Genomic DNA, 70960 nt, shown 5'->3' on the forward strand with positions numbered 1-70960 from the left:
ATGAGACGGCTCCAGCAAGACCTTTTCTGTACCCGAAAGGGGCATATAAGAAAAATGAGAACAGACTTTGTAGCAGGGTCTGTAGTGATGGTTCAGGGGGCAATGGCTTTAAACTGAAAGGTGTCAATTTAGATTCGGTATTAGAAAGAAGTTTTGTTACAGTGAGGGTGGTAAAGCATCAGCACAGGTTGCCCAGACAGTTGTGGATGCCCCATTCTTGGAAACATTCAAGACCAGGATGGATGGGGCTCTGATTGACCTGGTTCACTGGGGTCTGGACTGGATGACCTTTTAAGGTCCCCTTCCCACCCACACCATTTTATGATTCAATGATCTATGGAAGCCTCTCTACCACCTGCCTCTACCCAGCCTCCATGCAGACATCCTCATCCGTGGCACCCTGGCTTTTAGAGCTCTTCTCAGTCTCCTGTGCCAGGCTGGATCAAGGCTTGTGGAGGGGGGGATGCTGGGCCTCACCTCTCTTGGCTGTTCACAGCAGGACTGACTTCCATAAATCTCTTTGCAGCCTGTTTTTCGGGAGGGGACAGTGACTCTGGAGTAAGCCATGAGATCAGGTGGTTTTTCACCCAAGCTGCCTCTCAAACCAAAGTGGTTTTCCAGACCAGCTGGCACTGCAGTTCTGTGCTGGACAACGTGGCTGAGTCTCTCCATGGCCTCTCAGGGGAGAGAGAGAGACCACGGCATCTGTCATGGCATCTCCTTTCACCTTCAGCAGGACAGGGAGGCCGGGACAAGCTCTGCCTCCCAACAGGAGGGCACAAAGGAAATGCTCCATCCGTCAGGGCTCATTCCCCATCCGGGGGCGATGGTGGATGATGGGACCAGGCAAGCCCGGCCATGTGTGATGGGAGGAGGAGAATTGAAAGGGAAGGACGCTTGGATTCGTCCCGCTGGGCTGTCATCTCCCCCCTGGATTTATCACCCAGCGCTAATGAGAGGCAGCCGGCGCTGTGTGATGCGGACAAGCCCCGGCTCCGCTCGCAGGGTTTGCCACGTCCTGGCAAAGATGCTCCAGCTCAGCTCGTGTCCTCAGGAGCTCTCGGGCTCAGCCGGGGGGTGGTGGGGAAATGTGAAGGGCAGCAAAAGCGAGACAGGCTCTGCTGGGGCAAGCACAGCCCTGAGCCAAGCTTTTCTTCTGGCGGCCGGCTCCAGGCATGCACAGGGGGATTATCTTTTCTTTCTTCTCTCTCTCTTTTTTTTTTTTTTTTTTTCCCTCCTGAAGTGTCTTGTATGGGCCCTGGAGGGGAGAAGATTATTTAAACCTGACGTGTCCCCTCTGGTCATTCAGATGTTGCCAACCCCGCAAGGCTGCGGATGCTTTTTCCACCTTCGCTCACTGCTCCATCTGCCAGGAGCTGCGGATCCCACCCTCCACCGAGCCAACCCCCGGGCCCTCCTTGGATGGAGGAAGAGGAAGCCGCCCACACCACCCCGAGAATCCCCCCATTGTCTTCCTCACTCCTGGGAAGCCCCAGTGACACCGCCAGGGCTGCAGGGAGGGGAGGAATCTCGGGCAGGATGCAGGGAGCGGGAAGGACCCGCAGCGCGGGTTTGGTTTGGCAGCCCCGTTCAGACAATAAAAGGTCAGGCTGCAGAGAAGATTGTTTTGTTGAGTTTTTTTTTTTTTTTTTTTTTTTTCAATTTCCCTGGCTTTTGTTCAAGGCTGTGTCCTTAAGGACGGGGATTCTCTACGCCGGTGGCAGGCTGAGAGCACGGGTGGGCGGCTGGATCTTTGTCTGGCGGGGTTTTTAGTGTGCAAATGATTTTGCTGGAGCACCAGCTGCGAGAGGAGGAGGAGGAGGAGGCTGGGCTGGGTGTGAGCTCAGGGAGAGGAGGTGAAACTGCACCAGGATTTGGTTTGGTTCAATATCTGAAGTATCTTCTTTTTCACATAAGTTTTAGAGGTTTTCAGGGGACCCAGAAGATCAGGAATTGAAGCACATGCTACGGAGGATGCTGCATATGTGGAATAAAATGAGGGCAAACAGCCCCAAGCAGAGCCCGAGATGAGGGAACAGGAAGGTCTGTATGGAAATGGTCACACAGGGTTTGAGAGTATGCTTCAGTGGTCTCAGCAGATCAGCTGCTTCACCTTTTGGTTTTGGGTAGGATTTGATGTTTTTGGGATGCTGCTGCTGCTTCCTAATCTTTTTGGGGCAGGGACATTTTCCTAAAGCTGTGCACCCTCCACTGAATCACCGTCCCTGGAAGTGTTCAAAAGACACTGAGATGTGGCCCTTGGGAACATGGTTTAGTGGTGAACACAGTGGTGCTGGGTTAATGGTTGGACTCCGTGGTCTTAGAGGTTTTTCCCAAGCTAAATAATTCTATGATCTATAATCACACCCAGCCTGATCCCTGCTGTCCCACAGCCTGAGGGTCAAGGACCACAGCACTGCTGTCACACACAGGGAGTTTTGCAGGGTCACTGTGGCTGTGCCTCTCCTGCAGCTCCTGAGCTCAGGCCTCACCCGGTGTATCCTGCCAGGCTCCCCACAACCATCTCCTCTCCTTGGCCACCGTGCAAAGAAACACACAATGAACCCTCGTGAGTTTAGAAGCTGCCATAATATCTGTCCTCTATCTGAGTTTCATACAAACTTCAGGACAAAGTAAGGAAACCGGTTTTTGGATGCAGAACATCTGCCTCAGGCTCAACCCAAGCAAGCCTGGAGCTCAGATCCTTGGAAGATGCAAAGGCCTTGATGCATGGGCCAACACCTTCTCCTGGTCTCTGGTACCAGTGCTAAGGTGGTGCTGAGCCTCAGGAGCCTGCTGAGCAGCAAAACTGCCTTTGTGGGCCAGACATGTCTAGGGGTGATGTCAGGCTGGTAATAACAACAGGCTGATTGTTAATAAAAACAGTCTGATCTAGAATCTGATTCATGAAAGCATAAATAGAATAAATATAAAAAATGCCAGTCAGCATGGTTTTCTGAAGCAGGGGTCTTGTACCAGCTTGATGCCATTATTTTAGATCATAAGGTTGGCCCATAAACATAACTGTGTATTCAACATGCTTGTAAAATATTAGATTTGTACAGTGTGGTGTTCCAGTGGGGAGGAAAAGCACCGCTCATCAGTAGAGCACATGTTAAATGAGCTAAGAGTTGGCTGTCTGACAGATCTCAAAAATGGTGATCAGTGGGCTATCACCAGGGCCTGGATCTGTTTCTTCAGTGGAAAATCCTTGGCCCAAAGCTGTGCAGCCTTTTCCTCCAGTGAGCTGGAAATAAATGTGAAATTGCTCCTGATGAAGCTGTGAGGGGGGAAAAATGGGGTAGAAAATGGACAAACACCCACAGGGACTGGCCAATCGCTCTTAGTATGAAAACATTTCACAGAACCATAGAATTATCAAGATTGGAAAAGACCTCTAAGTGCATCAAGTCCAACCATTAACCCAGAACCACCATGTTCACCACTAAACTGTGCTCCCAAGTGCCACATCTACACACCTTTTAAATACCTGCAGGGATGGTGACTCCTCAGCTTCCCTGACTGGCCTCTTCCAGTGCTTGATCATCCTTTCTGAAAAGAAATTTTTCCTGATATCCAATCAAAACCTCCCCAGGTACAACTTGAGGCCATTTCCTCTGGTCATTTGTAACTTGGGAGAAGAGACCAGCCCCAACCTGGCTCCAACCTCCTCCTTTCCTCCAGGCCTCAGCTCCCTCAGCCATTCCTCATCAGATTTGTTCTCCAGACCCTCCCTCAGCTCCACCACCCTTTTCTGGACAGGACACACTTTGGCACCTGCATTTCCATGCAGATTTCTGTCTATCCAGCAGGAAAGGGCCCCAGTGGTGGATTGAGGGATCAAAATGTGAGGGGCCCCAGCTCAGCCTCTTCAGGACATGATGGATCACAGCTGATGGAGACAGAGACATCTCATTGCAGGGCTTTGAGTGTGGTAAATCTGCATCTCATGATAGAAATACTCTCAAGAGAAAATAGAAGACAGGCTGAGTTATGGGTGATTTAACTGCTTTAGATGAGTTGGAATCCACATCTGAGGAGCTGTGGATGTTGAAATCCTCTGACAAGCTGTGGATGCCCCATTCCTGGAAGTGTTCAAGGCCAGGTTGGACTGGGCTTGGAGCAACCTGGGATAGTGAAGATGTCCATGCCCATGGCAGGGGGTGGAACTGGATGATCTTTGAGACCCCTTCCAACTCAAATCATTCTGTGATCCCAGGATCCTATGAAACTGAGTACAGTCACACTTTAGACAGGATCCTGAGCTGTCTGTGGGGGGAGCAGGCAGTCTGGACATAATTCCCTCTGCAGCCAGGGACATTTTCTCCATAACAGACGGAGCTGGAGGGGACAGGTGCAGTGTCAGGAGAAGGTACGTGCCCCAGGGGCAGTATGTCTCCAAAATCTCCTTCAGTGACCTAATTCTGCACCCTATGAGCTATAAGATATCCTTTTCTTCTTTGGGATCTTCATAGGACTACAGAATGATTCAGGCTGGAAGGAGGTCTCCTGCTCAAAGCAGGGTAGTCATGGGGGTCAGCCTAGTTCCTTACAGCTTTACCCTGAAATATTCCCAGAATGGAGAACAAATTGAGGAGCTGCAAACAGAAGGAGTAGACTCCTCTTGCCAGGTGTGTCCCTTGGCTGCAGCTGGGGCAGTCACAGCCTCTCTGCCTTACCCAGCTGTGCTGCCTCACTCAACCTGGCAGATTTACAACGCAGACAGAGCCACAAGACAGCATTTCACAGCTCCAGGTGAGTTTTCATGACAAGCCCTTTATCACAGCCCTTGTTTTGAGTGCTTTCACCCATCCATGAAAACCGAGTGCCCTGAACTGGGCCCCCCAAACCCAGCCCGGCCGTCCTTGCCCGGCTGCCTGAGCGCTGCAAAACAAGGAGGCCTTGTTTGCTTTAAAGATCAAAGCTCATTTAAATGCATTGCTTCTCCCTGTCTCCACCTGATATCCAGACAAGATGCCCTGGCTCAGGTGAGTCAGCCGCAGTTATCTCTGCGAGGCGGAGGCAGCTCTTGCATCCTCCCTGTGCCAGCTCCGGGTCTCTCTAATCCCCTCCGCCCCCGGTGCTTGGACCGAGCCTGGCTTGGCTGTGGCACGTCCCTGGAGGCTGCCTGGGTGCTGTGGGAGAGCACAGTGGGTGCTGCTCCCCTGCTCTGCTGCGAGCCCCAAGGGAGGTGTCGCAACAGGAGCCAGCACCTGCAGCCAGGGAAGGGCATTTTCATATTTTCATATTTTCATATTTTCATATTTTCATATTTTCATATTTTCATATTTTCATATTTTCATATTTTCATATTTTCATATTTTCATATTTTCATATTTTCATATTTTCATTTTCACAGCCGCCGCTTCTGCACCGAGCTCCCCGGCTGCGTGCGGCACATTCAGCTCTCTGGTGTGGCAGTTGAGATTTTTGCTATTTTTCCTTTTTTTTTTCAATTTTTTTTTTTTTTAAGGATGAGCTGACAAAGCTCCAGGTGGCTCTTTGGCAGTCACGCTTTTCTCCTCAGCTGCTGACGCCGACAGCGAGTGACTCAGCCCTTTCCGAGCTCCCTGCAAGCCTCTTCTCCTGCCACTCAAATGTTCTTTCTCTCCCATGGTGAAAACAAATTCTGCCCCGAGGTGCTGCCTGGTGAGTGGCTCAGACAGGGCAGCACAGCTCCTTGCTGTGGTCATGGCATGGAGCAGGAATTTGCAGGATTCCCTTTCTGAACCGTGGGGGTTGTTGGGTGAGCCTGGGCAAGGAGTTTCTCCTTCCCCTCCTTGTTCTGTTTCCCAGGGAAAGCTCCCAGGGCAAAAGCCACCCCTGGTGATCTGTGTTCCTGTACCTTTGCCAAGCAGTGCCTAATTCCCCACTTGACTTTTCAGCTATATTTGTTGCAAATATTTTAATTTTCTTTCCAACCCAAGAGTTGCCCTACATTTTCATCCCTACCAGCATGGGAGTTTCCAGATAATGCAGTGCAAGCAGGGCAGCACCTCCCACCTTCCAGCACCGTGTGCCCAGACCTGGGGTCTGCCAGGTCCTGGGGGCAGGTGAGACCTTTTCCTCTGCACAGCTGATGGTTCAAGAATCCCTGGGCACAGAGGGAAGTGGGGAGACCCTTTCAGGCAGCAGGATGTCCTCAGGTGGAGGTGTTGTGAAAGGGCTGATCCCAAGCAGGCAGATGGGATCTGTGCTGAGAGCTCTGCTGTGCCTGGGAGCACTGGCCAGCGTTGGCCATGGCAGCCAGCAGCAGTCCAAAATAATCAAAGGAAGGTTTCATCATGGTTCAGAATGTACCAAGGAAGCCCTCAGAAAACATTTTTTAATCCAGTCTTATGAGGCTGGACTGTGGCTGGTCTGGACTTACTGAAGACCCTGCAACCTTTGCCTCCTTGCTCTGTGGAGACCTGGCTTGCTGAGGTGGGATAGGAACATGGACAGGGAGAGCTGTGAGCCATGGTTCATGTCCCAAGGCTTTGGGGTCTCCAGCATGGATGTGTCTGAGCGAGCTGAGAGTTCTGGGGGTCCCTCTGTGGTGATGGAGCTCTGAAGGGAGTGTCCATGACAGTCTCAGATGAGTCCCTCCTGAATCTCTGGTGCTGTCCCTTGACCTCTGATGACTGGCAAGGGAGTCAGGGATGAACCAAAGCTGTGGACATCCACCTTGAGGTGGATGGGGTTTCACTGATTTTTTTGTTGGCAGGACTGAAAGCACAGCAATACTGCCTGTGATGGGCCTTGCAGGTACCAACATCCTCTGCTGAGAATGGTTTAAGGCTCAAGGTCCCAGCTGTGGACCATGGCACCAGTCAGGAAGAGATCAGAGAATCATAGAATGGTTTGAGTTGGAAGGGATCTTAGAGATTATCCAGTTCTACCCCTGCCTCCATCAGGGGCAGGGACAGCTTCCACCAGACCAGGCTGCTCCAAGCCCCATCCAACCTGGCCTTGAACACTTCCAGAGATGGGGCAGCCACAGCTTCTCTGGGCTGACCCCTGTGAGTGGCCAACTTAGCATTCCCAGAACACCCAATTTAATGAAATTTCATAGTACTCCTCTTAGGGAGGGCAGGGACTTGTGCATGGAGTGGCAGCAGCCTGACACAGAGAGCTGGGATCGGGCCTGCAAGGGGGTGCACGTTTCTGGGTGACGGAAAGCAGGGAGGAATGCAGCAGGTAGGAGCCAGCATGTACAGGGCAGGAGCACGGGTGGGTGTTTCTCCAGCACACACGTTGTGTTCAGCAATCCCCCTGGCCCTCCTGCTTGAGAAGAGAGGCAGCAATTAGGCTGCTTGAAGGCCCAGTTGCTTCTTGCACAAGGAGGAGGCAGTGCCCCTTGCAGCTGCGGTTCAAAGCCTGCAGGAGATAAGGATCTGCCGTGCCAAGCACTTGGGAAGTGCTGGGGGAATCCAAGGACAGCTCTGACCATGCCACCCTGCTTCAGCTCTATCTCCTTCCCAGCTGGCATCTGGTTTAAAATCCTTCCTTAACCTAGAGCAACACAAAGGGAGTTTCCTCCCCATTCTTCCATGCAACCCCCATGTAATTACTTGGGAGCTCACACAACTTTGTGTCAGCTTTCCCTGCTTACCAGCCTGTTTGTGCAAGCTCCAACTCCTCAGCCTCCATGGAGATTGGTCTTTGCCTTCCTTGGTCATGGGTAGCAGAGTTAAAAACCCAACTCATTTTATGAGATCAGGTGAGGTGTGTGTAGTGTGTCCTCTGGGTGTACTCCAGGGTGTCCAGTCAAGGTTAGGATCTACAGGATAAAAAATCATGGAATGGTTTGGGTTGGAAGGGATCTTCAAGATCATAGAGTTCCAACTGCCCCACCACGGCCAGGGAAACTTTTCCCTAGATCAGGTTGTTCCAAACCCCATCTAAGCTGGCCTTAAATACTTCCAGGGATGGGGCAGCCACAGCTTCTCTGGGCAACCTGTGCCAGGACCTCACCACCCTCACAGGCAAGAATTTCTTCTTCTAAACCCATCCTCTGTCAGTCTGAAGCCATTCCCTGTCGTCCTGTCACCCTAAGCCCTTGCAAATTCTCTCTCCAGTTCTCTTGTAGCACTGAAGGTGCTCTAAGGCCTTCCTGAAGCCCTCTCTTCTCCAGCCAGAACAAACTCCCCCATACACTTCCACCCTTGGCCAGAGTTCAGCTCTGCCTTTGCCTCCCACATCCTGATAATTCCCATTAGCAGCACCAGGCACACAGGGATGTACAAAACAGTGAACGCTTTTTTATTTTGCTGCTGGAGTGTAACCACCGTAATTTCATAAAACTCAAAAAACCAAAAAAAAAAAAGTGATTACGGAAGACATACATTTTTTTTTCCTTTTTACACAAGACATTAAGTAAACAGACAAGTTCTTTTTAAAAAGGTTATAAAGTGTCAAGATCCTATACCTCATCTGCATATTCAAAGTGATGCCATCTGATACAAAAAGCATTGGGTACAATAATTTAGCTATGGCTCAGACCAAAAAAAAAGAAAATCCCAAAAAAAAAACCCCAAAAAACTCAACCAAAAAAAAAAGTCATCTGGGCTTAATCTACACACTGCTATGGTTGCTCAGGGGGTTAAAAAGGAAAATATGCAGTTCTTTGTTGCACAGAAAGGAACAGCAGGGAAGTGGAGAGTTCATTGGGAGATCATAGTCTGAAGGGAAGCAGCGGAACGCCCCCTCCCCGGGAATGTCTGCAAGAGGCCGGCCCAGGACTCCCCTCTGTGCCAAGAACCAGCCACATTTGTCTCCCACCAGACAGAATCCCATCCAAAGCCACCCGCCAAGCTGCACCTACCCAGCGTGCTGGCAGCAAAATAGATCCAAGACCTTGGAAACTGCATGGAAGTCACGAATCTCCCTGTGAGCTTTCCCACTGGGACTAATAAAAACCAAACAAACCCAATGAAAAAAAATAAAAAAGGAAACGACTCGTTCTGTTGTGGGTAGAGCCAGACTCTGCTTTCTCGGGAAATCTGTTCCACATAAACCTCTGAAGCTCCCAGCCCAAGCACCACAGTGTCAGCCTTACTGCAAGACTCGTAATATCAATTTACAAATGTGAAGTCTTTACATGTGTGTCACCAGAACTTTCTGAAATTAAGAGCTGGACATTCGTGATGGCCACATTTCCTGCCTTCCCACCATCCCACCCCCTCCACGTGCTCCATCTGATTGGAAAACAAACAACAGAAGGGATATTTGAGGCCATATGTGTGCTGTGTGCCACCGGTGAGAGGACACAGCTACAATTCCTGCTCAGATTTATTCCCTCACACGAGGCTCAGACATGACTGACTCCTGGGTAAAGGCTGCAGGCTCTTGGCTTTGATGTTGGGGCACCTCTGCTTTGCCATCCCTTGGGTCTCTAAAGTTCTTGCACCAATTTGGAGCCTTGTCCCTGCAAATTGTGGGAATTCCACGGAAGGTGAGGAGGTGGATAAGGGGGGGATAGGGGTGAGAAATGATTAAAACCCAGTTTGAGCTTTTGCTTCTGGAGAAAAGGGCAGGATGAGGTGGCTGCTTTGTAGCCAAAGCCATGGGGGTGTCTGCTCCCTGTGACATCTGCCAGGACTCGATGGAAACAACCAGAGCAGTGACAGTGTTGGCAAATACATCAGGTTTTTAAGGCTCTCCTTTCAGCATCTTGGCATTTGAGGTGAAATGAGGATTAGTGCACAAGGAGAGAACCCAAGAGCAGCCCAAACCATGAGCCCTTGTCTGGTGTTGTCTACTGAGTTTCAACCTTCCCCCTTGCCAAACTGTCTCAAGACTTTTGAGCTCTTCTTTGAGATTTCTAACCCAAACCCCCCTTGGAAGACCTCTCAATTTCCCCAGTCTGTTGCTTCTGTAACCTTCTCTAGGCTGAAACATCGAGGAGCTGGTAGCTCAGAGGAAGGAGCCCAAGTCCTTATTAAAAAAAATCCCAAATATTTGGCAGTCCAGCCCAGAGAAACTTTTGAATTCAGCCCTTCATGCAAAACAGCAGCTCTTGGGCTGCCAAGGTATCCTTTCCATGGAAGCAGCCCATTTTAGGGTTAAGGGGGAGATATCCATGAAAACAAAAAAAAGGAAAAATATCTAGGACAATTAAATCAGCATGATTTGTTGGTTTTTGTAGTTTTTTTTCAGTGAATCATAATCTGAGGAGGATCAAGATGCCACCCTGCCAGCCAGATGCCCTCAGGATTTGGCCACATGGCCAGATCAAGGACTGCTTTTATACCAGAAGCTCCCTAATTTTAAGGTGATTGGGTTGATGCTACATAAAGCAAAGCCTGTCCCCCTCATGTTCCACCCAGGCTGAGACCTAAGTGAAGTCTTGCTCAAGAGTGGCCAAAGGAGGCTGAATTCAAATCCCTCTGTCCCCAGCCTGAGTCCAGCTCAAAGGCATCGTGGCTGAATCCCAGGACCTCCTGCCCCGGGCAACGTTCCAGGTGATGCTGCCAAGAGCATGGGTGAGGAAAACTCATCTTGCCAGGACAGAAAGGTCTGCAGGCCCATAAAGCAACAGTTCCCACAAGGAAGGGCATGGGATTGGGAGGTTTCCTGGCTAGCAGGGACTGGGGCTGTCACCACCACAATGCCAAGCCACCTCCTATGTCCCTGGGGAAGGAGCAGTGCCTATTTTAGCAGCAGGAGGACAGACCTAAGCAGGAAGGGGATGGTGACCCACCCAGCAGGGTGCTCTAATACAGGGTCAAGCCTGTTTATCAGCCCAATCCACACTATTCCCAATCAACACAGACCCTTAAGCCTTCTCCACGAGTCATGGGAACCAACAGCCTGGGATAGAGCAGGAGAAACTCAAGGGATTGAGGGCTGACCCACAATGTTGGACAGGCCCAAGGTGTGGGGTGTGACAACTCCAGGGCCACATGTGGAGGGTCCCCAGCTGACTCAGCGCCTTCCCTGCTCTGCAGTGGGATTGGCCTCTATCAGGACCAGGTGAAGTGGTGCTGGAAACAGCTCCAAACACCTCAGCTGCTCACCCATGTGGTGGTACAAAGCAGGCCCCAGCCTCCTGCAGGTACTGAAGGTGTCTAACCAGCCTTCCTCACCACCTGTCCCAAGAGATGAACGCCCTGAAGCCAATGTCTCTGCATATCTACGTTTTGGGAGGCACACAAACCTTTGGAGAGACCCAACTCAGGGTCAACAGGACACTGAGGGCATCTCAAGCTGCTCAGCCTAAAACCCCAAGAGGTGGAAGAAAGATCAGCCCTCCTTGTCCCAACAACTGTGATCCTCTGCAGCTGAGGTGTGAGCAGCAGTGGGCCCAAAGGACACCTGGAGCATCCCCTGGGCCACATGTGTGTCCTGGTGGTAGTGGATGGCAGCCAGCTGTGACACAGTGCTGGGGATCAGTCTGGGGGACCATGGGTCACCTCCTGGGCTCTACTGGGCAGTGACAGGAGACAGAATGGCCAGAGGATGTGTGGAAGACAAACAGGGTATTTTTTTTAAGTTTTTTTTTTCCTTTAATTAGCAAATTTCTTGTTATCCTCATTTAAAGAAAAAAAACCCACCCCCACACCCCCTACGTGCCCACTGCTCCAGCTGCTGCAAGCGTTCAAAGGCAGAAAGTTGAGAGATGTTTCATGTCCCAGCTCAGGGGCAGCTCTGAGCCCACCCCAGCTGGGTGTGTGCCAGGTGCCTTGGTACAGATATGGAAAAGGCAGGTGCAAAATTAGGTGATGTGCTCTTGCCAGGAACACCCCAAATGCCCTAGGAGAGCTGCAGCCCAGCCCCTTGGCCAGCAAATGCAGTGGTGGTGGAGGACATGGATGTGCCTTGAGAAGCACACTGTGTCCCCAGGGCACTGCAGCCAGAATTGGGGTTTGTGCCACAGCTCAGGGGCGGGGACAGGGCAGCAGAGAACCCACCACCCTGGGCACTGAATTTGGAAGCTGTAAATAAGAGCACCCCACACTTTGGGGGACCCAGTGCTGATCCAGCACCCCAGCAAAGCTGAGTGCCTCCAAGCCCTGCTGTGGTCCCTGAGGTTCCCAGCAGCTCTGCCTTCACTGGAGCAAGCTCCCAGCAAGCCCCATCTGCAGCATCCTGGCTGGCATTGAGGCAACAGGGAGGTGGTGAGCTGACAGAGGGGCCAGGAGAAAGGGAATGGTGCTGGGGGTCTTAGCTCAGCCCTTCCCCTGGTCACAAGGGTCACTGAGCTGAGAGCCCCTGTCACCTCTCCCTGCTATCACCACCTTTCCCCCCTGTGCCATTCCCCACCTCCATCCCTGCTGCTGCAGCCCTTATTTATGGGGAAGAGGTGGGGAAAGGCTTTTCTGGGGGTGCTCTGGCCCTTCTGCACCCCATCCCTTCTCAGCTGGCAGAGCCCTGCCTGCATCACCCCAAACCAAGCACCCTTTGCCCACCCCTCTCAGTGCAATGGAGGGGAAAGGGGGGAGGAGGATGGTGATGAAGAACAGTCACACGAGCTCATTGCCTGCTAACACCAAGAGTCTAAGGGCAGTGCTGCCTTCCCTCCTTGGGGCTGCAGCTGGAGAGAGCAGCCTTTTTTGGGGATCCAGCAAGACGAGTGTGCTGTGAGTGCTGGAACACACTGGAGATGCTCCATGTCCCCAGCCCAGCCCTGGCAGAGGGACAGCATGTGGGGAGTGCAGGGCTGGGCCAGGAGGTGAGGGGTGGGATGTGTGCGAGTGCCTGGGGGTCTGTGCACGGATTTTGGCAAGAGGTCATTGAGGTTACATGATGCAGCATTTGTTCTTGTGGTTATGAGGGTCCTTAAATCGGAGTCTCTGCTTTGGTCGGTATTTTTCCAAGTACGTCAGCTGCTTGCTGTTGATGGCTCCTCTGCGCTTCCTGCAGGGACAGAGAAATGCCAGAAGAGTCAGAGGTGTGGCATGAGATCCCTCCCACCCCAAACCACTCTTGTTGGGGGGCTGAGCTCCTCTGCCTGGAGCAGGAAGGGATTTTGGAGGCTGAAGCCAGGTGCACCCTCCAGGGATGGAGACAGGCACTGAGCCCAGCAGCTTTCCTTGCTCATCCACCCTTTGAGTCCCAGGACATGGAGAGCTGGGGAGTAAACACGTGGGGCAGAGGTGGGGCGACTGCCAAAATCCCCTCAGGGATGCTCCATGCCAATGCATTGTTTTCCCACTCGCAAAGGAGAGAAAAGCAACCCCGGTGTCACCAAAAAAACCAAACCCTGGGACATGCCAGATGTCTCCATTCCCTCAGAGAGGGACATTCTACCCTAACACCCCAACACTGCTCCACTTACTGTCGGATGAACTGGATGGCATCTTCATACTTCATCCCACTCTCGATCAAGGCCAGTGCGACAAGGACAGGAGCACTGAAAGGCAGAAGCAGTGGCTGTCACTCCCCAGTCACACAGCCCAGAGGCTGATATCCATCATTTAAAGTTCAAGGAGAAGGTCAGGTAGAAAATCCCCCCCATCAACACCTATTCCCACTAAAGTTTCACAAAACCGTGCTCAAAGAGGGACTGGGAAAAGGAAGGAGGAGTACTGGCATGGTTGTCCCTCTCCTCCTTCCTGGGGAGGTGGCAGCTGGGACAAAACCCTGCTCAGAGTGGGGCTGGGGAAGGGGAAGAGGAGAGCTGGCATGGTTTTCCCTCTGCTGCATTCATGAGGGCTGGCAGCTGAGGTGCTGGGCTCGGACTCACCGCCCCAGGCCGGCCACGCAGTGCACGGCCACGCAGCACCCGGGGTCCTCGCAGAACTTGGTCTTCAACAAGTTGAGCCAATCTTCCACAATCTTGCTGGGAGGAGGTGCTCCATCATCAAATGGCCAATCCTGCAAGGTTGGGAAGAGAGAAATGTTGTCAAGTCTCTGGGGAAAACCTTTCAGGGGCTGTTTTTTACTCGGGGTGATGATGTTTGGGGCCTCAGCTGCAGGGAGGTAGAAGAGTGCCAGAACTGGGCTCACAGAGTAGCTCTGTGGGGATACAGTGGTTTTGTGGCATCATCTGGCATACAGGAATTCCCTGGCTGCTTTGGCTCAGGGTTTGAAGCCACACAAATCTAGGTCTGGAGTCCTCTGGCCTCCTATGGACAGGTTCAGCCTACAGGAGCACCTGTAGGATGTGCAGCATGGTCCCCATGACCTCCTGCTTCTGCAGACCAGGATGGCCACCTCATGCTCCATCCCCATCCAGATGAGCTCACTGAGCTTTGGGGTGATGCAGTTCCCATCCTCTTCCCTGCCAGCTCCTAATTCCAGAATTTGGGAGCACACTGTAGGGGATTTGAGCAAAGGTGGATTGAAGAAGGTTGAAATCTCAGAGCTTGATGAGGTGCTGAAATTCAGCTTCCTGCAACACATGGAGAGGAACACCAAAAGAATGGTCTGGGGACCCACTAACACAGCCCTAGAGAGAGAGTCAAAGGAAGGGAGATCACTCCAAATGGGGCCATTCAAATACCATCCTTCAGGAAAGGCTATTTAGAGATGAAAACAAAAAAAATCTCATCTCCTTCTGAGCTTCATCCTCAAATTGCAGGGGTTCAAAATTGGAGCATGGTGAGGAAGTTGGTCAAATGGATTCTGCATTTGCATATCCCTCAGCCCTGGGCTCAGTTAAGTATCCCAAAATGGGGATTTCTTTCCCAAAACAGATTTGTCAGGAGGAGCATGGCCACTGGCTATGCAGCACTGGCAGAGAGAGACAGGAAGGGAAGCATCCCTTGAGAGGATGTGGCTTGGTGAGCCCTGAAGGGTGGGGGGTACTGGGCCCTAATCCTAGATTTTGAGGAGTGAGTCACTAAGCTGCTGTGCTGGAGTCACCCTTGGTGTGAGATGGCAAAATAAGCTGCTTCACTTCAGTGTTTGAACAGGTGGTGAGATTTCTGTTGGGATTTGATAGCAAAGGAGCACTCTGGGCTTCAGGGTATTTGCAGTGTTTGAGCCAGCCTCCCTGGCTGGCCTGTGCCTGTCCTGCAAGGCCATCTCCTCCTGCAGGGCCATGTCCTCCCTGCAGCCATGAGTGCAGGTCAGGGGCTCACACCAGAGATGACACAGCACCCTACAGAATCATCCCCTGATGGAATGGTTTGGGATGGAAAGCACCTTCAAATATCATCTAGTCCAACCCTCTGCCATGGCAGGGACACCTTCCACTACCCCAGCTTGCTGCAACCTGGCCATGAACACTTCCAGAGCTGGGGCAGCCTCAACTTCTCTGGGCAACTTGTGCCAGTGTCTCACCACTCTCATGATAAAAACCTTTTTCCTTATGTCTCTAAATCTGCTCTCTGTCAGTTGAAAGACATTGCCCCTTGGTCTATCACTACATGCCTGTGTAAATAGTCCAGCTCCCCTGCAGCCCCTTTAGGGACTGGAAGAGGCTTTAAGGTCTCCCCAGAGCCTTCACTTCTCCATATACAGACCTATATATGGTCTATATATAGAAGCATAGAATTGTTTAGGTTGGAAAAGCCCTCTAAGATTGTCAAGTCCAACTGTTACCCCAGCACTGGGCAAGGCCACAACTAAACCGTGTCTCCAAGTGCCACATCTACAGCTCTTCTAAACCCCTCCAGGGATGGTGACTCCACCACTTCCCTGGGCAGCCTCTTTCAATGCTTGACAACCTTTTCAGTGAAGAAATTTTTTCTAATATCCAATCTAAACCCCCCGTGGAGCAACTAAAGGTCATTTCCTCCTGTCTTGTTGCTTGCTACCTGTGAGAAGAGACCAACCCCCACCTGGCTACAACCTCCTTTAAGGGAGTTTTAGAGAGGAAAGATCTTCCCAAGTCTCCTTTTCTCCAGGCCAAAACCCCTCAGCTGCTCCTCATCAGACTTGTGCACCAAGATATATTTATATGCCAGATATATCTATGAGGATACAGATAAATAAATGAGGATACAGTTAAAAATATACCAAACTGTGTATATCAAATAAAAATATATACCATGATATCTCAAAAATATACAGAGATTTGATATAATTATAGAGATATTTCTGTATCTGCAGAGATACATCTATCTATAGAAAACCAGATTATAGATATCTCTTGATTTGCCTTATATAGTTTCTGTATGGTTATAGAAATGTTGATATAGAAGCTATTTAGTTTCTATACAGTGTCCTGTATAGTTTCTCTAACTCTCTATACAAAACACATCCTAGATATGTATCTCTCCACATAAGAGAGATGTAAGAGATGTAAAGAGGTACATATATCCTAGATATAGGAACTCAGACTGGAGGCTCCAGTTAGAAATGGGGTAAAATGCAGAATTTGGTGTGTAAGTGAGCAGATATGATCTCAAACATACAGATTCATATATGCAGGATACAGTGATATTTCCAAGATACATCCAGTAGAGACAGAGATTGCATCTCTATCTAGAGACATCTGCATCTGGAGGATCTGTATCTAGAGAGCCATGGGATTATCCACCCATATCCCTGAGGATCTAAGAGCCTTCTCTCTCTCTAGGATATACATTATACAAGACAGAGCTATATTAAGAGGTCCTACACACAGATGACCACCCCAGGAGACACAAGGCATTTCCAAACCCTAAATAATAAGCAGAGCCTCACTTCCCAGCTGGAGCTGAACTCCCTGGCAAGGCTATCACATCTGACATCATCTTCAATTACCTATCAGCCAAGATACAGCCCCGGCAGCTGCGTGCTCTGCCTTTCCCAGCTTGCTGCCTGCTCCCTTTCATCCCCCCCAGCTGCACCAACCAGCTGCTGGAAGAGCTCACAGCACCCCCCAGGATAAGATAATGCCGGGGGGAATGGGAACCACGTGCATCTTCCTCGTGGGATCAGGAGCTCTCATCCCTGGATGCTTCAGAGCCTGAGCAACAGGCAGGGAGGCAGCTGCCGACTCAGCCAGTGAGTCACAGTTTCGGCTGCGTGGGCAGCACGGCTCTTTTTAAAGCACCAGCCTCAGCTCAGCTCAGCTGGGCTTCCAGCTCTGCTCCTGCCTCAGTGTGATGCTGTACTGGGCTGCCAGGGTGTTTAACAGCCCCAGGGGATGAGATTTTTAAGGGTGGTGTTGGGGCAGCCCCTCGGTGCCCATCCTGCTGCCCACCTACCATGACAGTGATGCCGTCCTTCTCCAGGGGGGTCTTGTCATAGGTCACTTCACACACTCGCACGACCGTGGTGGCACCATACTTCTTCAGGTCCTGGGGAGGGAAGGAGAAGGAGGGGTCTGAACAGACCCTGCCAAATGCACCCCACTTAACCCTGACACATCCAAGCCCTGCTATGACCATGTGGAGCAGTGTGGACCCTTAAACAGTGCTGTGGCCCTTCTCTGAACCCTTGACTCATGGTCCATCCCTGGCAGGCACAAGGAAACACGAAATCCCAGGACACTGAAGCCACGTGGCCTTGTAGGATTTTTAAGCAGCATCTTCATGACTCCTCAGAGTCACGAGTACCAATGGGGCCATTTATTTTTAAGCCCTGACAGCCTCATCAGCAGGGATTTTATACCTCAGGCAAAGAAACATCCCTGACATGGGTGCCAGTCCTCTGAAGGAGAAATTGTTTGTGCCTGCTGAGGTCACACTCCTGGTGCAGAAATGCATGGAGGCAGCAGTGTGGGAGTCGTAGCATGCCCCGCCAGCCGAGCTCAGCATCTCACAGATGGCTCAGGGGCTCCTTCTCCACCTCGCTGCTGTATCCCATCATCGCTCCAACCCGCTGCAGGCTCAGGCGTGGGCCTTGGGATGCTTCCAGCATGGCTCAGTGCCCGGCGCGAGGATTGCCCCCGGATTACGCGCCCGGTGCGCCGGCCTCGCCGGGAACCATGAGATCATCCCCAGTGATCCACCTCCTTTGTTCCCCACGGCCGCTCACCAGACCGTGGCGAGCCCCACATGCTCAGCAGCCTGGCCAAAAGTCTAAGAGACTGGAGAAAAGGGGAATTTTTCTCCCTTCCCACTAGTGTGGTCCCCATCGCCCTCTGCAGCGAGTATGGGGTGGCTGTCCCCAAATTACAGCCACCTTCACAGCCACCCTGAGGAGTGGCACTCACACAGCTGCTACCAGTGCTGGCTCTTTAACAACAAGCTCTCCAGCACTACCCAACATACTCTAGGCACTGGAAATACCCTGGGATATTTGGGATCAAAAGCCATTATTGAGGTGCTGGGAGGGACAGAGCAGGTTGTGTGCACCCATGTGCATCACTACAAAACCCTGTGACATGATGTGCTAGTGGATCTGGCAAGGGATGCAACAGGAATGGGGAAACTCTGCTCCATCTCTACTGTGCCCAAACATCACACTTGGCCTGCTGAAAATCATCCCATTCCAAAAAGCTGGCAATGATTGGATCCACTGCCCCAGGATGCCACCAGGGGCTGTGGTACCAAAGGGGATGTGCTGCCCTCTCATCGACATCAGTTTTTAGCCCCAAAATATGCAATTGGACCCTGGTCCACACCTTCCAATCTCTCCTCCTTACCTCCAAAAAGGTGCTGAGCGTGGCATTGGTGGGGTTGTGGGTGATGAGGAACCTCATGTTTTTGTAGCAGACCTCCACAGGTGCAGGGCGGTTCATCCGGGCCATGGTGGGGACAGTGGGAAGGTGAGGTGGTGCTGACAGTGGCAGGGGACAAACCCAAGAAAAGAGTGGTGTGGAGGGGCAAAAAAAACCAAAACCAAACAAAAACCCAACGACCCCTCTGTGCTTCAAAAATAAAAATAAAAGAGGATCGAGAACTCAGACGTTGTGCAAATAATCCCAACTCCTGGGAGCGCACCAGCTTCCTTGACACACCACAAGCCTCCCAGGGGGAAAAAAAAAAGCCAGATGGGGGGGAAAAAAATAATATTAATGAAATAATAATAATAATAATTAAAAAAAAATCCCTTTGCTGTAGTGTTGGCGTCCTCTGTGTGTGTGTGACGGCAAGCGGCTGCTGCCTCTGGTGCCGCGCGCTCCCGGGCGCTCTAGAAAGGCCTCTGCATATGGGGGGTGCTTGGTGGTGGCGGGAGGGTGGCCCCGTCACGTTACCCCATCGGGGTATGTGGAGTACTTGGGGGCGGCACGGGGGGCCGGGAGCCTACGGGGCGGCGTCGGCGGCGTCGGGCAGCGGTGCCTCGCTGGGGCGATCCATGCACGGGAGCCTTGAATGGTTGAGTCGGAGGGTCGGGGTGCTGGGCGGGACGAGGAGAGGCGGCCGGGGGCTGCTGCTTCACAGGGCGGGCTGCCGGGGGTTGTGGGGCTCACAGCTGCTCCTCAGCACCTCCATAAATCCCAGTGCAGAGCGAGGCTGTGGGGGAGAGAAAGGGAAATGCGGCGGTGAGAGTGTGCTCCTCCCCAAGGAAGCCCCTGACTGGTGTGGGCGCCCCTGAAGGCACCATCACTTTCTACATCCCCTGTGAGCCTCCCTGACCATTCTCATCTTAACAGGAGATCACAAATTAGAAAGTGAGGTGGTATTTAAAGCTAAAGCTGAAATATCGTCTGGAGAGCTGAAATGGCACTGGAAAGCCAGAGGGGGCAACTCACATTTCACCTGCAGAACAGAAATCACATGGCAGGGAAGGCCTTGCTCCCATATACCACCCAACACCTGCACCTGCTGGTGGAATTAAGCACCCAATTCATGCCAGCTGACCCCCCTGACACCCATCCAGACCCCCCCAGACCTCACCTTTGTGTCCCCAAAAAGCACGTTGAGTATCTCCTCCCCAAATGCACGCTGTGCCCGAAACCAGCTGCCGCTGCTGCTAATCGGCCACATGCTCCTGGCGCTGGGCTCATGTCCACTAAATGCACCTCTAATGCTCTTAGGAGAATTAAGCTGCCTGCAAATGAGCTATCTTGGGGAGGGGGGGGGGGGGGGCAAAGAGGGGGTTGTGTGTGTGTGGTTTTGCCAGGGTTGGTGATGGATGTGTCTCCCTGCCTGCTCATCCACATTCCCACACCGCCGGCACATCGCTCCCAGTAACGGAGCCCGGCCCCTCCACCTGTGGCATCTTTGCTTTCAAGGATGGCACTGGGAAGAATTAAGAAAGGAAATCAACTCCCACTGTGTAAATACTCAAATCCATGAGATGATGGGCCCAGCAGGGAGGCAAGGGCTCTGCCAGCCCCACTCAGAGCTTAGGGAAACCCAGCCAGAGCCTCCCCAGGTTGTTCCCCACTGGACTCTTGTTTTGAAGCTGGTCCTTCCCCAGGTCAGTGGCTGCTTAGTGCTGGGTGGCCAGAGCCTCAAAATAGACCATAAGCACATAAGTAACCCGAGCCAGGCCAGCAGGCACCCCTTTAGCTCTCCTCATAGCAGTCAGAAACTTTCCCCTCTGGATTGTTTAACCCTTATGCAATGAGACAAGGTGGGAGCAGGGAGATGAGCTGAGCCCTGATCAGCTCATAACAGCACCTGGGTGCTGACAATGGGTTTGTCCAGGCCTGAGCATCATTTACAACGTGTTTAACACCTCCTGCTTCTTCAGTGGTACCCAGGAATGAAAAAGTTAAATAGCAACAGGAAAAAAAGCCAGGTGAGGTGTCAGGGGAAGCAGAACTGCTCTGCTGAATGTGCCCAGTTTGGCTGCTAAAATCACAGACTCTTCCCAACAACCATTTTCTATCACACCTGACTTCACACTTTTTTGCCCACAAAGAAGGGGATAATGCTATCCCAGAGTCCTGCAAGATGTTCTGCAAAGTTCAAACCCTGCCTGGGCTGCAGGGGATGAGTGGGACATTCAGGGGGGATTACTTTCCAGTCCCCATTGAGAAATCAGAGTTTAGCAGCTGATGGAGGCTGGGACCTTGGCTGAGGCATGGAAGTGAGGTGAGGGCTGCCTCTCTGCAGCATTTTAGGTGTGATTCAGAGCAGCTCAGCCCACAGATGATGCTGAATCCCCCAGGGTAGCTGATCCTCCCCACCTGGACCACAGCAGGTAGAATTTTTCCTCAAAGCTTGCAATCATCCTGCAAGATGGGCTGGGAAACCTGCTTCCCCCACAGTGTTCACCGTGCTTTTTCAGTGATGAGCCCACCTATCACTTTGTCTGTGGGGTCTGCGTCTTCCCAAGACGATCTCACCATGGCTGGGTAAGAACCAATTTGTTATATCTGGAGGGTGATTCTGGGCTGGTTTTGGCTGTGTGGCTCCTACATGTCCAGCTGCCAATCTGCTGGCCAACATAACCACAAAAAGGGATGGGAGGTGGGAGAGATGGGCAGCCACAGTTGCCTGCTGTGGGGCAAGGGAAGAGCTGATGCAAAGTAGGAATTGCCTCAAACCATCAGCTTGAAAGTCCAGTGAAACAAAGAATTGAGGATATTTTGCTTTTACTTTTCATGCCTTTGCTCTTCAGGCTTCCAGTGTGTTTAATGCCATCTGTCCTAATGATTCGATCTGATCCTGATGATCAATCTGATCTGGCATACCAACACCAGAGGTGCACATGAGAAAGCATCAAAAAAATGACTTTTCTCCCTCCAACCAACCTCATACCTCGTTTTAACCAGCTGCCAGGGACATCAATACAAACTGTGCCCATGTTTACCCATGTCCTGGATTAAATCCCACCTGCTGAGCAGCCCCGTGGGGCTGGGAGCTGCTGCCAGCACCAATGCCAGCGCTGCCCCCTGTCATCATCCAGCACACAGTTCATGCTCCATTGGTGCTCTGGATCCTGGACAATTTTTTATTGGCTTGGGCGTGCTCGCTGCCAGTAAGGGAGGCTCAGTGGGAACCGCCTGCCTACGAGAACAGCGAGTGCTCCTTTCCCACAAGGTCTCCTCTCTCCAGTGGAAGCGTTTCAAGTATTTTGGCAATCACACATCCCAGCAATTCAGTCCCAAAGCCCATAAATCCCTAATGGGTATTCAATCACAAATCATCCCCGGCAGGTTCAGGCTGCGATGCTGATCTCCATATTAAGCGTGGCAGAACAATGTGGAAAAGGGAATTTCAGCTAATATTAATAACCTGCCAAGTGGAATATAAATCCTTCTCATTTGAGCGCTCCGGGGGATGTAGAGGAAGCATGTGAGGACACAGTGAACAAGCCCTGGATGAGGATGCTCAGCAATGCAGTGCTGGCCTGTCAGGCTCAAACCCGTCTTGGGGAACCTCGATGAAAGGAGGCTGTAGCCAGGTGGAGGTTGGTCTCTTCTTCCACATAACAAAGGACAGGACAAGATGAAACAGCCTCAAGCTGTGCCAGGGGAGGTTTAGATTGGGTATAAGGAAAAATTTCTTCACTAGAAGGGTGCTCAGACATTGGAGAAGGCTGCCCAGGGAAGTGGTGAAATCAGTATCCCTGGAAGCGCTCAAAGATGGAAGTGCTATAGATGTGGCACGTGGTTTAGTGGTGGACCTGGCAGTGTTAACAACTGATCTCAGAGATCTTTTCCAGCTTTAATGATTCTATGATTTTCTTTTCACCATGGCTGTGGAAATTTTTGCTTCTTACACAAGAATTTGCAGCCAAGAGCCCACTGAAGATCCAGTATGAACACACACCAGTGTGTGTAGACAGCAGTGAAGGCTGCTGCTCTTAGGGAAAGGGACCACTGAGCCATCATCTCCTTGTCTTATACACCCTCACAGCTGAGGGGATCACAGGGCTCTCTGAAATATTTCTTTGCAGTGTGGCAAGGCCATTACAAATGTCTTGGCCTCATCCCAGATGTCCAGGGACTGAACCTGCAACAGAGGCATGAGGCTGATCTTCCTCAGGGCAACTTGATGGAAAATAAAGGTCAGATCTTCTTCACCCGGTGACTGCAAGAGCTCGGCTGGAGCGGTGAGCAGCTGCCTGACCTGATGGCTGTGCTGCTGGTACCCGGCTAGCAGGACACAGATGGTGGAGTCAGGTTTTCCTAAACACAGCACATCCCCAAGAGAAGGAAAAGGAAGCTCTGCAGAGCCAAAGTGTCGCTCCACATGAGCTTTAGCAGCGGGACTCGGAACAAAGGCTCTCACTCACCCAAACAATGTGTATCTCACCCGTACATAAATACAGCGATCTCGGAGTGAGCACATCTCCTGTTCAAAGTTCATCTTCAGAGAAATCCAACAAAAGATCCAGCTCTATCCCACTTTCTTGACCTCTCTCCTGCTTTCAGCTCACGTAGCAAGACACTGACCAGCCCTTTCCCCTTAAGGCTGATGAAGTCCTGCTCTCCCTGCTCCCAACAAGCACTTCCATCACCCTGAGAACTGAATCCAAGTTTCTGAGTATTTCCAGTTAGCACCATGCAGAAGTTTCTGCATACATGCATTGCCACTGACATGAGTGACCACGGGGAGCAGGTCTGTGAGGCTCAGCTGCACACGTAAAATTTGTACCAGCAGTACCCCCACTGTCACCATTGCCACCAGTGTCACCACTGCCACCACCACCACTGCAACCAGAATCAGCAGCACCACCACTGTCTCCATTGCCACCACAACCACCACAATCACCACTGCCATGAGCACCACCACTGCCAGCAGTGTCACCACTGCTATCAGTGGGAGGAGCACCACTGCCATCACTACCACTGCCACCAGCATGACCAGCACCACTGCCACCAGCATCAGCAGCAGCACTGCCACCATTCCAAGCATTGCCACCAGTTCACTGCTGCCACCACTATGAGCAACACTACCACTGCCACACTGGGTTCCACCAGCACGAGCAGCATCACCACTGCCACCGTCACCATCACTGCCACGGAGAACAGATCCCAGGACACAGAGAGCCACAGTGCTGTCCCCAGCCTGTGACTGCAGCTGGGACACAGCCAATGTGCTGAGATTTCCTCCAGTTGCATCCGCACGGAAGGAAACAGGAAAGGTCCGGGAGGAGAGCGACGGAAACAAAACACCCAGCAGGAGCCAGCATCTGTGGGGAGAGGTGCAAGCAGCACCAGCACATCCTGCTCCAGGGGCAGAGCTGGACAGAACAGATGGGATGTCCTGGAAAAGCCATGCTGGGTACCGTGGTGGCTGTGGGGTACCTGCTGCCAGGAGTAAAGCAGTGCCTGGCACCATATGCCAGGGAAGCATTGTGGGGTTTTTCCTCCAAGGGGTTAATTTTTAGGTTGTTTTTCTTGCTGCACGTGATGTTTTCTGAGCAAAACACAACAAGGAGGATTAAAAATGCACAGGTGTTGAGGCAGAGTGATGGGGGGCTCTTGGCAGCCCATGAAAACACACCTGCAAGATAAACCAAGTCATGCATCTTTCCCCACATCCTTTTTGGTGTGCAGTAAATACTGGCTAACACAAAATTTTGCCAAAGAGAGCTGTGCAGCCCTTGATTTTACAGCTCCAGTTGGACTTAAAGAGTTTGGTAGCATTTAGAGCAGGGAAAGATGCCAGCATTTGCAAGCAGGAGGCACTCAGGACACCAGGAAAGAGAGAGGAATGGGGAAACTGAGGCAGCAAGCCAGCCAGCCAGATAAAAAGAAGAGCAAAGTCTTCCCAGCACTGTGCAAGCTGGGAATGCACCAGAAGCACTGGTAACATGATCAACCCTTTCTTATCTTGTATTTGCACCTTTTGTCTTTGAAGAGAGGCTGAGGCACAGAGTGGAAAGTGTCTCCAAAGGTCCTTTGGGAGTTGTTTTTCCCTCTCACCCAGATTCATAACCCCTGGACATGGACCCTGTGCTCACACTGGAATTCCTGTGATGCCACCAGTGTCAGGACTGCCTCTCCTGTCCAGAACTCAGAGGGCAATGCCCTGGAGGAAACATGATGCTTCAAGCACCCCTTCAACAGCCCTGTAGCTGGAATTTCAGCTTTTCCCTTCTCACGCAGCCCCCAAGCAAGTCGAATTTGAGGTCTCCATGGACAGCTTTTTAACCTAATTCCATCTTGTACCAGAAGAGATTCAGCCACCAGAGAATCATAAAAACCACAAAAAGGCACTGAACCTTCTGCACTGAGGGGAAAAGGAACCCCCCCAGCAGAACAAAGTCCCCCATCCATCCCTCCCACCCTGTCCCCAGCAGTGGACAACTCACAGGCAGCCACCGGTGGCCCTGCTCACAGTGAGATCCTGGTTTTATGGTCTGGGATATTCCCTCCACTGCCTTCCCCCAGCAGCCACGAGGAGCTTGCAGCCGTGTGCCGATGTCAGAGGCTTTTCCTGGCTTGGATTTGAAGGGAAAGGAGAAAAAAAAAAGAAAAAAGAAGGAGGAGGAAGAGAGGCCAACTCCACGGGGAAAAGTAATAACAGGCTTGGGGCTGGCTGCCTCCCAAATCTGCAGAGGGTGTGCCCTAGAGGGTTTTTTTGGGGAGGGGTGAAAAGTTTGGTCATTTGGGGATGGATGGTCCCCACGCTCCGGCGCCCAACTCACAGGGAAGTCAGGCACCCCAAATACTGGGGGCCAGCTCCCCTCATCCTTCAGGGATTTCTTTTGGCCAGAAGAATCAGGGGAAAAAAAAGCAAATCTATGTGTGATTGGGCATTTCCAGGCTTCAAGCCTTGTCCAACAGTATCTTTGGAAAGAAAAGAATCCCAAAGCAGCATCCTCGCCCCAAAACACACACTGGGGGCAAACTGACCCCAGTGGTCCCCCCCAACAAGTGCCACTGCCACGTGTCTCTCCCACCCTGAAACTCTGGTGCAGCTGAACATCTGTTCAGCTTTTTTCTTGTGGTTTCTCACAGTATTTTGAGCCAATTTAATACTTGTGGCAGGTGGCAAAGCCTGGGGGTGGGGGTGCAGAATGATGTGTTTTTTGGGGCAAACATGAGAAACAGCAGCACACTCCTAGGAAGGGCAGGGAGGAGCTGCCATGACCTCCCCTTTGAGGTACAGTTTGAGCCTGAACCTCTGTCCCACAAGACCTGAACTTTGCTATTTGCAATGTCCCTCCTCAGAGGGGGGATTCTGATGGGAAGTTGTCCCTACATTACCTGGTCAGGCCACCAGGAGCCCTGACCCAAGGCCACCAGAGCCCTGCCTGCGTCACTGGCGCCTCTTGCACAAGCCCCAGCCTGGACAGCCTGCGGTGGCTTTGATGGAAGTTTGCTGATGAAGGGGGCTCCGAGGGACTCGAATCTACCCAAAGGGTGGATTTTGACCTGCAGACAATGTTGAAATAGTGTTCTGTGACATGCTGGGCATGCAACACAGGACAGAACATGCTCTGCCTGTGATGTGTCCCATGGAAAGATCTCTGGTGGCATCAAGCTATGGTCAGGATTGTCCAGAGAAGCCAAGCTCTGGAGAAAGGCACCTCTTCCAAGTCAATGGCACCAGGTTTAGATGGTGTTTGTGGGTCTCTGAGCTTCCTCCACCATCGAGACCCTGTGCTGCTTGGGTTTGGGGTTGTCCTCCCAAACCATCTTGCTGTTGCTCTGCACTTTTTGTTGTACACATTTCACCCCATGGAGACAGGGTCACACAGATCATAACAGGCTGCTGGGACGTGGAAGCACCACCAGCCCTCTCCTGTGTGAAGGACATCAAAGCACTTCTGAAGGCAGCCACCAAGCCCATGGGGACAGTGCTGAAAGGAAACCCCCTGGGTTGTCTCCTTCTCATCCTCTCCAGCCACGGCTATTGTCACTTTAACAGCAGAAACTGTCTCTTAAAACAGCCCCTCCAGGGATGTCCCTTTTCCAGCAGGATGGGACAGAGATGCTCCATGTAGGTGAGAAATGTCCCCTCAGGAGTATCAACAATACAGAGAGGTCCTGCAGGAAACACAGTTGAGCATCAGCCAGGGTAATTAAAAGCCATGGAGCAAGTGAAGGGAGATGGGAAAACAGGCTGCTCCTGGGTAGGATGTAGCAAGGTCTGGCGATGTTATCAAGACCCCACAACACACCATGCTCAGGTCCTGCAGAGATGTTTTTCCCTAAAACCCTCTTCCAGAAAACTCCTTAGCTCCAGCACAAAGCCACAGCAGAGCTCCATGGTTGCCACAGGACAAGTGCTCTGCAAAAGCAACACGTTGACAAAGCTCTAGGGACAAAGGTGGGTACTTCCAAGCTGCCAGTTTAGGATGCATGGCTACCGCATGGCTTGATCCTGTGCTTGATCCTCTTCTGTTCCCCTGCAGCCTCTCCTACCCTCCTGGGCCCAGCCATCCTCAGTAACAGGGACAAAATCCCTTGGCCCTGCCACTCCTGATCAAAACCCCAAAGCTGTGCTAGGAGTTGCCCTCCACGCATGGGAGCTCGCAAAGCAAATGAAGGTGGTTTTCTTTCAAATAAAAGATCAAAGGGCATGAAATGCTGAAAGTCACAGCTGTTCTTGCTGGAGGGACAGCAATGTCTCCACTCTCTCTGCCAAGCCTGCCTGGTGTGTAAAGCACTGCCTCATGTCCTCAGCCTGATTTGCACCTGGGAGATGGGGGACTAAACTGGAAGGAGGAGGAAGGAGGATCAAGCATCACTTGGAGGAAGGAGAATAAGGCAGTGGAGAGCTCAGGGTCTACAAATCAGAATAACAGAACTGTTGACAGAATTAAAAAATCATTCAGGTTGGAAAGGATCTCCATGCTCATCAAGTCCATCCTTCAACCAAGTACCATCCTGCCCCACCAAAGCACATTCCTGACTACCATGTCTACCCATTTTTGAACACTTCAAGGATGTTTTCCATCAGTTCCCTGAGCAGTCCATTCCAATGCTGAGTCACTCCTTCAGTGAAGAAACTCTTCCTGATATTCAACCTGAACCTCCCTTGGTGCAACTTGAGGTCTTTTCCCAACTACAGAACTTCTGAAACCCAAAGCCCTTTGGAAATGCACCTTGCAGCTGGGCTCAGATGGGCATAAAAAGATGAGGATTTGGCAGTGGCTCTTTCTCCAGCTCAGGAATTTGTGATCAGGGAGACCTCACTGCAGGCTTTCAATGTATTAAAGAGAGGTTGAAAAAAAAAAAAGATTCAAAAAGACTTTTACATGGATCTGTAGTGATAGTACAAAAAGCAATAGCTTTAAACTTAAAGAGGGCAGGTTCATATTGAACATAAGGAGGAAATTTGTTATGGTGGGAGTGGTGACACACTGAAACAGATTGTCCCCAGAAGCTGGGGCTGCCCCATCCCTGGAAATAGTCAATGCCAGGCTGGATGAGGCCTTAAACAACCTGGTTGCAATGGAAGGTGTCGCTGTCCATGGCAGCATGGTTGAAACTAGATAACCTTTATAAAGGTCCTTTCCATCCAAAACCATTGCATGATTGTCTGAGTGTCTGATGGCCAGAGTGGTTGGGTGTCACCATGACTCTTCCCCTGGGATCTCCACATCAGCTCCCACCCAGCTTCCCACTTGCAACTTCATCACGTGGGGTTCAAACTGGATTCAAGTTTAACCAAGGCATTAAAAAACCTTGCTGGAACAGGACACTCAGAATTAGGAAAATGGGATGAAAAATTGAAAAATCCTTTGGGGTGGAGCCCTACAATGCTGCAGCTTGGGACTTGGTGGTTTTGGACTGCAGAAATGGGCTCCCCAATTACCATCAAGCCTGTCCCTTTCTGGGCTGCACACCAGAAACAGGGAGCAGCTGCTGCAGGCCCAGATGAGCAGATTTTAAATCACATCCTCACTTGTCACACAAGAGATGCTCTGGCATGCCAAGGCTGCTCCCAGCCGCTGTTGGAGGCGAAACCAGCTAAAAAAAGATGGCAAACTATACAGATCCTGGCACTTCTTGAACTTAAATGAACTGTCTTTTGATACAGAAGATGAAGAGTCATCCAATCCTGTTCCTGTCATTCACAGGAAGGATTTCCAGCGGTGGCTTTGTAAAAGCCAGCAAACGCCCTGGTATTTCAGGAAGGGAAACTGCAATGATTTGCATGAGCAAAAAGCTCATGTCAGAGCCACTGTTGGATGATGATACTTGGTGCTCTTCCCATCCTGTCAGGGAAAGCAAGGAGAAGGTCATGCAGCACAGCCAGCTGGCTTTGATGGACTGCACCCAGGTGATTTTGGAGATCACTGAAGGAGAAGGACCACATTCTCAGGGGAATGGCAGGAAGAGGAAGAAATCCATCCTGTCTAGAGAGGAAACACCACCTGAACACCATAACAAGAGGGAATGGTGCACCCAGGAAAAGCAAATCCAACAGTGGGATGTCATAACCTCAAAGCACCTTTCCAGACTGATACCACTCTTGGGACAACATGGAGGTGAAGTGGTCATCACCAAGTGTTTTTGGGGCTGGAGGAACCTGCAGTCAGCATCACTTCTCCCCAAAATCCCAAAAGGTTGGAAGGAGAGGGTCTGACTGTTCAGGAAGTACCCAGGAAAGCTTACTCACCAGCATGCCTTGCCTTTCATCTAGATTTTTGCATAAATCTGGTGCTGCCTTTAGGGAAATGCAAATTCCCTGTAGAAAGTGGAGCGTTTGAAGGTGCTGGCTGCTCTGACGCGCCAGGCAAGGAAGCGACGCTTTTATCACCTGAAAACTAAATAAAGGCTGAGATGTGAAGCCTCCCCACCCTGCTAAGCAGGAAAACTTCCTCAGCTCCTAGGGCCGGATCCAGCAGGGATGGGACAGGCAGGATGCAGCGTTTCATCCGTGCTCTGCACATCCTCCCCAGCCCCAGGGGTGAGCTTTAATGGCCTGGAGACACGCAAGCTGCTCCAGCTCTGCTTGGCTTCCCGGCTCTGCTTGGCTCCCGGATGGTTTCTGAGGCATTTTGACACCCTGGCGTGGGTGGCATTTCCAAGCCACCCTTGCTGTGCTGGAGCAGGCTCTAATCAAGCTGAAAGCAAATGAGCTTCCCTGGGTAAAGGAAGCTGCAAGCTCAAATTCATCATTTATGATGAAGCCGACTGATGATAGTAAATGTTTCTGGGAATGCACACACACACACACAATGCTCTGCCTCTCAGCAGGGAAAAAGGGAAAGGAGGTGAATGAAAAAGCAACACCAGTAACCAGATGTCTGGGTTAAATACTGGCTTTGAAATCCGTCCAGAATGGTCCCTGTCCCTCTGCTCCCAGAGACACATAAGAGGGTTTCAGCCTGGGGAGGAGGCAGACAGACATTCCCTGTTCTGATGGCCATGAGTGTATCCTGGGAGGGTTTTTCTCCACCTCTTTTTCATGCTGCTTCCTAAAGAGCCAGGCTGCTGCAAACAGAAAACAAAACATCGAGGAATATCTATGGAGACTTTGCAGAACACCCAGTGCTGAGTTAAGGCTCAATTAATTCCCCCATTGTAAGCACCTTTGGTACAGAGAAAAAGCAAAATTAGGGCATTCCTATTAATATACCTGGTTCCATGCTAAAATCCATACTATTTCACTATCCTAGAAGAAAAACCCTACAGACACAGATGTGTACAGTACTTCAGCAGCCAGCACAAAGGATGTTTTGCTGCTTCACAAATAATTTAAATTTGGAATTGCACATGACAACCAAGAGCAAAACAAGCCTGGTGTGGGCTGGACCACAGTGGGACAGAGGGAGTGGAGAGGGACTGAAGATGTCCCATCCAGCCACATGACATGGGGTTCATCTGCTCCAGTGAAAAATCAGCAGGTACTGGTTTGGCTCAGTTCTACCAGCACGAGGCTGTCTTGGCAAAGGCACCATGGAGTCGATCATGCCTTGGGGGAGTTAAAAAATAAATAAAAAAGTTTATTTTCAGCTTGATCCGTTCCCAGCCCATGTCTCTACAAACAGGCAGCTGTACTGGCAGGGCACTGTGGGCAGCACTGGGACAGGCAGCCAAGGGTTGCTAAATGAGCACTGTAATTCAATGCTGAGCCATGGGGTGAAACTCTGTCTTGTATTCCCATAGGGGAATTTCCCTGGCATTTTCTTTTATCAGCTGGTCAATAAAACATCCCCATCCTGTTTCCAGATCTCCTGTAAGTGTCATTCGTCACACAGATGGAGCACATCCTCTCTGCTGTCATTAGCACGTCCTGGTCTGGCATTTACTAGAAACAGAGGGACTTCCCTCAAGCTCCACCAGATAGTGGCACCTGAAAGGTTGTGGGGACCTCAGCAAGAGACCTCCCTGCAAGGTTTGGAAATTCCAACCAACCTGTCCCATGTGGCTGGACCCACAGCCTCCCTGTCTGAGCCTCACAAGCTGGCAGGACTGTGGTGATCTGCATCTGGCTGGGTGCACCCATGGAGCCATCACCTAACTCAAGCACAGAGGAACTCCTGCCCCAAATCTGCTCCCAGGAGACTGGCACAGTGTAAGAAGAGGAGCCTTTAGTTAATTCTAAGGATCAACTCTGAGCTCACCCACTTCTCCAGCAAAACTGCAGGCAGGAGCATCATTGCGGCATTGCTGCCTCCAAAGCTGGTGACAACACCTCCAACTCCTCACCAGGAGCACATCCCAGCCACCCTTCCAGCTTGCAGCCACAGCACCCAGGATGAGGAACATTCACAGCATGCAGGACCAGTAATGCATCCCTCTGATGCCAGGGCATTGATAAAACCCAGGTCTTCAACCTGTCCCCTTCAATAAAACAACAGCTCCATGAAATTCTCCCCTAACTTTAGCAGATACCAATTTTAGCCCAGCTGCCTGCATGACGTCTCTGCTGCATTTTTATGCCTAGCTTCAGGCAATATTCTGATTTTTGTAATGCCTGAAGACAGTTGTGCGGAATACACAGCCATTTTTAAAGCAACGGCAAAAATAAATCGGTGTTTTAAAGGGAAACAGAGTGGGGGGAAAATAGCCTTGTTCTGAAAAAAAATAAAACTACTAAGATTTGCTGACAAAAACCACCAACACGTGAGACACTCCTATTCTGATCCCCATCTCTGAGCCATGAAATCACAAAGCTGGACCATGGGCTGCCCCACTTGTCCACAGCTCACTGCCACTCTGTGCTTGTTATCTTGGGGGAATGGAGTGAGGTTACATGGCTGTCCTGTGCAAAAGCTTTTTACACATTTGTTGTCATTCAGATGAGTTTAAAATCTGATTTGTTTTTTTTTTCAACTTTCATTTTTGGAAGTGAATTATCATGCCTCTGCATTTTAGCAGAGAGCACTAAATGGATGGAGGATGCTCAAGAGCAACTCTGGGATATACAGAAGGTATTTCCATGTCACATTAACCCAGCCTTGTACAAGATGAGAATTTGAGACAAACTTTGTCTCCAAATCATGCCTTTCTCAATGAGTTCATTTTCAGGAAGCTGTCCCATCCACTAACCTCAAAAAATGTCTCTGGCTCACATCCACTAAACCAGATAAATGAGAGTTTGTAAGTTCATAACTTGAACTGAAGTCAGAAAGTTTTGTCTTTTGTTTTCTAGAGCTGATTCACGGCCAGCCTGACCCGAAATGTGGGCTTGCTTCAAGTTTTTTGTCATTTCAGGGTTCATTTGCAGTTTAAAGTGATGCTCTTTTCCTGCCTGAAGTCTCCTGTGCTCTCATCCCAGCTCAGTGCTGGCACAGCTTCTCTCTGCACTCCCCAAAGCCTGTGTGGACACACTTTTCAAACTTGATCAAGTGAAATGCCACTAGATTTGCTTCTTTGCCAGAAATTCAGAGGGATGTCAGGCAGGAGAGAGCACCACCTTGAAATTATTTTTATCTCTAGAAAGACATTTGAGCTTTTCCAAATTGAGCTTTTCCTCTCTTTTCTACACCAGTGCAAGAATTGTGAGCTTCCTTATTTCACTGAACCCAGCTGTATTTCTGGTCTGCAGAGTCAACAAGAGGAGCAGCCAGCTTTTTGGCTTCCTTGGAAACTCTGCAGTCCAAGAAAATCAGACGAAACATTTGAATGTGCTCAAGCTTGTTCGTCAACAGTCTGATTTCTGAGGGACCTGACCCCGCGCCCAGGCCGGCCGACGCTGCACCGACAGCAAGATTTTTGGGTCCTGTGTGGAATACTCCTGCAACAGCCCTGCTGCCAAGTCTTGCAAAAGTTCCCAGGCTGAGGAGCTGGACTTGAGGAACATCCACTGCAGGGTTCATGTGAGTTGCTGAAACATCTCAGCTCACGGGGAAGGGTCAGAAGTAGGGAAGGACGTGCATCGTGTTGACTACAACTCAATAAAAGCAACAAAATGCCTACAGAGGATTGTGACATCTCATATTGACTGTCACAGGAGGGCTGAGGTTGGAAGGGACCACCTCCAACCTCCCCAAGGGGTGAAGCATTGCTATGGGCATCTCACCCCTAATGCCTTGGCATCCTCATGGACATCCTGCAGATCAGATGGTCACTGCAGTCACACATTACCACCATGCCTGGATTGATGGATGAGATTCCTGGTCTTGGCCACTTGAACTGTGCTCCTCCTCTGAGATGGAGCATCTAAAGCACACTTCTAGAGTTAAAGGATATAATTTCCTCCCTTTGCCCTGCCCAAGGTCACTGAAGGACATGGACCTGCATGGAGACACAGATCTCCCTTCCCAAATGCCCTCTCTCAGCCCCAAACAGCACCAAACTCTTTCGCTAGGGTCCTTCAGAGACAGGAGATGCACCCTCAACCCCAAAATGTGGTGATCGCTCTGGATCCTCCAAAGAGGCTCATCCACAAGGCCCACCTGAGGTGCAGTGCCTGATCATGGCCCAGGATGAGGCATCTGGCTGAGCCTGCAAGGTGGAAAGTTCAAGTGGCTGTTGTTTATTTGGCTTTGCAGAGAGCAGTCGCCCAGGCTGAACGTGGGCCAAGCACCTTCCCATGGCAGGAAATGCTGCTGGAGTCTTTAAATAACCACCAGTGGTCAGGGCTTTGGTTTACAGCTGCTCTGGATGGAAACCATCCCTCACTCTGTGTCTGCTCCAGCTCTCTCCTGGGTGTAAATGTCAACACTTCTCTCATTACCTCCTAGGTCCTCATGTCCATGTCCACCAGCCCCACGTGGAAGCTTGATAGAAGCAGGAAAAGTTCTCCAAGCAAAGGCATAAAAATACATGTGGGCTTCTCATCCTCTGTGAAAGATGAATTTTATGTCGTACGGTCAAAGCTTCCCTTTGCTTTTGTGTAAATTTGTAGCTCCCTGGGGCTCTCCTCACCCTCCCCATCCTGCTTTAAGGTCCACACACATCTCCTCACACTCCAACACTGAACCGCACCACCATAAGTGCTCTTCACTTTCCTGCAGCTGGACTGGTGTGTTACCAGTTCATATGATTAAAATCAAGAATAAAATCCTTCCTCCAGGGCAAGTAGAAAATGCCAAGATCTCTCCAAAAAGGCTTTTCTCAAGTATTTCCCTGGGGTACTTGAAATCAGAAATCTTGCCAAGAACCTGGGTAGAATGGGTCACCCAGCAAATCCTGCTTTACTGATGGAAAGTTCCCAAAAGCTGTTTCACTGGGAAGCCTGGCTACTTGGGGATTTTGGCTTGCCAAGACTCTGGGGAACATAAATGTTGTTTTTTTTTTTTTTCTTTTTTTACCTATAGCTGTTGTTAACATACTAACCTAAAATGATGGCTGGTGAGAGGAAGCTCTGTAAGTAAGCAAAATAACATTTTACAGTTGGAAAACAAGACCTTGTCCTGACCTCCTCTCTTGGGCAGATTCACTGGCGCACAGCAAACCAGTATTTTATTTTAAACTCTGCTTGTAAAAAGTTAAAAAAAGCTGCTTCCTTGACACTTAAGTCAGGTAAGGACACAGCAGGCCAATCTGCCATATAAATAAGCCTGCTCTTGTATACACATGTGTTTTAAAATAAGCTTATGAAATGTAAACACATGGGCTTTAACAAAAAATAATTCAGCCTCACTGAACCCATTTAAGTGGGACTGAGCCAGGCTTCAGAGATCTGCACAGGGCATGCTAACTTTGACCCAAAAACCCCTCAGAGACAAATAGAACACTTTCATAAACATGCAAAAGGGAGCAAAATTCAGTATTTTTCTGAAGGATCGTCCCTAGAGCTGCATTTCTGTCTTGGTTATAGGAAGAAGAGACTGGGGGAGCAGGCGGAAGAGTTTCTTCCAAGCCATGTGAGCACGTTCCACACTGCTCACCTTCTTTGTACCACTGAGATGGGCAATTTTTCTATTTATCCCTGGCCTGTGCACTCCAGGAGAGGAGCCAACCACCAAGAAACTTAGGTTTTAAAAATAAAACACAGCCTTGGCTTCAGAGAGGCAGGTGCAGGGGGGAAAAACTACTTTTAACTCTCATTCTGCAAGAGGGGGAAGCTGGGACCCCTCTGAGTGGTGCTTGTCTGAGTTTAGAAGATTTATTTGGAGTCGATGGAGACATCTGACTGGTGGTTAATCCTGGTGCTGGGCACTGGGGCTGGGGAAGTGGACATCAAAGCATTCCTGCATCTGCTGGGGAAATGGGAGAGGCGGCAGACAGAGCCCTGCCTCCTCCCTGTACGGCTGCTGGGGCTACAGGCAGCACAGACCTGAGCCTGGGGCTCTCCAGGACCCAGAAAAGCTGTCTAGATGCCTGAGCAACCCCCTGAGGATGGATCTCCCCACTTGATTTGCTGGGGAGATTTCCATCCTGCTGCAAACACAAACATGAGGAGATGTTCCAGCCCTCTGATCATTTTTGTGGTCTCCTCTGGAGCCTCTCTGACAGGTCCATGTATTTCTTGTGCTGAGGACCCCAGACCTGGGCACAGTTCTGCAGGTGGGTCTCACAAGGGCACATTCTGTGATTCTGTGAAGATGAGTTCCCAGCAAGCTCACAATATCTAGTGTCCCTAGATCCATCCATCCTGGGATCCATGGTGGAAGCTTTTCCTACCACTGACAGAAGATAGTTCAAACCTCTCGTGAGCTGGTTCGGCAGCAACCCAAGAGTTAGCATCTGGTCTGGAGATGAAGAGCACATTAAGGATTTAGCAGGACCTGACAGCTCATAAAGGGCAGCTATGGTAACTTTGTCAAAGGCTGGCATTCAGGACTTCTCCATCCAAGGAGCCAAACAGCCTCAGGCAAGCTGTCTCGGGGGAGTTCTGGGTACACTGCATAGAATCTCCAACCTTATTAAAGCTCCAAAGACCACAGAATGCAGCTCCTGACCTTCCCCAGAGCAGAAAACGACAAAACGTTTCCTGTTATTTATAGCAGCTGGAGAGCCTGATGGGAAAACCCCACTTGTGAAACGTGGGCTGCTTGCCATGGCTGCTCTCAGGGAACGGTCAGGCTGCTCTGAACTCCAGCCTGGATGGACCATTTCATCCCTGGGGCCACTTCAGCCTGGGCAAGAAAATGTCCAGAGGCTGCACAAGAGGAACAGGCAAAAGCATCTTGCTCCAGTTGGCTCTTCCAGGTCATGTTTGCACGGCCCAACTTGAATTAGACACGGCTGAGCATCCCAGAGAGGTGGCTTCATCTGTGGGCTACAGGCACATGGCCAGCTTTGAGGAGCACAGGTAAACTGTATGAAGCTCCACCTGGATTTGGTTGACCTCACCTAGGAGGCAACTGTCAGCTTTTTAGGGAAACTGAGGAGGTGAGCCCCTTTGCCCACCTCCACTAGGTGCCACTCCCTCCTCAAAGCACGGCAGGACAGGCACAGGCATGTTTATCTGCTGGCAGTTGGATTTCCACCACTCTGGCATGCATGGAAGGTGCTTTCCAGCATGTTCAGTCACACAGGTGCAGGAAACCTCTCAGCCCAAGGTGAGCTCTTCCTGCACTGGGATGGGCTTTGCTCCTGGGAGCCTCCCAGCACTGGCCCTGCTGGAGAGGAGCATTTGCTGTCATGCTGTCGAGGAGGATTCCCAAAGCTTCTGTCTTGGGCCAGTGCCAGTGCGGGTGTTCTGCTCGCTCCCAGGCTGAGGGAAGCAAGCTGTTCCTCACACAGGGTTATGGGGTGCTGTGAAGGAACTCACCAGCCATGAGGAGCACCAGCTCTGGAGCTGCCATGATGGTGGCTGAAAGGCTGTGGTGGCACCCAGGGACATGCACTGACCACTGCCCTGCCACAGTCAAAAATAAGCCACCAGGCTGAGGGTAGGGTGACAGTGAGTGTCATCAGGGTCAATGCAGCAGTGAACTGCTGCTGGGATTTAGGAGCACACTGGGAACAACACAGGTCACACTCTGGAACTTCACCTTCATCATGAAGCTTCTGCTCCTGTCTAGGTAATGATGCTTTGTATAGGATTCAACTTGAGAGCAGAAATCTAAATTTAGGGACAGAGGAGCCTCATTAGAGTCATCACAAAAATCACAGAATGGTTTGGGTTGGAAAGAACTTCAAAAGTTGTCTAGTTCAACAGTATTTACTCCTGCAATGAGCAAGGAGACCTTCCAGCAGATCAAGAGACCATTTCAGTCACCTGGACCCAGGCTTCTTGACAGGCTCCTCCTGTCCTCCTCTGCTACAGCTCTGCTGTTGGTGAATCTGTGTGGCCCCACGGCCAGTGTGGAAGACTGAGACCCTGACACATCTTATCCTCAACAACAAAACCCCAAACCAGAGCCATGGCCAAGGCCTAGGTGCATCTCCAAAGAGCCCAGACAGATCTTCTCCCAGGGAGATCTCAGCCCTTGTGATGGACAAGTTCCTTCTAAATATCCCCAGGCAGTTTGCCTGCAAGTCCAATTAATAACTATATTTTGTCAACAAAGTTGGGTCAGCAGCAATTCATAGACTTCATGCTGGTTAACCTTTTCCCACCAAACAAGCCCAGGGATATTTTGACTCTCTGCCCTCGAGAAGTTTATTTGTGTAGGATCCATCCACTTACCAGCTTCCGGCAATGAAAAAACACACAAGGAGCGTAACTGCTTTCTAATAGTTGGGGAAAGATTTGATGGATGTGGCCAAGGCTCCCTGGCACTGGCACTAGAAAAGCAGAACACTTGCCAAAGCCACCTGAGAGAGTCCAAAGAGGCTTGTAATTAGCTCAGGAGAGAAATCTGAATGAGTGCAACAGCCCAACCATCGCCCCCAGATGCAACAGTATCTTCTGTGGAGAACCTGGAGGTGTTTTACTTGCTGGAGGCAAAATGTGTGGTCTGGGATTGTGGAATATTGAAAGAAGACTCAACAGAGAAGAAACATCAGAGAAAGCCATCCCTGCTTTCAGCCTTGTCCATATGCCATCACCCAGGAGGAGATAACTCAACACCAAACCAGTTCAAGATTCCCCACTGCTTTTCACTGCCCAGGACCACATCTCATCATCTGATGCTCACTGGATTTTGAAGCAGAAGCAAAAGCAGAAGAGAGAGATCAAGGAAAAAGGCTAACTTAGCCTTGGCCTGGTGAGGATTTTACACCTCTCAGAAGGATCAAGGGGAAAGATTTCTCACCTTCCTCCTGAGATGTGTGGGCTGCATCTCTCAGCCCAGGATCACAGACTGCTGCAGCTCACAGGGTGTTTCAGCTCCAGGTAGCCCAGAAACCTTCACTGTGATTCAAAAGGATTGGCCAAAAGGGATTCAACTTGAGACTCCCTCACTGCCTGGGCTCTCGTGGCAAATGATTAACAGATGCTGCACTGGCTGGGGAGCTCTTCACCCAGACAGAACAGCATCTGGCAGGCCCATTACTGCCTTGTGTGGCGGGTGTGCCCTAGAGAGCCTGGAGATTTATTGCCCAGATATAAAGTGACTGAGCTCTGTCCCAGGAGCACCACGAGGGAAAAGCAGAATTTCTTCATAAAAGAGCCTGCTTATCACAATTTCAATTATTTGCACATGAAGGGGAGGCCAGGAGGGCAAAGGCACCCCAGGGTGATGTGGGGAGGTGACACAGTGCTGGCTCCAGTGGGTGCTGCCAGCTGGAGGAGGGTGTCTGGTTCAGTGAAGGAATGGCCATCCCAGAAAGGGGTAGGGAAAGCTGTGCCTTTTAACAGCAGTTGGGATATTTTCTTCAGCACATTCCTCTCCCTCCAGTAATCTTGTGAGAGCCTGGAAAGACGGGTTGTGAAATGCAATTTCTCCCTGCTGGCAGCTCTCTGGGGATGCCAGGAGCCAGAACAGCCTTGCACAGAGGCAGGACCAGTGTCCATCATGCTGCAAACATGAGACACTGATAATTAAACTGGGAGGTGAGGAAAAAGCCTTTCCCATCATACAGCTCCTCCCTGGCCTGGCTTGCCCCTGCATCAGGATGGACTCAAGAGTGTCTCAGACAGGGTGAAAGGATACAGGGCGTGCTCATAGTGATGCAATATTTACCTCTTGAGATCTGGGTGAGGTCACGCATTTGCATCACTTTGGGCTGTATTTGCTTATGGATAGAGAGCAAAACCCTTCAGGTTTCAGAGTAAATCCCAGTTTGGAGCAGTAACTGGGAGAAGAGCACAGTGTGGGATGCACTAGCTCCTGGGTGGCTACTCCAGGCCACATGGGTCCTTATGTGGTGTCTGAAATCTCAGTCCACCCCATGGATGGGCAGAACATTGGGCTGTATCTGGCAGCAGTTTGAGAGGACACTGGTCACAGCCACGTGCTGGGCTGAGCTGTGCATGCTGTGGTGTGTCTGTATGACGTGCCTTCATTCACCTCTGCTTTCAATTAAAGCCACTAATGATTTTAGCAAGAAAAGACTGAACCAAGTGCATCTCTGGCAGGCTCGCTAACGCTGGCCAGATGTGCTGCTCCTGGCAGGTGCCACAGTGGTTGCAAGTGTGCAGGTGGCTTTGCAGGGGGAAAGTAAAAAAAAAAAATTAAAAAAGTAAAAAGAAAAAAAAAGTTATGGGTCATTGCCATCAAACCAAATCTTCCAGACTCAGAAAAACTGAATGGAGCCGGTCCTGGATGCTTTGTGGTCTGGGCTTGGGTGAGGCGCCAGGGCTGTAATGGTTTTATTTAGGGCATGCAATAACCTTTGGCTCCTATTGTATTTGGGTCTGCCAGAAAGGCAGTTGGTCCGGCTGGATTAAAGCTGGTGGCAATTACATGCCAATGCCTCCTCTGTAGCAAGGAAGGGCGAAACCTAAAAGAAAAAACTGTCATCCCCCTATTTGCCACTTCATGTGGGGACACCCCTTAACCTCCCATGAGCAGAAATCCAGCTCATACTCAGCATTAATGCTTTGAAAAGTTATTGGCAGCACAGGTCCAAAAAGGAGGAGAGATGTGGGAATGCTCCTGGTGTCAAAATGCATTTGGTAAGCAACCAGATTCATCCCCTGAAGGACACCCTCTGCCTCGCCCAGCCACCAACCCACCCAGCAGCCTTCCAGCCTTCCCTGCTTCCCCCAGTGAATGTGCCAAATATGAACCAGATGCTCCAAAATGCCTGCTTGAAGACATTCCCTTTCATCTGGTAATTGCTGCTTCCGAGGGAAAAGATTTTAAGTGGTCCTCAAATCCTCTTGAGTGACCCAGACACCTATTTTTGTCCCTTTTGGGCTTCTGAGCATCTTTGGCTCTGGCATCTGAGGCACCCTGCTTCTCCTCATCCCCTCTTCCCGGCAGCTGATGGCCAGTCCCAGCCTCCTTGGCAGCATTTGCACCCTTAGGACTGGTTTATTGCCATCCACTTGCCATCAGCCACATGCAATCCAATCCCACTCCATGGGTTGCCAGGATGCCACTGAGATGGGCACCACTGCTCCCCCAGCATCAGATGGGCATGGTGCAGGAAAGTCAGGCTGTGGGGTGAAAAAATGAGGTGCAGAAGGCAAAACTAAGATGCTATTTGCAATAAGGGCAGTGATAACAGCTCCATCTAAAACTGCAGCAGGAGGAAATCCACACCCCCCCAAATCTGACCTACACAAGCCTAAACTTAAATGAGGTACATCTGCATTGAGGATTTTCTCTTGTCCTCTTCAGTCACTGCATTTCTAGCTTTGACAAATAAACAGCCAGTCCTCAAACCTCAGGCTCTTTATTGCTTGTGGTTCCTTCCCCTTTGTTTCTAAGAAATTAATAACAGGAGGAGAAGGTTGCAAAACACACGCTGACCTCTCCTTTAAATACAGTGAGAAATGAAATAAATAGGGAAAGAGGAACAAGGAAGATCCACTGCAGGCAGAAAATGCCCAGCTGTACCCACTCTGACTGCTGGAGGCTGTGGATGCTGATTTAGGCAGCGAGAAAATGCAATGCACAAAGCAAACCCAGCGATGAGTGCAGGGTGTGATGCACTCCTGTGCTGGAGCTGCAGCTGTGAAGGAGCCCACAGGCTGCTCAGAAAAGATTCAGGAGGGGAAGTTAATGCCCACCATGATGTGCTAAACAACCATGGCCTGGAGGAGAGGAGCTGGGGGTCAAAAATCACTTAATGTGGAAAGATGCGATGGGCTCTGCTGGTTTCCTCCTGGTATCCACTGCTGATGCTCAGTGCCCCATCAGCATCACTCTCCCTGACAGTGGAGATGAGCTTTAGTGGGAATTGTGTTACACCAGCCCAGCAGCTTCACTGGAAATCAGAGATGAGAATAATCCTGCTAATAAACGGCAGAGGCCAGCTCCTCCTCAATGATGCCAATTTCCATGCGGTTTAACGAGGGCACAGAATGATGGAAGGACACTGCAGGGGAACATGAAATCCTGCCTCAAACAGACACATGCTGGTGCAGTTTAGATTGGAGAGAAGGAAAAAAAAAAAAAGGTTCATAACTAAAGGGAAACTTGGAGGAAATAAGGAGCTGGTGAGTGATGGCACCTGGAGCATCCTTCCTTCCATCAAAGGTACAAGTTCTATCTGCCAAGGTGAAGGCCGAGGTCTAAATTGGGATGGATTAGCCAGCATCTCAGCATCACCAGGAATAAGCACAGAGATCCCAAAGAAAGCACATAAAAGGCAAAGAAAACCCACGGCAAAGATGCAGCAGTGAAAAGTATGGTGAAAAATTATCATCCTGGGGGGAAAGCAAACACCTTGCAGCTCTTTCCATATCATCCTGCATAGTCCTACAGCTCCAAAAGGGGCCAGTGGTAAGGAGCCATGTGTGTATTTTGACCTGATGAACTTTCACATTTTAAATCCACTTCAGCCTTTGAGCAAAGCGCCTGGCACAGCTGTGCATGCGAAATGTCAGCTTCACAACACCAGGGCTGAGATTGGCAAGGCCAGGAATATGAGCCCTGGCACTACCAGAAAGGAGAGGGAAAGGTGCTCCTGAAGGCTGCATCAGGAAAAAAAAAGCTCATCTTCTGCCAAAATGGTGTTTGCATTGCAAAAGAGAAGTGTGCTCATGAAATTAGATAATGGTTTCAAATCAGAGAGCCTTTGTCAGTGGAGAGGATGGTTGGAGTTGTCCTTCTGCAGGCTGGGACCATCCCCCGTGAGGATGTCAAGAGGCAGCATGGTGGATTTTCCTTTTCAATGGGTGAGCTGCAAATCAAGTTGCTGGGGCTGTCTCCACTGCAGGAATGAGGAAGCCTAGATGCCCTTACACCCCTCCCAGCCGTGCTCCACCAGGAGCTCTGGGGTTATTTAGATTGGCAGACCCAGAGCACTTGGCAAAGCCTGCCAGAGGATAAATACCAGAGCAGGGAAAGGAGCCATCCAAGCTAAAAGCCAGTGTGGGTACAAGAAGAACAAGGCCAAATGGGTACGAGTCATCCACAAATAAATTTAAGCTGGAAATGAGAGCAGTTTGTGTCTGTGTGAGCAGCAAGGCTCTGGCAACAGCTTTCCCAGAGGACTTGCCAGGGTCAAACAGCTCATTAGTTTTAAGAAGGAAGCTGGCAGGGGGTTTGTGTCATGGCTGCTTGAAACAGCAGGGGGGGACCAGCCAAAAACTGGTGGTGGCCCTGGAGCTGCTGCCTTCAGCAGGACATGGGTCTGCAGCCACAGCCCACATCCCACCTGTGCTGGTGGGATACAGAGGGATGCGAGCGCATCCGCTCGCTCTCAGAGAGGAAAATAAAAATGCACAGCTCCGTTTTTCCAGCTGACAGGAGCTTAAACACCGGCTGGGAATTGGGCTCAGGGCCCTGTGTGAAATTCAGCCTGGCTTGTCTTGAGACAGCAGCTCTACTCCCCAAGCACCCTACGAGCATTTCGGTAATAGCAGGGAGAATCAGACCTACTTGTCAAGCGTGTTGCTATTTGTGCAAACGCTCTGTACCAGAGGGAAGCTTGAAGAACAAGTCCCCTTTTTATAGTGCGTTGGATGCTGGCAGTGAGCCTGCAAATTAGAAGGAATTCAGAGAGGAGCAATAACAACAACAACAAAAAAGCCTAAGGGGCTGGAGGGATTAGTTTGGGAGGAGAAAAAAAAAAAAAAAGGAGCTAAGTGTGTGGTCCAGTGGATGTGACTTTGGGTTGGGACAGCACTGGGTTGTGCCCCATCCACAGCAAATCTCCCTGTGCTATGTGCAGGTTTCCCTGTCCTTAAGAGGCAAGATGTGTTTTCTGCCACCTCAGGAGACAACTCTGTCATGCCCACACAGAAAAAAAAATTATTTAAAAACTATATATATGATTTAAAGTTCAGTAAGAAGCTGCCAGATTAAAGGTCAGCCCATGAACGAAGTCAGTTTGAGCTGGAAGCAACTTAGCCATGCAATGAAGAGTGTGTGGGGGAGAACTCCCTACTGCAATGTTTTTTTTTTAGGGTGGTTATACCCCAAATTAGCTCAGTTCACCTCCAAACCTAGGGAACTGTGCAGAGAAGTGCAGCATCCCCATCTGGATGTAGTCTTGCTATCAGCATCCTTATTTTTTGGGGCACTGAGAGGGGCAAGAGTGACCTGGATCATGGGTTTAATCATCAGCCTTCAGCGTGGCTGCACTTGCACTGGTGCCAGGGCCCTGGAGAGGGGACTTGGGCAAGAGCCCAGAACTGTCTCTGCAGGGAAAAGCTTGGCTGTCCCCAGCTCGGGGTACTCAGCCTCATGGGGACATTCCTGTGACCAAGAAGTTGCACCAGTCTGGATGCAGCAACACATCACCCTGGGGAGCACCAGCACAGGGACATCCAGAGCCTTTCAGGGATGAGACCAACTTTGCAGTTTGTTGACCAAACCTCCTCCTTTTAGTGTCTGTCACACAAGCACAGATGAAGCTGTAATTTGCCATGACGGGATGTACGAGAGGAGGGGACACAGAGGATGAGACAAGGCTTCCCTTAAATGCCCCCTAACGCCACCTTAAAAAATAATGAACAGGGGCAGTGGAGGTTACTAGTTTGGTATGAGAATTTTCATGAGCATGAGAAAAAGAAAGACCACATTGCTCCAAAGCTTTTTTTTTTTTTTTTTTAAGCAAGCTTCAGGGGCTCTGGGAGAGCAAAAGTTTGCTGCAAAGTTTGTTTTCTGTTGTGCCCACGTTACCAAGCAGGGCCGGCCGTGGAATGTGCGGCCAGGGGCACCCGGCTGTGCTGCACCCCTGGGTAAGGCTGGTGGCCAGGTAGGATGGCACAGCGAGGGTCACTGAGCCTTGGGCATTGCCTCCAGCCCACGACATTGCCCAGCCACCCATCTTCCCAGTTTAGCACAACTCTGCTTCCAGCAGTGCCCCATTTCCAACAGTTGTGCTGCACATGCAGCTAATAAATAAACATCATATAGACATCAAAAAAGTGTCTTTTAGATGTTGGGATAATCAGGGCAATCCCCGGCGTGCCAGGGTGCAGTGCGGTAGCCGGCAGCTCCCAAACCCTTCTCTGGAAAAGTTCAAACCCTCAAATACTTGGAATTACTCTTTGAGGGAATTTATTTTAAAGCCGCTTTAACGGCAGCTGGGAATTACCAGGGAGGCACTTTGCTCTGCTATTTCCCAGCTGCTGACCCTGTTCACATGAAGGGGGCCCCGGGCAGCCGCCCAGCTGGGACGCTTGGGGACATGTGCCGAGCCAGCACTGCCTGGAGTTGCACCCAAAATTCCCCTTGTCCCAGCTCGCAGCAAAAGCACAGAAAGGGGCTGCTGTGCATGGCAGCAGTGAGAAAAATTAACTCCCACATCCAGCAGTGAGGGTGTGAGCTGTGATGTGGTAGGGTTATCTTTTAAGCCCCTGTTCCCATGGGGGCTAAAAATTGCACCCAACCATGTTGCTTCCTCCCCAGAGCAAAAGTAGAACTGGGAGGCTGCGAGCCTCCCAAAAACTAAATCAATGTCCCAACGCGTTGGTGGCATGCTGTTTTTTAAGGAACATTTTAGTCTTAAAAAGAAAAGGGTTACTGAGCAAAATCAGTGACAGCAAGTCAGCAGCTAAATGTCATCAGGACTGCGAGCGACAGGTCCTGATGGAAGGTTGGAAAATGCCACCACCAGAGCTGTGGTTACTCCTCCTGCAAACCTTCCATGTCCCCATTTCCCTGAGAGGGTTACAGAGCCCTTCTTCCCTCCACACCTACATAGGGACACCATGGCCATCCCACCTGACCCAAGCCCTGGGGATGAGCTGGGAGCCTTGGAATAGGTGCAGGTGGCTGGGTTGGGTCTGGTGGCAGACAGAAGCAACTCCAAGCTCAACAGCTGCCAGATGTGAACCCACCTGCAGCCACCAAGACACCGAAGTGAAGGGGCCCCAAAGCCACAGGCAAGGGTTGGCCTGATAGGCATCAGCCCCCTGCAGCACTCGTGGCTTTCTTCTCCCTGCTGTCACGCTTGAAAAACATTTGTGGAAAAACACAGCAGAATGAAGAGGGTTTGAGTGGCAAGCTGGAGAAGGAGCTGGGGGAAGAAAACAACTTGGCAAGAAAGGAGGAGCTGAAGGACACAAGTGTTCCCATTTTGGTTCCCAACTCCCTAGGGTGCCGCTTGGAGCGTTTATTGACCAACTCGCCTGCCCTCGATGAGCTGGCCTTGCAAAGTGTGGCAGGAGGGAGGCTATTCCTGGTCAAGGCATGTACAGCAGCAGCATTTTCTTAACTCTATAATCAACCAGTGACACACAAAACACGCAAACACACAGTCAAGGACTTTCCTGGAGAGGGCTCTGGCTCTGCAGCTACTGCACCTGCAGCTTCACCACAAAAAGCCATCAGGTGCTCTCATGAAATGCTTCAGTGGTCCCCAAAAAAGAAGAAAAAAAGAGCTAAGTCCAGACAGGCAGACACAATCTGCTTAAAAAAATCAAGGTGCACCCTTGACTCCAGCAGTGCAGCAGATAGAGAGGACTGAGTTGCCTCTCTCAGTATTAGAAGGAAAAATCATTGTCACAATAAAAAAAAAAAGAGATGCAGCCAGGTCAGGTTCATTAAGGGTGAAAGGCAATGGTTTGACTCCAAAGCCAGCTGTTCTCCCCAGCATTGATACGATCTTCCCAGCACAAGTCTGCGCAGGAACTCGTCATCCCCCCGTTCCTTGCAACACGATAGCACAGCACAGCACATCGCCCCCAGCTCCCAAGTTAAACATCTTATTAACTGCAGTGACGTAAAAGAGGAAATCTCCGAGAACTATCACAGAGATGAGAGGGAACACATTTACCATCAATAGGCAATGATACCGCTGCAGAGAGATCTGCACATAAAGCAGCACCCAGCCCCTCCTTCCCCTCCCTCCTCTAATCACTCCATGTCATGGGAAACTAAACCTGACATCCAAACAGCCCTGATACGAGACGCTTGCTGTAAAAATATTTTTAAGATTGAAAAACAACAAAAAAACTTGCCTTCCAGGAAACCATTTGGATACAAACCCTGCGCAGCTGCAGCCACCCTCGGTGTCGTATTCATCCCTCCTGCTTCGGCTTAGAAAACAGGCAGGGTGGGGAAGGGGAAAGGAAATAAAAAAAAAACGGGGAAAAGAAGAAGCGATATTGCAGCTGATGAGCTGCGAGAGGCTGTTGGCAAAGTGGTCCAGCAATTATCTGAAATTCAGACGTCACGTGTGGGTTCTGTCTGCAGCTCCCGCGCAGCACAGGCTCAGCACTTCGCCCAAGTGCACACGCAGCAATTCCCCGTGCCGAGCTCTCCCGCCCCACTCCCACACGCTTCCCAGCCCGTGCCCCATCCCAACCATACCCAGCAGGTTTTGGCACTGCAAGGTGACCCAGCTGCTCTGGCCACAAAAGTGGATTTCTGCCATGCAAGCGCAGGGCACGCTGAAAAGCATCACTAAGCTGCAAAACCACCCTCCCTTGCAGCTTCTCCACCTAAATCCCAGCCCTGCAGGCAGTGCTGTCTTCTCTACCAGAATGTGTCAGTGGCCACCACCCCACTACATCATCTGGGGCTGGTGGGGGGTCCCACTGGCCTGGAGGGGTGCCCAGAACATGCTGTACCTGCTCCCGAGGCCAGCCTGTCCCTGGGCAACCCCGGGCATGTCCAAAACCAGCCCCTGAGCTCCCTGAGCTGCTGTGCTTGCATCAGAGAGCAGTGGGTGAGCCCAGACTCCTCTGGGGTGAGGTGGCAGCCAGCCTCTTTCTTTCTTTTTCTTCCCTTTAATTTTCATCTGGGACATTGCTTTAGAGCCAAGGGATGCTTCAGGCTCCATCCTGCACTTCCCCACAGTGCAGCAGCTCCTGGGAATGCACCAGGACCAAGCAATGACCAAAGGTCCCTCTCCAAAAGGCCATGACGTGGATGCAGAGATCCAGCCCCACCACCCCATCCCCAAAAATCTTCAGGACAACTAAAATAATTTTTTTTTTTCTCTGCTTGCACCCATTCTTCACACAAATTAGCAAGAGGAATCAGGAGACTGAATGTTCCACACCGCCTCGGCTTCACCGCCCGGCTGGAGATGCATCGCATGGCACTAAAGTCAGGCAGATACAGTGGGACTAAAAAAAGAGCATGGTTGCTTTTTTTTTTCTTTTAAAGCCGGATTGCCTTTCACGGTGACTATATTTATAGGTAGAGCTGTTGAAATTTTAAGGGCTCCTTGCCACAGGAATCCGGTCGCGTCTCGTGTTCGCAAAGTGGCGTAACTTGGCAAAAATGAACATTTAATAGGCCAATGGGTGCTGCTTCCCTTCCTTAATTTTGGGTTAAATCAGAAAGGGAAAAGGACAAGATGTAAAATTAGCCACGCACACTGCTGCCATGTGCCACAGTCTGTATTTTCCAGATTAGGAGCGTAACGAACACGGGACTTCACACCCTCCCCTAGACCGGCACTTTCCTTTTCTGTCAATGACCAAAAAAACCCAGCTTTCGCGGGTGTTTATTTTTGCTTTCGGTTTGGCTACCCATGGAACACACAAAGCCTCCTCTGCACTTGGTTTTATGGTTGAAAAACCCCGTCAGGGTTCAGCTGCAGAGTGGTAAAACTCGCTCTCCCCGTCCAAAGCTGCCCGGGAACACCACCCGCCAACTCGCCGCAGCACACGATGCCCAGAAACCAAGCAGTCTCAGCCCAAAAGTTGGCAGTTTTCTTACACAACAGCATGCTATGCTGCTAAACCCCTTTTTTATTTTAATTTATGCTATAAAAGCGTGTTACACCCTGTCCAAAGACGCTACCACCCCACTGAGCACGTCTGGATGCTAAACTTTGATTCCTGATGACAATGTGTGTATATTTAAGACAAAACCCAAACCATAATTAAAGTTATTGATAGGAGACGATGTTTACTGTTTGCTATTTTAACATCAAGTGCTGTTGGATTTCAAGCCACTGATTTCCATGGCTTGCAGGGGATGATGAAGCTGGAAACACGCCCTGATGTTGGGGTTTTTGATGTCTCTCTGGGCACTTCTGCTGTCAAATCAAAGAAACTCACTTAACAGGCCAATCCCAGTGGATGCTTCTCACCCAGGATTGCCTTGACTGGAAGCTGAGTGATTTTTGAGCCATCAAAGCACACATAAAAATAAAAGAGCTGTAACAAAAGCTTTTTGCTTCTGCAAGCAGCCATCTCCCTAAGCAGACCCAACAGGGCGAAGGCTCACAGCACACACCTTTGACACAAGTTAACCAAAGTTAAAGTTTTAATATTCCCAAAAGGAACAAATTTCAGGTTGGAGCACTTACCAAAGATAAAAAGTCTCTTCACTTGCCCAACAGGCAAATTTGGTGGCAACTGAGATCCCCAGAAAGTGGCTGTGTCAGGGACCATGCTGCATCAGCCCCTGCCAGCTGGGCACTCAACTCTGAAGCCAAGTGACAACACCCTGTTAAGCCCCTGGATGTGTATAAATATTGGTGCAGAACATTGCTGAGCCCACAAGACCCTCAGCTTTAAATCCACCTGCAGCATTTTTAATATAAGCTATTAGCAATGATGTGATTAAAAAAATCAGCGATCCTTGTAACAGTGGAATTTAAATCCAGCTCACAACCTGGTAGGGAGATTCATGACATTTCGTATACAAAGAAGCCACTAGCCCCATTTATCCACTCTTTTTCTACTGCTGCCAATAAATATACGACTTCATTAAGGCTCAGTCTTCTTGCTGATCCTCCTTTGGCCAGAAGGATGCATATAAACCCAACCCAACAGCTCCAGACACTCAGTTGCCCTGCTTACACATTTCAGTTCCTTTGAGCAGAAAGATGAAGCTGTAACCAAATGAACCAGAGAAACTGGCAGCAGCACAAACTTGACAGATTCCAGCTAATTGCTTGGATTAGTAATTCCAGTGGCACGCAAAAATCCACTTTACCTAGGGCAGAGAAAGGCACGGCATGGGATGTTCTCCAGCTATGCGACCTGCCTGCCCAGGGAATGGGAGCCACTGGCATTCCCAAGCCCCCATGCCATAGCAAGGCCAGGAATGGCTTGTCAGCCTAACGAGACACGTTAAAATACATAATCACTGAATCATCCAGGCTGGAAAAGACCTCCAAGATCACCAAGCGCCACCATCAATGCACCACCACCACGCTCACCACCGAGTGCCATAGCCACGCGTTTTCTGAACATCCCCGGCGATGGTGATTCCACCACTTCCCTCGGCAGCCTGCTCTAAACACGAGCCAGGAGAGGCCACCCCCGCCGCAGCTATCGATGCACGGCAGCCCCATCCGTTTGACGGAAACATCCTCAGGGATGGCGAGACATGGCAGCCGGGAACACGGCGCTTCCCCCCTCGGGCCCCTTATGACACCGATCGCTGCGTCCGGCCCCGGACGGGGGTGGAGAGGCCCCGCGGAGCCCTGACGGTGCCCACGCTGCATCCCACCCACGGAGATGGGCTCTGCCGGGATGCTCTGGGGCCGCACACGGGGTGGGGGACTGCGGCACCGCGCCTGGGCTTCCAGCGGGGAGGGAGCAGCGAGCGGGACCCCCGCACACTGGGGCTGTGGCTCCCCTCCCTTCATTTTGGGTTCAATCCGAAGGTGCCGTAGCCTCGCTGGGGGCCGGGGGGGGCACGCACGCTGCTGCCCCCCACCAAAGCCCCAGGATGTCTGCGGCGGAGCCATCACCCCGCTCCGGTGGGGGACATGGCACGGCGCAGCCCTCCTCCGCACGCCGCGGTGGCCCCGCAGCCGGCGGCGCACGGACCCCTCCCGCCCGCATTGTTGAGCGGGCGGACCCACGTGCGGCCACCGCCGCCGCCGCTTCCCCCCGCCCGCCCGCCTCCGCGCCCCCGCACTGACCTGCCCGCGGGCTCCGCTCGCTCCTCTGGGCTGCGCTCGCCCCGCGCCCGGCTCCGCTCGCCGCCCGGCCGGCCCCGCTCGCCGCCCCCCGCCCGCACATGCAGCCGCCGCCGCCGCCGCCGCCCCGAGCGCACCCGCGCACCCGGCCCCGCCCCCGCGCGCGCCGCCGCCGCGTCACGTGGTGCCCGCAGGAGCCAATGGGGAGGGAACGGACAGGCGGAGAGGGCGTGGTCTAGTGGGAGTGTGGGCGGGGCTGGAGAAGGGGCGGGGCTTGTGGGAGTGGGCGGGGTCAAGGGGTGAGGGGAGCGTGAGGGAAGGGAAAAGGGAAAAGAGAAAAGGAAAAGGGAAAGAAATGGAACCGGAGGCGCTGGAGCAGCTCTGCTGTGGAACCAGGCTGAGAGAGCTGGGGTTGGTCAGCCTGGAGAAGAGAAGGCTCCAGAGAGAACTTAGAGACCCTTATGATGCCTAAAGGGTCTCCAAGAGAGCTGGAGAAGGACTTTGGACAAAGGGCTGGAGTGACAGGAGAAGCAAGAATTGCCTTAAAATGCAGAGGGCAGGTTTAGACGAGATATTAGGAAAAAACTCTTCCCTGTGAGAGTAGTGAGGCACTAGCACAGGCTGCCCAAAGAAGCTGTGGATGCCCCATCCCTGGAAGTGTTGAAAACCAGGCTGGATGGGGCAACGTGAGATAGTGGAAGTTGTTCCTGCCCATGGGAGAGTGTTGGAACTGGATGAGCTTTGAGGTCGCTTCCAACCCAAAATATTCTATGATTCTGGGATTCTAAGAAGAAGAAAATGAAGATGATGAGGAGGAGGAAGAAGAGGAAGAAGAAAGAAAATGGTGAAGACAAGGAGAAAGAGGAGGAGGAAAAGAATACATATGAAGGAAGAGGAGGAAGAAAGAAAGTAAATGTAAAAAAAGTGATGAGAAAGATGAAGAGGAGAAAGAAGAAGAAGAAGGAAGAGGGAGAAGAAAGAGGAAGGAGAAGAAGAAGGAGAAGGAGAAAGAGAAAACAAAGATGACAAAAAGGAAGCTGAGGAAGACAAAAAAGAGCCTGGGGGCAGAGTCAAGGGGACACAGCACAGGCCTGGGCTCAGTGCAGCAGTGTCCCCTGTCCTCTGGGATGAGATGCCCTTATCCCCTGACCAATGAAGGGCGGAGGCTGCCCATTCCTGAGGGTATACAGGATATATTTAACATCTCCCATCAGTGGTTCTGAGTACGTGTGAGGCACAGGGGTCACCCAGAGTGTCACCAAGCTGGCACAATTCAGGAGCTGCTGTCACTTTACAGCCAAGGCCCTCACCCCAGATTGTCAACCTTTGTGTCTACAACCCGTGTCCAGATCTGTGGTGTAAAGAACCACCATAAATTCAAAGGAACAGGAGCAGAGCACCTGATGCCATCACAGGTTTTCATTTATTACTAACTTGCTGTGGACTTTCTTAGCAGAAGTCACCACAGAAGCAGCCAAGGGCTTCAAAAAATGAAAAGAATAATAGGGGGCTTGGGGTCACAGGCACAGAGGGATGAAGTGATTCCTCAGGAGACACAAACACGTAGAGATGAATACCAGGAGACCCTCAGATGTTTTTGCATTTTAAGGATATTTTTACCTCTTCCCTGAAAGGCACTAAACTGGTGTCCTCTAAACCAGAATAGTCCGAGGGTGCTTTATGTTTCTGAGAACATTGTTCAAAGAATGCAGTCCTCCTCTCTGGTTAAGGGATGGCCTGGAAGCAGAGATCATAGAATATCCTCAGTTGGAGGTGACCCACAAGGATCATCGAGTTCAACTCCTGGCCCTGCAGAGAACAACCCCAAAAATCACACCTAAGAGTGTTGTCCAAATGCTTCTTGAGCTCTGTCAGGCTTGGTGCTGTGACCACTTCCCCAAGGATCCCATTCCAATGCTCAGTCATGCTCTGGGTAAAGAACATTTCCCTAATGTCCAACCTAAATCTTCCGTGACATAGCTTCAGGCTGTTACACAACACAGCCTTGAACTCCCAACCTGTTAGGACCTACAGCAGGACTTGAGAAGGGCTGATTTGGCATATGACTGTTTCAAAATAGTAAAGGAAATAAAAAAAATTACCAAATATTACCAAAAATGTACCAAATTTACCAAAATCTCTTAACACTTATGAATCTTATGCAGCTACAGTGTTATATGTGTAAATGTATAAAATGGATCCTCGGATAAAAACTTTGGAATCTCTTGATTGATTTCAAAGGCTATTCAACACCTTTGGTGTCTGCAAGCTTGAAACTAGCTGCTGGATGAAAGGGATTTTCATTCTCTCCTTCCCCTTCCCCTCTCAAGGCAGAGCATAAGTTTAACCTTGGTTAGGCATCAGCAAATTCACACCTTGGAAAGAAGTCTGCTGAGAACAGAAAAAAACCTGTGATTTCCCTTGCTATTGACATTTAGGTTCTGCTGTCTGACTCTCTGCTACTTTTTCGAAGTGAGAAAATTAACTGGTTTTCACATCGACTTTTTTTAATGAAAACTCAGAGTGTGACTTTTGGTGGTGCTAAAATCAGTCTGGCAAAGCCTGGGGAAAGCTCTGGGGGGCAGAGGTCCCTCTGCTAACACTGGTGATGGTGGGTCCCACAGAGAAGTCTGCCTGTGACTGCTTTCTTTAAAACCCAAAAAACCTGAGAACTGAAACAAACAAACAAAAAAAAAATACAAAGAAAAATGTTGCAGTTGCTGCATTTGGTTGGTATTTTTGGTCAAATCTTTTCTTGTTAGAACAGCATTTCCCTTCCACGGGGATTCCCAGGCACGATGGGGAACTGCGCTTGGCTCTGAGGGAATAAGTTTGTTTTTCTGCATCCTTTATTGTTTGTAAAAACGACAGACCCGCCTTTCTCTCAGACACAGCAAATGTCAGGAATCTGGTTTTTATTTTGCAGAGAACCTGAGAGTGGTGGTTGGCACAGCCATTCTTTTTGCTTCCCATCTGAAATGTCACATGGCAAATTGTAGTGCTCGAGCACAACCTCAGCTTGACAGCTCTGGCAGAAGAAAAAGGGCCAACAGCATGAGGCTCCACCACATTGCCTCAGAAGTGCTGTCAAACCCCGCTTGATCCCTCTTGCATGGGTGAGGCTGAAGGGTTGCTGTGCCTGGGAGTGTTGCTTCTTGGCCGGGGGTGTAAATTCATACCAGTTTGGCTGATGCTCTTGGGCACCACAGAATCAGAGAATATCCTGACTAGGGGAGCTTTTGTCCATTGTGAGCTGGAGGGGAAATGGAGGCATTAAAAATTGATGAGCGATGCAACTGGGGAGCACCTTCAGGCCTCCTGGCAAGCCTGAATCCATCTCCAGTCAAGCCTCTGCCTTGCTTCTTTGTATTTTAGAAAAACAAGCAAAGAGAAATGTTTCCACAATCAGGTCACAGCCTTAAGAGGATCAAGTAGGCTTCATGTTAGCTGTAATTTCTGAATTTGAATGGATTTTCAGCACAAATATCGACAATCTCCTGTGCACGTGAGCATCCTTGAGCATGTTTTTCAGCCTAATCACTGAAAAGCAATGTGGAAGGATTGTAACCTCTGCACAGATGCTAATCCCAGCGGGCTGTGTTTGCCTTAGTGTTAGTGCAAAGCTTGGCTACGTTTTCATGTGTGCTTGTCAAAGTGCTTGTATTACAGCTGGGACACTTTCCTGCATGTAGCCCACGCAGCCTCCGTGTTTGCAGAAAGGATAGACATGCAATCCATACACCTGCTTTGTCTAAATTTCTGTAATCTTTTTTTCCCCTGCCCCTTCTGTCATTTCCATTTCAGCCAAACTCAACTTTCTTCAAGCCAGGACACCATTAACAGTGAACTGATGGAAAAAACAACTCTGTTTTTTGCCACCTGCAGACAGTACTTCTCACAGTCGCTGTATTAGAGGGGGAAGCAGCAGAAAAGTGTTAACTCCGGGTTGGAAAGCTTGCAGGAGGAACCACTCCTCCAGGGTAGGAAGTGAAACATGAATTCTTGAGATGGCAGTGTTGATGTTCCAACTTCCTTTCCATCCACTAAATGTTCAAATTGAGCAAGTCCTCCACTGAATTTCTCAGCCACTGGAGCTTGTGTCTTGACCCTCTGCACCAGGTACTTCTGGTCCTTTGGTGAGGGAATTATCACATCGTGTTCCTCTGGGGCTACAACATCTCAGTGAGGTTTCCTGACTCAGACATCACATTCATGGGCATAACAAGTGACCCGGATTTCTCCAGCCAGCAACTGCTGTGTGTTGACTACTGGTTACTTTTTATTTCTGGGAGAGATCAAAAAGTTGAAAAATGCAAAAAAAACCACCCCAAAACAATGCACCCCAAAAAACCCAACCCCAAAGCCCTTGCAATAGTTCTGATTAAAATATTATTTTTAAAATTTAGTTTTCCTCCAGTAAAGGCTAAAAATGGAGCACTTAGCTCTTCAAGAAGAGTCATTTAATAGCTAGACCAGCACTTGGAATTCACTTGAAGGAACTGACTAATTCAGCACATGAGCGAAACTGAAGTTCACTCATACATGGTAACGCCTTTCTTTTTCCCACACTCATCAAAACCTTGTTTGCCTGCTTCACAGATTCCCCAGGTATTAATAGCCAGTGAAGGCTTCAGAGCAGAAAGAGCTCGGTCCAGAGACTCCAAGGTTGCACTTGCATGTGGAAGAGATGGGGTAGGCTATGAAGGGAACTCTACCATAGCTGTAGATATCCTGGTTTCTTACAGCTGCCCTCCTACACAGCTGAAGCTCAGTCCTGCTTTCTCAGGCACAGGGCATAGTCCAGGGCTCTCCTCTGGGCTGAGAACATCGTTAAATCCTTGCAGGCACCACAATCTGGAATGGCATTTTAACCACATCAGGGAAGGAGGGATGGGTCTCCCAGGGCAGGGCTTCTTCACATGCGGTCCCTGCACTACTGGTGGTCCCCAGCGTGCCTGAAGGTGGTCTGCAGGATAATTGCAATTAAGAAAATGAAACCATACACGTTGCATTCCCATGCACACGAGCCAGCAATCAGAAAGGAGGATGAAGTAACAGTAGCAGATAAAGATTTTGAGTTTCAGGTCCTGGTGATGGTTCCTTCATTGATGTTCTCAAATTTTGTGCTTTTTTTTTTTTTGTGAAAGGAGCTCAATTGATCATTTGGTTTAGGGAGCAGCTGATTGCCCCACTTCGTCTGGCACTGGAAACCAGGGCTGGTCCATGCTGCAAGAGCCCTGCTGCTGCCAGAGGGTACCTGCAGCCAACCCCACATACCTATTCAAAGCACCTTCCTTATCCTCATTACAGGACATTCTTGCATAATCTCCTTTGTAAGATAAGGAACAGTGCCTACTTTCTGTCTCACGCCCAGGCTTCCAGACTTAGGCAGGCCTAAGGAAAGGACTATTCTGTGTAACCAGCTCCACCTGGCAGTGTAGACACATCCTAAGGACATGATACTATCTGGATGGGGGGAGAGGGTGCTGCCCCAGGCATTCAGCACTGGGGCTCCCAGGCTGGTGTGGAGACAACAGTTTGAAAAGGGTGAGAAACACAGCACTCAGAAATTTCTCTGTGCTTCAGAGGAATTTCCTATTTGGTTCTGTTAGAGAAAAAAAAAACCCACAGTGCTTCATTTCTTTTGTTTGGGGTGACTTTGCTGCTTACGCTGGGGAGGATTTTCGAATGGTGCTGTTGAAAATGGACTGAGAGAAGGGGGCTTGCCCACTTTCACCTCAGTAATGAAGTGTCTGGCAAACCAGTAGAGTCCTGAGGCTGTACATGGGGTAGATCTCTGGCCCCAGCCATTTGTTCTCCTATGAGATCCATAGGATCCCACTTGGCTGGTCCTGCATTCATCCCTCTGTAGAGGACCTCAGTATTGATGAAAGCATCTTTGATGGGGCTTAGCTCAGACTACTTTGATGAAACCTAAAACTTTGGTAAAAAACCAAGCACCTGGAGCAGCACCTGGCCTTTCCCAGGAGGTTTGGTTGCATTCAGTGATGAATGCAACCATGAGTATGGTTCCTGGGATGGTCAAGGCAGGGAATGAATGAATCAATTTGCACTTGGGAGCATGGTGGGGAGTAACAGGGGCTGTTTTTCCTAGCAGAAGTGCTGCAGGTGATCCAACACAGACCTGCACTGTTCAGGAGAAAATAGCAACTTGTCTTTAAGTTTAAATTGGAAAGAATTCTACTCTCAGTCTTCAGGGGCCATGGTTTAATACTGGTGGTGGCAGCAGAGTGAGCAAAGCCTTCTGATGATTTCCTCTCCATTTCATGGAAGGTGGAGGCAGGCAAATGTTAAGTGACTTTCCCAAGGTCATGTAGGAAATCAGTAGGGCAGGAGCCGGGTCATTGGCGCATCCTTTTTCCAGAATTTAACAAGAAGTGGGCCAGAGGTGCAGAGAATGAACAGGACTTGCCCAAGGTTGTGGAGCCATCCCATCTCCTGAGGCCCTGACAGCAGGATTATCACTCACTTCCCTTATTTGCACTGCAAAAGGTGAATGGGAAGGGGTGTGTGGGGGAAACAAGCCGATTGCCATTAATTCAGTTGAGCCTGACTGGACATGCACAAGCAATCTGGAAAAGGAAATAGCTCTAGTTCTGTCTGGTTCAGCAGAAACTCCGCCCACTGAAGCTTTCCGGCAGGAAATCAAGTTACAAACATGAAATGATCTGAGCAAATTCTCATACACTGATCCTACCCTGGGGACAGGACACTTTTGCGAGCTGCTTATTGAGGCTGTAGTTTGAGATACCTTAACCCTTTCTGCAGTGGCACTTGGAGGGCATCACAGTTTCTTGTGCTGGCCAAGGAGGAGAGATCGCAAGCGAGAAAAAAAAAAATGGATTTACAACTGTTGGGGGTCATTCTTCAATAAAGAAGCCCTGAAAGCTGTCTTTATGTGGAGAAAGAAAGGGGAAGGCTGGAGAGTCATTCTTCTACTTGCTTTTCCTACTGAAAAATTGAGATCTGTTGACAATATGTTTCCTGGAACACCCTAAAGATGACCAAAAAACGTGTGGTTTCTGGCACCAGCCTGACTGTGCAAGTGAAACCTCTCGATGGAGAAAGGAACCAAATTGTACTTGGACTGTTTCAGACCCTTTGTTTTTCATTAGGAGAAATGCCTGAGAAACAATGGGTTGTCATCATAAAAATCCACCTACTGCTTCAGCTAAGGGTTAAAATAAGTTGTAATCTGCATTTTAATTATATGATGAACCTTAAGGAAATAGACCTTGATGCTTGGTAATAGCCTCAAGATTTAAAACAAAAAAGCACAGAGAGGAGGGGAGCTTTTCTTTTCATGGAATGGGAAGCAAAAAGAAGCACAGTTCATATTTTTCTCTTTATCCAATTACTGGTAATATAGATGAATGTCTGACACTGAGCAAAGAGGGGAGGTGGAAACTGCCTGCAGAGAGAGCGAGGCTGTTTTTCTCATGCTGGCTGGTTTGGGGGGCTTGCAGCCCCTCAGCGCATTGCTGGAGAGTGGGAGGGGTGGGGATGGCCCCTGCAAACAGTGCTTCCCTCCCGAGCCAGCCGTGTCTCAGGTTTCCTTTCTTTTTGCTCGAAGAAGCAGAGCATCTCCTGTTGAAGGTCACAGCTTTGATCCCCACGGCTCGGTCTCGTGTTTATGGATGGCCATTATTAGTAACACAGGGTAGTGCATGCACTGCTCCGTGCTTGCCCTTGTCTGGCTGCAAGGGAGCAGGGGCAGGATAACAAAAGAAAGTATAAATAGAGCCTTTTTAAAAGCCTGTTAAATGGGAAGAGACTTTTAGGGAGGAGAGAGAAAGAATGAGGCGTGTTACCATAGGAACTGCCAATAGTTTATTTAAGAAGGGCAAAGAAACAAACACCACAAAAAGACAAAGCCAAGAGAGAGGACCTGGGGATTACTGAAGGAATATGTCAGGATACAGACAGGAAGGGCCAGGTAAGAGCTGTGAGCTTCTACAAAATTGTGCTGAAAAATTTCGTCTCACTTTACCTCTTGCAAAGTGGTCTGGAAAATGTTACTATGAAATGTGTGTTTCCAGTTAGGGAAACTGCATTTCCAGGTTTTTTGAGGGAGATGGAAGCTGGAGAAGGGCATGAGAACAAATGTCGTGTTGGTGAAATCAACAGGAACAAAAGGCCATGTTACCTCTGACTAATCTGAACCCACTTAGTGCAAACTCATACTTTTGGTCACCCTGATATTAGAGGAATAGCAGAGGATATTCTGATGTGTTGAGGATGAGTAATATTTTTGATGATGATGATGATGATGGTGATGATGACATGGTTGCCCCATCTCTGGAAGTTCAAGGCCAAGTTGGATGGGACCCTGAGCAATCTGGTCTAGTGGATTTGTGTCCCTGTCCATGGCAGGAGTTGGAACGAGATGGTCCCTTCCAATCCAAACCATTCTATAACTCTATGATTCCCTATTATTTATTGCTCCTTTTCCCCCACAGGAAAGCTTTCACTGGGTCAGGAGCAAATACTGAAGAGTGAGAGTGCTTCCAGCTGTGATGGACAATGATGCTGTCTGTCTTCCTTATCCCATCTGCTCTCTTCACTTCTCAAATGTTTACTCTGGGTTTATGTATTTTGTAGGTAAAACAGCTGACTGTAACAATTTACCTTCATTTTTCCCCATGCCCAGAAGATGCATCCTGCTTGAAGACCACTTTGTGCTAAATGCTGCACATTCATAGGACACAAAGATGCTTTATGGTCTGAAGAGAACTCAACACCAGGAGAGAAACAACAGATAGAGGAGCAGGTGTGATGATACTCGGAAAAAATGCAACGGGACTGTCCCACTCTTGGTTTCAGAACCTCAAAGACCAGAAGCAACTCAAAAGTCCCTGCAGTTGAGGTCTCTCTTGCTGTTTTGTTTTTAATCTTTTAGTTTCTAAATCAGTGTAAGGATTTTCTAGTTCCTGACTTGTAATTTTGAAAACTTCAGGTCTGGTACTACTGGAAGAGTTCAAATGATGGAGAAGCCACAATGAGAGAGCAAGGGAAGAGAGCTAAGAATTGCAAAAGTTGTTCTTTTAAGAACTGCACCAACAACTTCCTCAGAGAGAGATAAACAGTTGCAAAAGCCTCCTGCCTCTCTGCAGTGGAGGAAGGACACTGGAACTTCTATCCTTTTTGGCTTCATGATACCATGTAAAGCAAATTCTGTATTTGTACAACAGAAAATCACAGAGCAGGAGACTTTCTGTTGGGTCTCTATCAAGAGGCCCCTTCCTCTCGCTGAAAAGGAAGCAGATTTTTTTTAAAGCTGTGGAGTATGAGCTGAAAGCCCTATTTCTCCTTAGTGTAATCATAGAAGCATAGAATGATTTGAGTTGGAAGGGTCCCTAAAGATTCAAACCCCTCTGCCAGGGACAGGGACAGCTTCCATAGACCAGGTTACTCAAAGCCCCATCCAACCTGGTCCTGAACATTTTCAAATCTGAAAGTTTGTTCTCAATTTATTTCTCCAACACCTCTCTGCTCACTGAGTGCATTGCAGCAGCAGCACCACAGCAGCAGCACCACATTACTGATCCTCTGGGTGAAGTCTGAGGCACAGCTTGAAGGGCTGATGTTCTGTGAGCCCATTAACACAGACATGTTTGGCAGGGGATGAAAATTAATTCATAAAAAAAATGCCTTAGGTTACCTAACTCAGGCCAGTTTTTGTGCAAAGCCAAACCTATGGGTGTCATATTTATTTTTAGGTTTTGAGCTAAATTCTCTTCATTTTCTCCCTCAAAGCAAGAGGCGAATTAGAACCCGACTGCTCCACTTTCTACATTTCCCTGACCCTATGGAGAGTTATCCCATATGCCCACCCATGCATGAGAAATTCAGGGTGAGCATTTTCGGAAGGTTTCACACAGCCTTTGATGTCTCCCAGCCTGGGAAATTTGTCCTCCTCCTGCTTCCCAGCTTGGAAGGTCTCACTGTGGTATCTGCAAGAGATAACGCTCCCTTTCACAGTCTGCTCTCCGGGTCAGCCTGACTGCTTGCTGTGGGACTGCAAAAGGGATATTTCCCTCCAGATATTGCAGAAGGGCCCTCTTGGAGAGGCTGGCCAGCCTGCAGAGCTGGGCAGTCCACGCTGCCACTCCTCCCTTCTCACAGAGATTGAGTTATGCCAGGCTTTGACCTAAGTGAAACTGCTGACGGTCACAGGGATTTGACTAATCTCCTTAGGTCGCTGTGAAATTTGTGATTCCTTTTAGGGAATAGAACTTTTTTATGATTTTCTTTTTTTCCCTTCGGGCTAACTTGCAATGTAAAAATAAACTGGAGCCCATGGTGGGAGATTAATTTCCTCCCAAACTCAGGAAGGGCAGTCAGTCAATGCAAGATCCTCCTGGCCCATCCCAGGAGGATGCTGCTCCTGGATTCATTCCTGGAGACAGCTGCTGTCCGACCTTGCTGTAAGACTTCTCCTGTGCTCTCCTCCTGGCTCTGCCATAGCCCTGTGGGGTCTGAGTGCAGCCCCTGGGCACAGCCCAAGTCATTTCCTTCCCTCCTGGCTGTGCTCTGCCTTAGGACCCTCAACTAGCAATACTTCAGGGGCTGGGGAGCTTAAATGATAAAAATCCTAATTTCTAACCAAATTTGACCTATTTCCTAGTGAAGGGAGAGCCCACATCTTCACAGGTATCCAGCATCCAGGGGCTTGTGAGTAATTTTGTCTCCATTTTCATGGCTCAGAGAGCTTCTTTGCAGCCTCCTCCCAGGGTAGCTGTGTCCCTTCTGTGCAGAAACCCCCATTCCTGTGGTTTTCCCAGTATGCTCATGCCCTTTCCAGAACTGGGGAGGGTTTGCCTCATGCCCATGATACATCTCCTTCCTGATCAGCATTAGCCCACCTTTTCTGGTGCTCTGATCCTTCCTGACCCAAATTACATTTAAGGTGAGTTTCATTATAAATTCCTCAAACACCCTTAGTAGAGTTGTAGTTTGCCATTGTGCTCTTGTACCCAAACCTCTGCAGAAACCCTAGACCCTTGTGGAGGTTTGTACATGAGTGACAAAGAAACCTCCACGAACTGCTCAATGCAATATAGTTGCTGCACAATGCTTGTATTAGTCAAATAATTAAGAACTGGTTGCTCACAGAAATGCCAGAGCCTGGCTCATTTTTTTGCTGTCCTCCAGGGGTTCCTGTTTCTGGACATTCCCATGAATTAAATTGAGTGAGCTGGCAGGGAAGAAACAGTCTCTGAATGTTGGCATGAAAAGCCCACCACAAATTCAGCTGTCATTGTCCTTCTGCTTTGAAAGTTTTAAGCCCTTCAGTTAGGGAGAAATGACAATACCCAGAGTGGGATTCCTTTGCTCTTATTTTGGCATATAGAGTTGAGATGTCTGGCTTTGGATGAACTAGTCACCGTCGGCTCCCTTCACTGCCAATGCAGAAAAATAGGAAGAACCAGAGTGTGATTCAATCTACAATAGTGTCTGAGAGAGGTCAGATGAATCACAGACTGTAAAGGAAGCTGAATCTGTGTGGCCAGACATAAGATTCTACATTTTAGAGGTCAAAATTTAAGGGGAATGAATTCTACTCCTGTGACTCAGGTGGTAGATCGTGCTGCAATGACAAACTGACCGTGCTGAGTAATGCAGCTCTGATTTCGTGACTTTTCTTCACCTCTGCCTCTTTGCCTTGCCTGTGTAAAGGTGGAGCACTGTGCTGTTGATTCATTTCTTGGTCCTCAGTGGCAGGACTGTGCCAGGTAGCATCTAGCTGGGCACAGAGCATGTGCTTGTCTTCTGGGGCTGCAAGCATGTGGCCTTACCTCGTGCCTTCAGATTGCTACATATTCTGTCCTCTAAGACAAGGCACCTCTGAATTAATAAAAGTGCTGAAGCATAAAGTCACAGGCAAGGTCTGAAGAGCTCAAGACTGCCACTCTGAGAGGTCAAGAACAGGCTGAGGGCTCATGGTGTCTGGGGAAGCTGGGGAGAGGGCCTGGGATAAGGGTAAGGAGGTGAATGTGGTAGGGGTGAACATGTGAACATGAATAATTAAAGGCACAAGATAACAAGAGAAAATATTGGACTCATGAAAAGTGGGGTTGAAAGGCAGGCTTGGGACCATCATGTAATCTACCCTAACACAGGGGGTCACATCTGGGTTCCTAAAACCAAATAGTGAAAGAGGTGATTTTACTGGAGACTTTGCTGCTTGTTTCCTGATCCTTGGATCTGTGTCCAGTGGTTCACATGGTTTATTGTGCAACCAGCAGTGTTGCCTCCCTGTGAGCTGCAGCGATGGGGATTTTATTCTCACAGTGCATTGCTAGAAGCTCTTTTAACATTTTCCCTAGAATTCCCTGGCTAGGTTATCCCTAGAAATCACCAGCTGGGAAGCAGGATTAACAAGCAGTTGTGTCCTCCTTCTCTGAACCTCAAGGGCATGTCATTGACGCCACTCTGCTCCAGGGCCCTGCTTCCCCGGTGGGAATCTCTTTCTTGTTCCCCGTGATATGTGGCAATCCTCAGCATTTGAAATAGATGTGCCAGACTGTGACAGGGAAAAGTGCCTTGGGCAGGGCAGATTGGAGAGAGCTGGCAGGGACCAGAGTCACAGGGTGTCTCTTGGGTGCATTTCTGCCTCTCTTGCTTCTTCTGACAGGGAGAGGAGGACACAGCTCAGGGCTGTGCTTCTCTGTCTGAGCCAGGGACATGGAGAAGCTGTGCCTGTGTCTCTGGGGATGTGTTCAGAGCAGGAACATGACAGACAAGGGGACAGCAGAAGCTGTCTGGGTGCTGCTACCAGGTGGCACCCAGGAGGGGAAGGTGGTTTTGCAACAGGTATTAAGGGCTCAAATTCAGATGTAACCTGTTCAGTGATGAGCCTCTGGCAGGATGGAGGGGACACTTTCCCCTATCCCAGGTTGCTCCAAGCCCCATCCAACCGGGCCTTGGAACACTTCCAGGGATGGGGCACCCACAACTTCTCTGGGCAACCTGTGCCAGGGCCTCACCGCCCTTACTGTTAAGAATTCTTTCCTAGTGTCTAATCTAAACCTATTTTGGTTCAAATTAAAGCCACTTAAATGTCCTCTCTATTCACTGGGTCCTCTCCTGGCTTGTGCCACTGCTGTCTGCAGGTCCTTGAGACCCACCTGGAACTTCTTTGCTCATGATCTGGGCCAGTCCTGCCTAGAAGTTGTAGAGTCAAGTAAGTTCAGTTGTTTGTCCCAAGTGCCCAGAGACAGGGCCAGCTGGGCCAGAAGGATGTTCCACAATCTCCTGTTGTGAAGTTCTTAAAAAACCCAGAAGTTTTTATTCTTCCACAAAGCCTAAGAGACCCAGAATACTTTAATTCATGCTAGCTAACAGTGATAATTAAATAATGATGAATGCTCCAGAGGGAAGTGCTCAGTAGATACATGACCTTGCTGCTAGAAATTGTCCCTTCCTTTCTGCTCATATGCTGGTGTAGCTCCAATTAACCTTTGAACTGCTGAATAGATCCACATAATCCCAAAGAGATTTCTATGCCAATCTGGTGGAGACTTATGGGAAAGAGCAATGCCTTAAATTGCAAGCTGCTTGGTATGGGAAAAACTCCTTCCCATTTCCTCATTCTTTGTAGCTTTGAGTTACTGATTGTTTGGTGTAAACACATGTTGGGTGGTGCATTAGGCTGTGGTGAAGCTGGAATTTTATCCTGAAATATGTATGTGGTGATAGGATCATTATTCATCCCTGCATGCCATACCTGCTCCTGTGGGCACAACTTGTTTTGTCAGTGGATGCTGAAGGCGTGGAGCAATGAAGAAGTTTGGATCCTGGAGGAATGGGTCAGCCTCCCATGAAGTGGTTTGTGGTACTCCACACCTGAAATGGACTCTGTTTTCAGGGTGCTGAGATGATGAGTGCATCAAGAAGTCAAACCCTTTTATCACAGAAGGACAAAGGTTAGGAGGTCTAGGCTCTGTGTCCAAGTGCTCTGCTGCTGGCTGGATGATGTGTCTTTAAAAGGCACCAAGATCCTGGTCCAAATGTTCTTGTCTCACAGCAGTAAAAGTTGAGTTATTCCTGGGAGTGCTTTGCTGCCTAAGGGAGAGAAGGATCTGAACCACAGATAACCACCTCCACCTGAAAGTCCCAGCCTGTGCAGAGGAGTTCAGCTGGCAGGAGAACCCTGATGGAGGCAGTGAGTTGAATGCAGGGATTTGGAGCCATTCATCCTGTGCTCCCATGTGTTTGTGTCTCCCCTTGGTTCCCACGCCTCTGCACTTCCTTGTTTAGCCCAGGCCCGGAAGCAAAACTGCTGAAATGCAAGGAGGAAAGTTATTCTCATGGTGTTTCCAGTCCAAACAGAACCAGGAGGGAGAGAGGAAATCTCATGAGAAAGCTTGACAGATTTTCAGCCCTGGTCCCACTCAGAGCTGTGGAGCTTCTGGTGTTTCATCTGAGCCTCTGGGCCCAGAGCTCTCACCACATTTCCATGTGCCTGGAAGTCCCGCAGCACCAGAGGGGGATGACAGCAGAGCTGATGTCCAGGGTCCTCCTGCAATCCCATGGATCTCAGCTTTCCTCTGATCTAGCCCGGTTCAGTGAGGAGTGATGTGTTTGCTGCTTGTTCCCACCATGACAAGGATGGTGAGGCTGTGGGTGACTTCTGCAGGTGGGAAATTTTTCTGCTGGAAATGAAGCTCCTTTTTCCTCACACTCAGGCAGGATATCCAAGATAGAGCCAGACACTTCAAGCAAGCCCAGTGCTCTGCAATAGCACCAGACCATCCTCAGATATCTCCACATTTCCCCATGTGAGATGTGTGGTCCATCAAGGGAAGATGTGGGATGGAAGGGCTGTCCTGGAGCATCTCTTTTGAATGCAGAGTCCTAGAAATTGGAACCAGTGCAATCTCCTGGCAGTGTGGGAGAGGATGTCAAGGAATGAGTCGGATGTTGCATCCAGGCACTGTCAGACATCATGCTAGGTTGTGGGAAGAGGAAGAAGCAGCTGTTCATCCTTGGATGGTGCCTCCTGGAGCCAGGATGGTCAGCTCTGGGCATTGCTGTTTTACCAGTGCCACCCTAATCCCTGTCCTTGCTCACATCCTTTGGATGCCTGGTGTTTTTTACCTTGATTTCCTCCCCAGCAGTGGTCTGTGCTGGTTAATTGCAGACTGTGCTAATCAAAGAGTCTTTCCTGTGTATTTGGCTGTAAATTTGTCACCCCTTGTTGAATGATGGTGGCAATCAGGAGCTTGCTGCACCCCCAGCTTTTGCTTTGCAGTGCAACTAATGCAGCAGCAATTAATCCCCCAGCAAACACAGCAGAGGTGAATTCAGCTCTGCTGAGGACAGAGATAATCTTGGGATAATTTATAATTGTAAAGCTATGCTCAGAGCAGGAGAGACCTCTGGGACTTGCTTTGCTTTTCATTTCAGAGGGAAGGCTGACTGACAGAGAGCTGGCATTAGCTGGTGTATTTGTCCTGTTTTCATTGGACCACTTCCATCTTCTGGCAAGGAGGGACTGGCTTTGTGATAAATTTTATCTCACACAGAAGAGATGAGCAGCCTGAAGATGGTCTCAGCTGAGCAGTGAGAGAAAGGCAAGCTCTGATTCTTCCCTGTTGTGTAACTGTGAGCAACTTCCCTCCAAATGGTAGAGAATCCCTATCCCCAACAGCAGGGATTCATGCTTGCTACCTTGAGGATCCCTAAAGACCCCCCGGAGTGATGTTCTGCCATTTCTTTGGTAGTATAAGGACCCCAGGGAGCAGCTTTTAGTGGAGGTGCTTCAGTCAAGTGTGTTTTAAAGTCCCCTGGGGCCACCTTAGCACAGGTCTCAGTCGCATCATCAGGTACGAACAAGCTCCTACACAAAAACCCTCTGGGATGCTGCTGGGGAAGAAAATTCTTCATTGAATGTGGATTTTCTCCTTGATTCTCAGCCCAGCCTTCATGGGAACGCTTTCCTTCCCAGGAGGACAGGGGTATGGGCTTGGCTGGGAAGCACTGAAGAAATCTTGGGTTCTCATTTCTCCAATGAGGTGAACACAAGTTGTTTCAATGTGTGAATCCATTTCACAGGTGTTCCTTGGAACAGATAAACATCACTAGCATTTTTTTAACCCACGGATGGAGACATTTAGTCTCCACAATGCTATGAACCAGAGCCAAAGCTCTGCAGACCTGTGGGGAAGCTGGTGATGTGTTGTGTACTTAAGGTGTTATTTTAGGGTCTAATGGACTAATATTAGGAATGGCACCCAAACATTCACTGAAGGCACTGAGAATGTTTAGCAGATATGTTTTGGAGGGGCTTTTCTCCCCTTAGTGACCTGTAACAGGGCTGTTTCATGCTGAGGATCAGGGGTGGTGAGGCAGAGCAAGACTGGGTGTTCAGACCTGTACAGTCAAGTGGGACAGTCAACAGGGTAGGAAACACACACTCTTACAAAAGAGAAGTGAAGGACAGGTAATTAAATGACCATTTTACAAACACATGACAGGTAATGAAGGAAATTAATATCAGCCATTAAGGACTGGTCAAGAGAAAACTTTTGGATCAATCAAACTCCGTTCTGCAAAGGAGAAATGCAGTAGCTACCTTGGCTCCAGCAGGGCTTTCATCACTAATCTTATTATGCAGCTGAAGCACAACTCAGATGCTTTTTAACAGGACTTCTGAGAAGGATAGTGATGGTGAACATGGGTCTTCAGGGTGGGTGGATGAATCTAGAGGAGGATTATTCAATCCACTGGACATGCAGAGTCAGGAATAACTGAGAAAAGCACAGGAGGATGAGATTAGGAAGGAGAGGGACTCTCAGTTTGTGGAATAATGTCCTTTCCAAAGTAGGGTGAGATTCAGTCAGGAGGCATGTGGGGTGGAATAAGGCAGGAGGAACAGTCAGCTGCACAAAGACAGGATGGGGAGCAGCCGGTTTGGGCAATGGGTTAGAGGCACTGTGAGTCAGGAAATCCACCCTCTGGAGAGAGCAGAGAGAGTACTGGGAGGTGTAAACAAGCACATCACTAGTAGTAAACTCAGAGTTTACTACTTAGAAGTGGGGCAAGGCATTTCTGGATCTGAGTCTAGAATAGGGTGATGGAAAGATCTCAGAATTGGTTTAAAGAACTGGGGTTTTAGCTGAAAAGGAGAAGCACAATTTCCCTGGGTCATTGTGATGTTTTTTGTGATGTTAAAAGGCTGCTGTAAACAGAAAAGAAATGTCAATACTGTCTGTTGAATTTCTATTAAAAATGTATGCTGAATTCTCCTGAGTTTAAATATAGCTCAGATAACAGAAAAGGACATTCTTCTGGGAACTGGGATCGCATACACTTAATTAATGATAATGAACACTGTGCAAAGATTTTGACTGCAAGGTATTTCAGCAACACTTAATCCAGTCTGGACATCTGTAATTTGATAAAGTGATTGCCAAACAGGGGTGGAGGGAAGGACTAATTATATAGACTACAATAACTTCTCTTCCTGACTATGTTCAATATGATATTCACTGTCAGATGAAACCTCTTGGAAACTTTGCTCTTTTATTAAATCTGTCTCTTTAGTGGCTTTTAAACAAGAACTATATTATTCATTTTGAAATAGCATGTCCAATAAATGAACTTGTATTTTTCTTTAGGTCTTAAATTCAGTCTGTTAGGAATTAATTTTCAGTTCTGACTGGCTTGAGCAATATGAGGCAATGTTTTGGTAGGTAGGTTGTTTTTCTGCCTGTCTGTACCCCTGCAGGTGTTGATAGATAAATCAGGGTGTGGAGTGTCTGTCCTCCTCAAACAAGTGAAATGGTGAGGACAGGGCTGTGCTGAGTACTTTGGGGAATGGTGGCTTCTCTGTAGATACCTATCATAGAATACCAGAATAGTTTGGGTCAGAAGATTCCTTAAAAATCATCTCATTCCAACCCCCTCCCATGGGCAGGGACACCTTCCACTAGACCAGGTTACTCTAAGCCCCATCCAGCCTGGCCTTGAACACTTCCTGGGATAGGGCAGCCACAGCTTCTCTGGGCAAACCTGTTCCAGTGTCTCACCACCCCCACAGTAAAGAATTTCTTCCTAATATCTAATTTAAACCTACCCACCTTCAGGTTAAAGCCATTATGAGTGCAAGGTCTTCACCAAGGATGCAGCCAAAGCCACCAGGAGTGTGAGATTGTGGGAGATAAAGAAACATCCTTGACTGCTGTAAGGCTGTTGTCCCTAATGAAATGAAAAGGAATGTGGAACATGTGCTGAGCTCAGCTGCTCAGCTGATGTCAGCAGAGGAGACCCTGGTGGTGCCCAGTCTCAAGAGCTCATTGCCATTCTAGGATGTATTGGTAGGGGTGTCCAGCACCTTCTGATCAAGGAGGAGCATCTTCAAGCTGTTGCCCAAACCTTTGATAGCCTCACTGGACGAATGGCAAGTCATGGCTGTGAGTGGTGGCAGAGGCAGCAGATGCATAAAATCATGGAATGGTTTGGGTTGGAAGGGAACATTCAAGATCATGTAGTTCAAGCTCTCATGCCATGGGAAGGAAAACCTTCCTCTAGATTACTTGTGTGTGTGGACAGCTCAGCTGCCAGCCCTTCAGAGAGATGCCAGAACCCCACAAGGTGGCATTCCTTGGGTGGGTAAACAGGGTGCAGCAGATGAATGCTGTTTAGAAATCATTAAAAAAATATGCTAATACAACTGAATGTCGGCTTTCTGCACGGTGAGCTGTTGGATGCCATTTCTGAGTCTGTTCTCAGTTGCCACAGCCAGAAGTACAATGAGGTGTGCTTAACTCTAGAAGTGTGCAGAAAAATTACCTATCTCTCAGGTGCTTTTCTCCCCCTTTGCTGGAGGACTTCACTTGCTGAGCTGCTCTGAGATAAAACAGCAAAGGGAGAAGACTCCAGGCCCTCCTGCATCCCACATGGCCGGGCACAACAGCACTGCTGTGCTCTGGCTTTTGTTTGCCAGTGGCAGTGGAGAGGAGTTGACAGAGCCTTGGCCACATCTGCCTCCTCCTCCGCCCATTCTCCATCTCCAGGAGCTGGGACTTCCTGTGGTTTGGCAGGAGTTCTGTAAACACGCTCCCCAAAGTGCCTCCCCCTGCCTGCCACTGCCTCACGCTCTTGCAAGAGAGGAAACACCGCAGCCGGGAATGTGGAAGGGGATTTCCATGGCTTTAATGAGGTCGGCCTCCTTCTCCAGTCCATGGCATTCCTCCTGCCGGCTCCTGTCAGCCCTCAGGGAGATCCTGCCCCACTTGGTGGAGGGCTGGGACAGTGCCCAAATAGCACCACGGGTGGTTCCCAGCGTGGGGCTGCTCAGCTGGCTCCTTCCCAGCTTTCCAGCCTGGTGGCCACCTTCCCAGGGTTCTGGTTCCCCTCCTTTAGCAAGGGAACAGGAGGGTGAAGCAGTCCTTGGAGGAGAGGGTGTGTGAAGGAGACCTTGAGCCAGGGGAATGGGGGCTGCAGAGCACCCTGGCTGCCTTACATGTTCCCTGTACCTCTGTGCCATCTCCGCCTCCTGTCTCCTCTGGGGACCCATTTCCTGGCCATGGACGTGTGTGTGACACAGAACATCTAAGTTCCACACAGCTGTACTCTCTTCTGGCTAAATTAGGGGTGCATCCCAGTGGGGACTCGTCTCCAAACCCTTCAGCCACCTCAAGGTTGCCCAGACATGGGCAGTGCTGGCTGGCACGGGTCAGGGACTGTACAGAGTTAAACATCTGCATCTTGGACCTTCTCCTGAGTCCAAAGACCCACCCCTGTCCTGCAAGGCCATGGGGACATGGATACTGCTCCTATCCCACCTTTTCCAGGCTGAGGTATCAGATCCAGGCTGTGGGCATTTCTCCTGGTACTCCAGGGGCCTCCCTGGTGTGATATCCTGAGATCCCCTCAGCTTGAATGACCAGCCCTGGGGTGAGGGGGGGAATGGGCTGCTGCTTTCCCATGTGGGGACCAGGATCGGGGGACAGGCAGTAAATGCAGTGCATGGGTGACATCTAATGTCATATTGGGGTAACACATGCTGGGTTTTCCAAATTATCTTACTAATTGTAGGGGTTTTGGAGTGAACAGGATGATCAGGCCCATCTGGCTCTAAAGGGGCACCTTTTTTCCCAGGGTTTTGTAAGTTTGAACCTCCCATCTCCAAAGCATTTTGGGAAGTTTAAAAGGGACTTCAAAGGCTTTATACTTAAAATTTTAATCTATAAATGACTCTGTACTTGGAAAGCTGAGGGTGTACTTTGAAATAAAACATTTTAGAGTCTTGTAAGGGAAATTTCAAGATTGAAGATCGTTTACTTGATTAGATCCATTTTTCAGACCGTAAGATTTGACTTTTTGCCTTGCTTTGTGAGGGTATGTACATGAATGCATATATGCATATATAAATATTTAACTTGAGAAACTGTTGCCAGAGAGGAAAGAACTGTGAAAGAAGATTCCTTCACACTGTCTCTTCCTGTGGGAATAGCTCTTTGTTTTTACTGCTACCACCTTGGAACATGTCCAGACCTAGGACTATTCCCATCTCCCTGCTTTGTTAGGTCTTCACAGTTAGACAGCAGTCAGCAAATCTATTTCCCTTCAATTGTCTAAATAGGGAGTGCAATTAAATCTGAGCTCTGCACTTGGCCTGAGCATGGTTATCCCTCTTTCAAACCTGAAGAAAGACTTTTCTCAGTCTGCAGGCTCTGCTGGTGCCATGGCCATGGGGGA

The 70960-nt window shown here is 49.7% G+C and overlaps 1 protein-coding gene across 1 annotated transcript; it reads right to left on the reverse strand.

Annotated features, from left to right (window-relative positions):
- Positions 1–8223: 8223 nt before the first annotated feature.
- PTP4A3 (protein tyrosine phosphatase 4A3) lies at positions 8224–50326 on the reverse strand. The gene is made up of 6 exons (XM_036405960.2): positions 50234–50326; positions 18446–19256; positions 17064–17156; positions 13670–13800; positions 13262–13336; positions 8224–12840 (listed from the first exon to the last, which is right to left on the reverse strand). The coding sequence occupies exons 2-6, from the start codon at positions 18548–18550 to the stop codon at positions 12723–12725; spliced, it is 522 nt and encodes a 173-aa protein (XP_036261853.1). The 5' UTR covers positions 18551–19256; positions 50234–50326; the 3' UTR covers positions 8224–12722.
- Positions 50327–70960: the final 20634 nt, after the last annotated feature.

Source organism: Molothrus ater, chromosome 1 (assembly GCF_012460135.2).
Source record: "Molothrus ater isolate BHLD 08-10-18 breed brown headed cowbird chromosome 1, BPBGC_Mater_1.1, whole genome shotgun sequence".
Taxonomy (NCBI): Eukaryota; Metazoa; Chordata; class Aves; order Passeriformes; family Icteridae; genus Molothrus; species Molothrus ater.

Excerpts from the sequence above, each read along its gene's own strand:
- PTP4A3 (XM_036405960.2), bottom strand. The coding sequence starts at position 18,550 with ATGGCCCGGATGAACCGCCCTGCACCTGTGGAGGTCTGCTACAAAAAC. Across the intron at positions 13,337-13,669 it reads TGCGTGGCCGGCCTGGGGCG|TGCTCCTGTCCTTGTCGCAC; the intron begins GTGAGTCCGAGC and ends TCTGCCTTTCAG. Across the intron at positions 12,841-13,261 it reads GCCATCCAGTTCATCCGACA|GAAGCGCAGAGGAGCCATCA; the intron begins GTAAGTGGAGCA and ends CTGTCCCTGCAG.